Source organism: Oncorhynchus mykiss, chromosome 19 (genome assembly GCF_057628025.1).
Source record: "Oncorhynchus mykiss isolate SJ-2025 chromosome 19, ASM5762802v1, whole genome shotgun sequence".
In the NCBI taxonomy this organism is placed as follows: domain Eukaryota; kingdom Metazoa; phylum Chordata; class Actinopteri; order Salmoniformes; family Salmonidae; genus Oncorhynchus; species Oncorhynchus mykiss.
The window spans coordinates 12,892,086-12,964,174 of record NC_143040.1 but is presented as its reverse complement, the minus strand read 5'-3'; the positions used below and the strand labels follow the sequence as shown (position 1 = coordinate 12,964,174).

Genomic DNA, 72,089 nt, shown 5'->3' with positions numbered 1-72,089 from the left:
CAATGTACTGATGCAATATACTGATGTCAACATACATAAAAAATACTTAGATATACGTAGGTCTACTGTTGTTATGTCAGTCAAAGTATTGTGCATTGTCTCAAAGTCTGAAAGACAAAATGAGATGTAAAACGGCTAGCAGAAGGTAACATGTTATAATGTATTATAACCTACCTTAGTTGTGTAAGTAAATCAGAGCTTTCCTTGTGATATTTGTGGTTCTCTCTCCTGCAGAAGGCTGAGTCCAACCTGATGGAAGAAAAAATGCATGAGTGATTTTTGCCTAAGCCACTTGTCCTGTGTTCTTCTTAACAAGACACGTGTTATTTAAATACACACCTGTGGGCGTTCAGGAATTGAGCACCATTGAATGATTAGTTGACAGCAGGTCATTTTATTTGACTAGAAATCCTATCAAAACATATAATGAACAAAACACAGATGAACCAAAAGGCATAAGATGCACGCACCAACACACACACACGCACCAACACACACACACGCACCAACACACACACACGCACCAACACACACACACGCACCAACACACACACACACACAAACACACAAACACACAAACACACACACACAGAGATGCAATTTAAACTTACTCAGTGATTTGCATTTCGCGGCCTGAGCAGAAATGGAAGCATCATCACTCATATCACTCAGCACCTGTCTGTCCCAGCCACAGGTTAACCCAGCCACCTGCAAGGACTGACTCTTTCACCTTCCATAATCAAATCATATGGACTTCAGACATACACAGTACTAGTCTGTTTGGATTCTGGATCGCTCTGTGATTGCATAGCGAATACAGTGTAGGTTTGTACATTCTACATTTAAACACACATTATTTCTGAAACAAGTGAAAGATTTTTATGTCATGTATTCATCATTAAAAAAAAACGATTTAAAGATAATAGTAGAGTGAAAATACTATGTAGCATATATAGAAAGTGTTAGTACTATGTAGCCTATATAGAAAGTGTTAATACTATGTAACATATATAGAAAGTGTTAATGCTATGTAGCCTATATAGAAAGTGTTCATGCTATGTAGCCTATATAGAAAGTGTTAGTACTATGTAGCCTATATAGAAAGTGTTAATACTATGTAACATATATAGAAAGTGTTAATGCTATGTAGCCTATATAGAAAGTGTTCATGCTATGTAGCCTATATAGAAAGTGTTAATGCTATATAGCCTATATGGAAAGTGTTAATACTATGTAACATATATAGAAAGTGTTAATGCTATGTAGCCTATATAGAAAGTGTTAGTACTATGTAGCCTATATAGAAAGTGTTAATGCTATGTAGCCTATATAGAAAGTGTTCATGCTATGTAGCCTATATAGAAAGTGTTAATGCTATATAGCCTATATAGAAAGTGTTAATACTATGTAACATATATAGAAAGTGTTAATGCTATGTAGCCTATATAGAAAGTGTTAGTACTATGTAGCCTATATAGAAAGTGTTAATACTATGTAACATATATAGAAAGTGTTAATGCTATGTAGCCTATATAGAAAGTGTTAGTACTATGTAGCCTATATAGAAAGTGTTAATACTATGTAACATATATAGAAAGTGTTAGTACTATGTAGCCTATATAGAAAGTGTTAATGCTATGTAGCCTATATAGAAAGTGTTAGTACTATGTAGCCTATATAGAAAGTGTTAATACTATGTAACATATATAGAAAGTGTCAATGCTATGTAGCCTATATAGAAAGTGTTAATACTATGTAGCCTATGTAGAAAGTGTTAATGTGTGTTGGTAATAGCTTCTACACAGTGAGTGAGGGGAAGACCTTAGCTAGGACATCCATCTCCCTTTCACCCCCTCCCTGTCTCTCAACCCAACACTGTGACAGCTGACTACCCTGAAGAAGCCCCCGTAGCCCCACCTTTCTTCCTCCACATGCCCCTTCCTCCCAATGCCCCGCATCCCACCATCCCACCCCCAGACCAAGGAAGTGCATCATGGCATTCCTCCCCTCACTGGTGTGAGGCCCCCTCTTCCTCCATGCTCTGTCAGCCTGGCCCTGACTGATGCACTTGTACCTCTTACTCAGCTGTCTGGCTGGAAGACGATACTTCACTTTCACATGGTTAAGGTCCCCTAGCCCTCTGCTTGACCTGGAATCCCCTCAACATATCCACATTGGCTGCCCCTTTGTAGCCACCAGTCCAGCAGCTTTTTGTCACATGAGGACATAAAGTGATGGCTATGTGTCTGTGATTATAGAATGAGGATGCAGTAGAGGGTCTGGATTGGTCTGGGTAGGTTCCCTGTACTAAGCTTACACACGGGGTCAGCATTGGGTCTTTATTAGTTTCCATCGAGCTCTGTATCGTATGTATGGTTGTGTCAACAGAGCTACGTAAAACAGCTGGGGGCTGAGAGTGTGAACAGGAGGGAGGGAGGGAGGGAGGGAGGGAGGGAGGGAGGGAGGGAGGGAGGGAGGGAGGGACTGGAGAGAGAAACAGAGTGGAGACAGTTGTGGGTGAGGAAACATGGGGCAGAAAGAAGGACTGACAGAAGATGAGCAAACTGAGTGACATAGTGAGGAATGAGAGAGAGGGGGAGAAAGAGGGAGAGGGAGTGAATGAGTGCCAGTGAGAGAGGGACATTAACAAAGAGAGCGAGAGAGACCAAGCAAGGAAGCGGGACGAACAGCGAACCATGGCCACTTCATCATGAACTGCTTTGGTTGCTCATGGATTTTTCTCAACGGAAATGCTGCAGACTGAAATCTCTGTTCTCCAACCATGAACTAACGTTATTTGTTCTCATTTTACCTATTTTGTTCTAAATGTCCTCAGAGGCTGGACAATTCAACTACAACAAGATGAACATGTGTTCCCGAGTACTCTAATTCTGTCTGAAGACTCTGAAGACTCAAGATTCTGAAGACTCAAGATTCTGAAGACTCAAGATTCTGAAGACTCAGGATTCTGAAGACTCAAGATTCTGAAGCTATACGGATTACTGTTACTTGATCTGCCTGGGTCTACAGCTGTCCTGGATCGGCCTGTAGTCATTATAGACCCGTGTTAACTGGACCTGTCCTGGATCGGCCTGTAGTCAATGTAGACCAGTGTTAACTGGACCTGTCCTGGATCGGCCTGTAGTCAATGTAGACCAGTGCTGGACCTGTCCTGGATTGGCCTGTAGTCATTATAGACAATTATTAACTGCAGCTTTTCACTGGGATCTGGACCCATTGGTCTGTGAGTACCAGCCAGTCCAACCAGGAGATGCAGAAGAACAATAAGAAGAACCTGGTCCAGAACATGGGCCAGCAGCAGAGAGTGCTAGCTTGCACAGCCTTGACAAAACCAGGCAACAAGTGAGTCAGGTCAGGGTTCAGGGGTCAGAGGGTATAGTACAGGGGGTGAAGGGTAAGGGAACTCAGGGTGAAATGGGTGAAGTGCATTGTAAAGGGATCTGGGGGGGGTGCTGTTTTGGTGCGCTCTGTAAATAATGCAGGCATCCGTTTGCTTTAGGTGTGTTTGTTGTGGGATGGCATTTGTGCTGAATACCAACACAGCTTTTTAGATGGTCTTCTATCGTGTTAGTTTGTGGTCTAGAATGAAACACTACCAGTACTACTCTACTTTTATTGCTACCTTTGCTACCAATCCCAACGGGTACTTGATTAATTTCTGATCCTTGAAAGAATGAAGTTTGCACAGAGTGTTTAATACAGTTTCTTGGCTGACAGCGCCGGGTCGGCGTGCTGTGACTCAGCTAGTAATTCTATACTCAATGACTGTGGTAGTGCAACGCTTTAACTCAACTCCTAGAGTAATACTTTGTGGAATTCCTGCTGAATCTTCTATCAAAGTGATCAGGTCAAATTTAGCCCAAACCTTTTGCCATAAAGTGGTGTAAAGTGTTGACGGGGTGGTTTATTACCAACTTTTTAAGTTCATTATGTACTGCTTTTCTTTTATTTAAGTCTTTTATTGTTTCTGTTTAGAAATGACAAATACTGTATGTATATACAGTGCCTTGCGAAAGTATTCGGCCCCCTTGAACTTTGTGACCTTTTGCCACATTTCAGGCTTCAAACATAAAGATATAAAACTGTATTTTTTTGTGAAGAATCAACAACAAGTGGGACACAATCATGAAGTGGAACGACATTTATTGGATATTTTAAACCTTTTTAACAAATCAAAAACTGAAAAATTGGGCGTGCAAAATGATTCAGCCCCCTTAAGTTAATACTTTGTAGCGCCACCTTTTGCTGCGAACTGCAGAGATCTACAGCTGAGGTGGGAGACTCTGTCCATAGGACAACTATCAGTCGTATATTGCACAAATCTGGCCTTTATGGAAGAGTGGCAAGAAGAAAGCCATTTCTTAAAGATATCCATAAAAAGTGTTGTTTAAAGTTTGCCACAAGCCACCTGGGAGACACACCAAACATGTGGAAGAAGGTGCTCTGGTCAGATGAAACCAAAATGGAACTTTTTGGCAACAATGCAAAACGTTATGTTCGGCGTAAAAGCAACACAGCTGAACACACCATCCCCACTGTCAAACATGGTGGTGGCAGCATCATGGTTTGGGCCTGCTTTTCTTCAGCAGGGACAGGGAAGATGGTTAAAATTGATGGGAAGATGGATGGAGCCAAATACAGGACCATTCTGGAAGAAAACCTGATGGAGTCTGCAAAAGACCTGAGACTGGGACGGAGATTTGTCTTCCAGCAAGACAATGATCCAAAACATAAAGCAAAATCTACAATGGAATGGTTCAAAAATAAACATATCCAGGTGTTAGAATGGCCAAGTCAAAGTCCAGACCTGAATCCAATCGAGAATCTGTGGAAAGAACTGAAAACTGCTGTTCACAAATGCTCTCCATCCAACCTCACTGAGCTCGAGCTGTTTTGCAAGGAGGAATGGGAAAAAATGTCAGTCTCTCGATGTGCAAAACTGATAGAGACATACCCCAAGCGACTTACAGCTGTAATCGCAGCAAAAGGTGGCGCTACAAAGTATTAACTTAAGGGGGCTGAATCATTTTGCACGCCCAATTTTTCAGTTTTTGATTTGTTAAAAAAGTTTGAAATATCCAATAAATGTCGTTCCACTTCATGATTGTGTCCCACTTGTTGTTGATTCTTCACAAAAAAATACAGTTTTATATCTTTATGTTTGAAGCCTGAAATGTGGCAAAAGGTCGCAAAGTTCAAGGGGGCCGAATACTTTCGCAAGGCACTGTATTTATATATATATATATATATAACATTTAGTATGGCCAAGGCTGTCGTAATTGTAATACAAACATTGGGCTGTTTGGAACAGTTGTAGGTTGGTATGCCGTGAACTAGATGTTTTTATTTACTGCAGACAGCTGCGAGCCGAGGAGCAGTCCCCATAGGCTCCAACTTGTCATCGCCCTTTTATTGTCAGTCCGACAGACAGTAAGTTCCTAATGTTGCCCCATCCAACGGCTTAAGTCAGTAAATGCTTAGTGCACAGTCAGAGGCGCATCACATAACAGTAAATGAGACCACTGACAGCCAACCCAGTCAGTCGGTGATGAAGGACAGGGGGGGTAAATAAGTAAACAGAAAAACAGTTTTAGTACCGTGACCACATTTAATAAAATATCCAGATGTGGGACAACAGGAGGATTTTGCAGGACATTCACAGTTTTGGCCACGTATGATATTTTATTTTTTTGACTATTCAGCTAACCGTCCTAAAGTCTCATAAGACATATGGTGGTGTGTTTGGTGTGACAGTAACGTTGTACTATGGTTGTGTTATGTAGAATACTAACTGATCGTTATGTGATCTTCCAAGACATTGATTCAGCTTTGATCTAACTTGACTAAATGAGCACCATTGTGAGAAGTGGCTGAGCGACACTCCGGTGTACTCAGGCAGCACTACAGCCCTGGTGTACTCAGGCAGCACTACAGCCCTGCACCGAATTAGCTAATTGAAGCAAAGCTACTCTTTTGCCTCGTGCAAAATGTAGTGATGCAGAAACAAGAAACCACATGTGTTTTATGAAAATCTTGCAATATGCGGCCAAGGAAACAATTCTGGTTGGTCTCAGGGAATGTAAAACGGGATTGAGTGAAGTAGCAGTAAATATGAAAGCAACACAAATGTGAAATTACCTTATATCCTCTTGCAGTCTAATACAGCTATTTGCTTACTTTAGTATCTATTCATCGGTAGCACACTTTCTGTAAGTAGCATAACTGTCCTCTCCAAGTTTAGCTGGAATTTAGCCCAAAATAGTTTGAGAATTGGTTGATGATAGGTCTATGACATTGGCCCAACGTCTGGTCTTGCGCAGAATATCAGATCTCAACCATGACTGGAGAAGTGTTTTACGTCACCAGTACCACATCCTTATCATATACAGTGCATTCGGAAAGTATTCAGACCCCTTGAATTTTCTATATTTTATTATGTTACTATGTTATTCTAAAATGTATTAAATTGCTCCCCATTCAACCTGACAGAGCTTGAGAGGGTCTGCCGAGAAGAATCGGAGAAACTCCCGAAATATAGGTGTGGCAAGCTTGTAGCGTCATACCCAAGGATGGGGAGTGTCGCTGCACAGCTATTTTCAAGTCTCTCCAAAGCTGTTCGATTGGGTTCATGTCCGGGCTGGGCCACTCAAGGATATTCAGAGACTTCTCTCAAAGCCACTCTTGCGCTGTCTTGGCTGTGTGCTTAGGGCCGTTGTCCTGTTGGAAGGTGAACCTTTGCCCCAGTCAGGTTCTGACAAAGTACAGATCTCTCTGTACTTTGCTCCGTTCATCTTTCCCTTGATCCTGAGTAGTGTCCCATTTCCTGCCATTAAAAAACATCCCCACAGCATGATGCTGCCCACACTACGCTTCACCATAGAAGGGTGCCAGGTTTCCTCCAGATGTGACGCTTGGCATTCAGGCCAAATAGTTACATCTTGGTTTCATCAGACCAGATAATCTTGTTTCTCATGGTCTGAGAGTCCTTTACCTGCCTTTTGGCAAACTCCAAGCGGGCTGTCATGTGCCTTTTACTGAGGAGTGGCTTCTATCTGGCCACTCTATCATAAACACCTGATTGGTAGAGTGCTGCAGAGATGGTTGTCCTTCTGGAAGGTTTTCCCATCTCCACAGAGGAACTCTGGAGCTCTGTCAGAGTGACCATCAGGTTATTGGTCACTTCCCTGACCAAGGCCTTTATCCCCCTATTGCTCAGTTTGGAAGGGTGGCCAGCTCTAGGAAGTCTTGGCGATTCCAAACTTCTTCCATTTAAGAATACTGGAGGCCACTGTGTTCTTGGGGACATTCAATGCTGCAGAAATGTTTTGGTACCCTTCCCCAGATCGGTGCTTCGACACAATCCTGTCTCGGATGTCTACGGACAATTCTTTTGACCTCATGGCTTAGTTTCTGCTCTTACATGGGACATTATAGAGACAGGTGTGAGCCTTTCCAAATCATGTCCAATCGAATGCATTTACCACAGATGGATTCCAATCAAGTTGTAGAAACATCTCAAGTATGATCAATGGATTCAGGATGCACTTGAGCTAATTTCGAGTCTAATAGCAAAGGGTCTGAATACTTATGTAAATAATGTTTTTCAGTTTTATGTATATATATATATATATATATAGATATATAATGTCTAATACCTGTTTTCGCTTTTTCATTATGGGGTATTGTGTGTAGATTGATGAGGAAAGAGAATAATTTAACACATTTTAGAATCAGGCTGTAATGTAACAAAATTTGCAAAAGGGGAAGGGGTCTGAATATTTTCCGAATCTTTACATAAGCACAAAGTGACTGCAAGTGACTGAATGAAATTCTGGAGAAATCTATAAAAAAAAATCTAAATGAGTGACGTTTGAATTTGTTGATCAAATGCTGGACATGACTGCTTGGTTAGGGGACGTGGGACAAAATATGGGACTGTCCCGCACAACTAGGACAACATGTGGTCACTCTATAGAGTCAAGTCTAATTGAGGACGGACCATTTACTATTGTGTTCAAGTCAAAAGTGTTTAACTTTATTTTTTACTATTTTCTACATTGTAGAATAATAATGAAGACATCAAAACTATGAAATAACACATATGTATAGTAGTCACTAAATACCATGTAACCATTAGCAGCATTAGCGAGGTATTAGGGATTGATTCTGGTATAATAGTCTCTAAGGACCGCGAGCACAATACTGTAACTCAATAAGACAAAGACTCATGACATCCAATGTATCATCCCATCATCATGGGGTTGAACACTAACAAAGGTTTAAGCTTAAGTAAATCAGCTGTTTAATGTTCTTGGTCCTGTGGGAGGTGGGAGTTGAGTATGCTTAGTTGAAAACGTATGATGCTTCGTCTTGTTCTGGCAGACTCTCTGAGGGGGATATGGGGGGGGGTAAAGGTTTTACGACTGGCAGCCGCGAGTTTTGTGATTGGCAGCCGCGTTAGCTGCCTGAGTCACTCACAGACACTTGTCAGAGAGCAGTCTCACCTGTCGCATTCCTTTTTTTAAAACCCCTGTCTGGTCTTATTGCTTTGGCCCTGGATTTGTTTGCTACATAAGTACAATAACATATTCAAGTTTGTAGAGGCCTGTAAGAACAAAGTAGAGTTGATAGGGTTTGTCCATGGCTGTGATAGTGACTGTTCTGGCTTGACACGGGTTGGCACTTGACACGTGTTTGCTCTTGACACAACTTGGTGCATGACACAAGTTGGAGCTTGCTGAGCGCTACAATCCAATGTTTTCCCTGCTAACACCCCCTGGGTTTCCACTGTTTTCCCTGCTAACACCCCCTGGGTTTCCACTGTTTTCCATGCTAACACCCCTGGGTTTCCACAGTTTTCCCTGCTAACACCCCCTGGGTTTCCACTGTTTTCCCTGCTAACACCCCCTGGGTTTCCACTGTTTTCCCTGCTAACACCCCCTGGGTTTCCACTGTTTTCCCTGCTAACACTGTTTTCCCTAATTACACTGTCTCACTTCCCTACTGTCTGTGGGTGACCCTTTAACTCTCACTTTAACCTAGTTGTAGGGCTGTTTCCCTCCTCTCTGTGTGTGACCCTTTAACCCTCACATTAACCTAGTTCTATGACTGTTTCCCTCCTCTCTGTGTGTGACCCTTTAATTCTCTCATTACCCTAGTTCTAGGGCTGTTTCCCTCCTCTCTGTGGGTGACCCTTTAATTCTCTCATTAACCTAGTTCTAGGGCTGTTTCCCTCCTCTCTGTGTGTAACCCTTTAACCCTCTCATTAACATAGTTCTAGGACTGTTTCCCTCCTCTCTGTGTGTGACCCTTTAATTCTCTCATTAACCTTGTTCTAGGACTGTTTCCCTCCTCTCTGTGTGTGACCCTTTAATTATCTCATTAACCAAGTTCTAGGACTGTTTCCCTCCTCTCTGTGTGTGACCCTTTAACCCTCACATTAACCTAGTTCTAGGTCTGTTTCCCTTCTCTCTGTGGGTGACCCTTTAACCCTCACATTAACCTAGTTATAGGACTTGTAAGTGTCTTTAAAACCTGCTTGATTAGAGGTTCAAACAGGGTCTTAAATAAGACAAATTATCAGATCATGACGTGTGGGTGTGATCTTCTCCTAATTTGGCCAATTGTCTATTTCACCGCAGTCAGAATGATCTCTCAGAATGATCTCTCAGAAAGATCTCTCAGAAAGATTGTGAAAACACCACAGTAAGTACGTGCATAACCTATACCTCATCAAACTGTGTGGCATTCCACTGACACATCGTGCCACGGGTTGCCGAGGATCTAAAATAAACACTCTAAAAAGGTTGGCCATGTCAGAACTACGCAAGACAAAACAATAAAATACGTTTATACACATGCAATGTGACAGTCACAGGTGGCCACTGTGGGTCATGGGGGCCATATAAATGTACTTTAACTGTCCACGGCGCTAGAACCCGGCCTGCAGCTTTTCACAACGTTGGGCTTGTGAACTAAAGGTGTAAATCAAAGTGTTTAATACAGTGGCAACACTGTCTTTCAGGCTCGTGGTTTGACTGCTTTGTGAGTCAGGGAATCAATTAATAAATGCCCGACAAACACTCGTGCCCCACAAAACATCACAAGGCATTGCCCTTGTTAAAAGGTAAAGACTGGTGACTTTTCTGCCAGGACAAAAGTCACCAGATTAAGAGTGAAATATCCAGATAAACCTTAATTATGGGTGGCCACAGCTGGAATTGAATCCACGACCCATGGCGTTGCAAGTGCCATGCTCTACCGACTGAGCCACAACACCAAACATCTCTTCATTGTTATTACACGTGTGCTGTTGTGCTGCATCCATTGCCTTTGTGCGTAGTTTTACCTAACTGAGACTATTTCAGCCTTCAGTCACTTGAGGAGATTAATATCACACCTCACGATTACTGATCTCATCTGTTGGAAGCAGTTTGAAGGGTCAGTTTATGCCAAGGGGGATCTGAGTGGGGCACTCTAAGTCTGAGTAAGGGTTCTGGGGTCTGCCAAGTAACAGAGGCCGAGAGGACGTCCCTCCTCCCCTATTCCTCTCATTATTCACACAGCCAGACACACTGGACCCATGCTCTGTAGGACAGGGATGGGCAATTCCAGTCCTCGCGGGACGGAGTGGTGTTACACGTTTTCCCCATCCCTAGCAAACACAGCTGATTAAACTAATTGGGTTCTAAACTGAAGATCATGATTAGTTGATTATTGAAGTCAGGCGTGTTAGCTGGGGCTGGGGCAAAAGTGTGACACCAATCAGGCCCCTGAAGACTGGAGTTGGCCATCCCTGCTCTAGGACATCGCTTTGAATGTGTCACGCTCAGAGGAAACACAAATATCTGTGTGACTGAAATTAGATGTAACTGAATCTGAATACATCATAAGATGCTTGTCAATGAAACACAGTCTGCATGGCCTTTACGATGCCTACATCCGATGGGACGGCACGTAGGACGGTGTAACTAAATCACATTGTAGATATAGCAGAGAATAAAGTGTCAAAATATGTGATGCTCTATAACAGTGGTTCTTGACTCTAGTCCTCGAATACCCCCAACAGTAGATGTTTTTCTTGTTGTCCCGGACAAGCACACCTGATTCAACTTGTCAACTAATCATCAGGCCCTCAAGGAGTTGAATCAGGTATGTTTGTCCACAGCGACAACTAAAATGGGTGCTGTTGGGGTTACTCGAGGACCGGAATTGGGAACCACTGGTCTATAATGTTGTCCCTTAGTAACGGCTTAGCCTATTTTGAGGTGCTTATTAAACACAAGTTACCTATATCCCATTGCCTGTAGGAACATAAAGTCATGCAAATGGGCATTATCAGGTTCCTCTGGGTTTATTTTTATTTGGTGGTGCGCCCCTCTGCACAGAAATGTCACGCCGTGTACCTGACTAGCACAAATTAGCGATGCGCTAGACGGACATGATGGCCACCGTTCATTACCAATGCTCTAGTAGACTGTTTAAAGGGGGAAGGCGATATCATAAATCATTGTATTTGTAAATCACTTGGAACTGGCCGCTGCCCAACAGGCACTACGTAACCTAGTTATTAAGCATCGCATACCATCCATTTATAAAGCTTTAGCTCAGGCATATTTAGCTTAAGGGACACATTGTTTGGGCGTAACAGAATGTTTTTACCCAACTGGGAAACTTTGTGTTTCTGTAGGTAGGTTCTGACTGTAGCAGTCTCAGCAGTGACCTCCTTCACCCTTGGGAGCGAGAGGAGTCTTAGGTTGCATCCCGAATAGCACCCTATTCCTTAAATAGTGTACTACTTTTGTCCAGAACCCTGGGGTCATCCCTGTGGGCCCTGGTCAAAAGTAATGCACTGTGTGCAAAAGGCTGCCATTTGCGACGTTGCCTTAGAGTGATCGCCACTAGCCTATGTCCACCACTCTTGGGTCTAAAAATAAGAGGAGTCCTAAAAAAGATTTATGTCCTAAGCACTCGTGATGGACACTTGAGAGAGATGGTGTCAGAGAGAGAGAGGGAGAGTATGAGCTACATGAACTGCTAGTGAGCGAGAGAGGGAGAGAGAGAGAGAAAATATGGTTTAGTTGGTGGTTTGTTTTTTCGGTCTCCTCCTTACTACTGGAATTCTGGAGCAAAGTTCAGCACTTAAACCATATGATCCATTTTAATTGCTACAGTGCGACATTCTCTCATTGAATCTCCTTTCTGCATTTCTATTGCCCAGTGATTTGCATGGAGCTGTTGATGGCTCAGCCACTCTGGGATGTTTGAGGGTGTGGAACGGCTGGCGACGCTGTTAATTTACACCCCCGACTACTGCGTTCCGCTCAATGTCATGAAGACTACACCTGTCATGCATTACTGCCACACTGCAGAGAGGGGTCGGGGTGGGAGACCAACAGGGCAGTTCAGGGGTGTTTCATCCTAACAGTTCAGGGGTGTTACATTGAGTGATTCATCCAGTCCAATCCCCTTGAGTGTAATAGATATGTTAGCGGTCCTCTAGGCAACAGTGTGGGCAGATTCAGTTCATCTACTGAGGAATATTCATGATGTGCAAACAAAGCTACGTTTCCCTATTGATTGTGTTGTTCCTTGGTTTAACTACAGTATGTTCTGTTGTAGGAGTTGATAGGAGTTGACCTTAACCGCTGGTACCAGGGTCAGATATGTTCTATCCTAATGAGGATTTAGGCTGAGGACATCTGATCCTAGGTCTGTGTTTAGGGGCCAGTTCAATCTCAAGGTTATGGGCCAGTTCAAACTCAAGGTGGATTGCTGAGATACCTCTCTAGCACAGAGGTTTTCAAACCTCTCCTCTGGGACCCCAGTAGTTTCACAATTTAGTTGTACCCCTGAACTCGTTCACCTGATTCACCTATCAAAGGGCTTGATAATTATATAGTTGACAAGTTGAATCATGTGTGTTAGCTTTGGAATACATCAAATACGTGGAGCGGCTGGGGGTCCGAGGAGAGATTTTCTCTAGCATGGAAGTCTGACTTCTGAATTCAGTCGGACTAAATCCTCTCCAGTCCACCACCTGCTCTTAATTAGTCCCACACTGTAGTACTGTATTACACATTAATGATATCACAAGCCAGACTGGAAGCCAATCCATTATGCAGCACTGTTAACACCCAGGCTGTCTTCTGCTGGCTTTGACTGCTGATGATGCAAACCCCATGGTAGGAAGTAAGAAACACCCCATACCACTGTTTGTCCCACCTGGGGCATCTGTATGCTTTTCATCCTGTCGGCACCAAATCACTTCAGTGTCTCCTCTCATCGTTCCGAGGTTGATTTAAAACACCACGCACGTGCCTTCACAACCCGACTCCCCCCACAACCCGCCACCTTTGTCCCAGCACCTAGGGTAGGCTTACGACAACAACGACAACCACACACCATGCATCAGCAGTAGTAGTTGGGGCTCTGTAATCTCAGGACGCGTGCGGCTGATATAAGAGAGTGCTGGGTCTACAGAACAAGATGGGCGGTGAGAGTATACTTGTTAGGGATATTCTGGTAGCAAGAGCACATGATCATCTTATTCAGTTGAGACTGGCGAAATAGAGATATGTTATTTTCTCAGTGTGGTCAGTCATGAGGTTTGATTAACAATTTTATATGATTATTATATAAATGCACTACGCCACAGAAATACCCTGGACATAAAAAAAAGGTAGGTCCCTATTTTATTTGAAATCGTAGTCACACGGTTTATGGAATGCCTGGAGGATTTACAGGCATGTTCTGCCCCCCCCCCCCCAACAATAACCATATTATTACCTGTGACAGTAACATGTCACATGCATCACCATCATCATCTTCTTCTTTTCCCTTAGAATGTGAAAGTAACTGAACACACCCTCCACTGTCATGGACGGACAGTAGTCACTGGCTTGTCTTCACATGCTCATGCAGCACGCCTAGCAACAGCATACATCTTGTCATCTGTGATATGGTTGGTATTTGTTTTGTACACATACAAGATGGCATACGTACATCTCCATGAGCTAATGCTGCCTGCCCATGATCCGCCTATCTCCCTGCCTACGTTTGCTAGCCGTCCCGTCCATTCCTTACCTATCCTGTCAACATTGTAAGCACTTGTTTATCCATTCAGACAGGTGTTTGAATAATGTGCATCTCTGTCCAATAAAAAATGATTGTCATGAGGCTGAGGGGTGAGGCGCGGGGCTAAGGGGTAAATTTACGACAGCCAAATGTATCTTCACCTCATTGATCATGAAACATGAGTGACTCCAAAGAAATCTGCGAACAGGTGTGGTGGCGAGGGGTAGGGGCCCTGGGGCGGTGGCGAGGGATAGGGGGGAGATAAGAGAGAAAGAAAGGGAGGAGTGGAGTAAGAGAGAGAGAGAGAGAGAGAGAGATGGGACACAGCAAGGGAGTCAGGCAGGTTGGGTGATGGGAATTTGCATGATGAAGAAAAAATATATATAATCTGACTCAGAGTTCAGAGGTGAGGTGGATTCCAATGGCAGGGGTTGTGTGTTTTTCATCCCCACGACATGTCTCCAAATCTAGCATCGGCCACCGTGGGGTACGGGGGACATTGCCCACAGGTGCACTTTGGTGACGCAAACAGCAACCAGTTATGACAGGAAATATGATTGAGAGGCAAGTCATTCGGACCCCCACCACCACCAAACCCACTGAGAGAGATAGCGCATACAGTACATAATGTTGTCAGATAGTTCATCCCCATATCGATTACCAGGCCGGCATGGATGGATCATGTGTTACTGTGTCTGTTTTTAAATGTTTCTGGTATCGAATACATCGCTTGGATCAGATGTCTGTGGCATGTTTAAACACACCGGCACGCTGTCTCTCATTCCTTCTCTCTCTCGTCCCCCCTTCTCTCCATCATTCCCTCTGTCTCTCAAACGTACAGCTTCTGTCTCTCATAAACACATGCACACACACACACAAAACGCCCATTCTGCCGGACCTAGGCCTATATCTCACAAACACACTATTTCTCTTTCTCACACGTACACAGCCTCTGTCTATCAGTGTGTGGATGACAGCAGTTTAATATGACCCAGGAGGAATGAAGGCAGCTGCCGTTACAAGCCTGATAATTTGTCAAGTGACGAGCTAATGAGAGGGTCATGGGAGCTTTGGCCACAGACACACCGGAATGTTGGGAACAGCCATTCACAGGACACAGTCAATTCCATACAACTTTATTTAGTCTCATCAGTAGTGACTTTAAAAATCTATTTAGACATGTTTGCATTGTTAAGAGAAAGAGTGTTGAGGTTGATGCAGTCTCAAATCCTAATTTAGCCTCATCCCGAATGTATGTACTGTTTTGAAAAAAATGCAAGTGTACAGTACATGACACTAACATAACAGTAGGTATCTAATAGCAAAAGTTTCCCATAACAAATGTATGATATCTCAATATTGACCAAATATGCAATCTGTCATAATTTCACAAAACAATTGCAAATAGGAGCACTAAATAACTTATGCTGGTAGAGTGGTAGAAACGTTGTTTGTAGTTTACATAAGTTATAGCGATGAATAAACTATAATTTACACATTTTGACAGAAAAGAAGATACTGTATGTGTGCCGTTCGACTTTTCTAAACAGAAAAGTCGCAATAAGATTCGATTTAATCATTGGTTCTGCTCTCGATTAGTCAGCCTGTTTTCATTGTAGGGCTTTTTGCGCAAGCGGTTATATCCTTCTTCACAGGGAAGAGAAGAGCCGATTTCAGCAGGTCCCACGAAGACAAACAAAGAACCACACCCGGTATTGTATGACAGGTAGCTATGTCTAAACAGATTATTTTCAAAAATAGCATCTTCACGGATATTAATCACCGTTCGTTCGGGGATAAAATACCATTCATGCTTCCTCCTTCTGCTACTGGCATCGCAGCAAAAAAACAAAATGGCTTTACAATGCAGCTAGCTAGCTAACCTAACGTTAGGCCTGGAAAGCTGCATTTATTCGGACACTGCAGCTAGTCAATGTGGAACGTGTTTATCCGCAAACATATGTTATAAAACGACAGGAATGTATTTGAACGAGTTCACAGCTGGTTGGTACTAGCCGATAAAATGGGCATTACAGGAGCTTGCTGATTAGGTTAGCTAGCTAACTAACTTAGCATTGTAACTAACTGTCCTCATTTCAACTGGTTAGCATCAGAGCGAATCAATGCGTTTGTAATTAAGCGGCATTTGACATCTTGTGCAGTATGTATATGATGTATATGCTAACTTTACAGTACAGTTAGAGAAAGTCGTGTTTATATTAGCCATCTAACTCATGTAAATGAATAACCGGCCACCTACAGCTATGTTGCTAGTAGCCCAATAATGGACTAGAAGCTAATAGTGCAAGGGCCTTACCGTTACATGTTCTATTTAGAGGCGAATTGGCTGTCAGACAAATAATCAATCTAAATGTGAATCGATTTTAAATTGCGGTATGGTTCTAGAAATATAAAGCTTTCTACTTTCATATCACATCAAAACAATTTCACAAATGGAAAATATAAAGTTACTGTTTTAACGATCGGCTTTGGGCAAAAATAACGTATTCAAACGGTATAACTGATCAATGCACCATCATACCAGGTCATTTAATGCTTAAAAATAAAATTGGATTAATACGATATTTGACCAAAGTGCCATTTCTCCAAAAACAAATCTTTTGAAATGACGTCAACACATATGTAGTTACTGGCTAACGAACAAGCTACGTTGGTTTCGGCGCGCATGACCAGAATGACGCATAACTAACCACCAAAGGCACACCCCGTTTCTCTTTTGAAAATTGAGAAAGGGCGGAGTTGGACCGGGTTAACGCAGTTGCAGCTGATAGTATCTTTATGTGACAACAGGTTTGTGGCGTCCGTCTTCTGTTAATACTCAGGTGTTCGGAGATGCAGATAGCTAATTAGCACAGAGTTGACTCTGGCGTTTTCCGTAAACAAGCACTGTAATATGGCAGACTCTGATGATAGTCTATCTTGTAATTGAGAAGTCCATCATCATCCTGCACAGATTTAATACACCGGTCAAGCAAGCTTGTGTGGATATTAGCGATGGTTTAGTTAGAAGCTAATCTGGGTTGGCATCATACATCAGTCTCAAAGAGCAGAATATATACATAAGAAAGGACAAGTGTATATATAGGATTCTGTTCAAATTACAATGAGTGCAGTAACTAGGAACATACTCCATTGATAGAGGCTAATGACCTTTAAGGCCTATTGATGACAGCAATGGAGGATGGTGGGTTGAGCTATAGGAGGACGGGCTCATAGTAATGGCGGGAATGGAATAAATGCAACAATATCAAGCACAAACATGTGGAAACCACGTTTGACTACGTTCCATTTAATTCCAGCCATTACAATGAGTGTCCTTCTATAGCTCCTCCCACCAGCCTCTACTGGATGATCATATGTCTGGCCATACTAGCCCAGTATCTTCCATATCAAGAGAAATAATAAAAATAAAAAAACAGAAGGTTAAATTACTACACAGCTTTATAGGGTTAAGGCGTCAGCATGCTTCAGTTCGACTAGCGCCTATGCAAACCGAACGAGTGTTCTCACATACTCCCTTAAAATACCTTCTCTTTAAAAATTTGAAAAGGGCAGCAATAGCACTTTGAAACTCCGAAGCCAGTATACACTTAAAATAGTAAGAATTAATCTAAGAATTCAAGAAATCGGTCATTAATTGTGATGTTTTTGCAGAGGAGATCTTAGTCGCCCAATTTTTACATCTAACTAAGATGTGGTGCAGTATTTCTTAATGAAAAAAATGTGTGTGAAAATGAGCTGTCTCTCATTGAATGACAACAAATACTTTATTGAAAAATCCCTACTGTTGACCAGGCACAGATGAAAGGGGCGTAGACTCTGGCTACTACTGACTTCGGCTTGCCTCGAGAGAAAAATGTCTGTGCCCGAACAACCGAAGAAAACTTTACTGAAGTTCAAAACTAACGAAACGTCACAATGTCATCGTCATACATGCACAAACCCTTCTGAACTGTTTCGGCTGAGAAGCATGCGGACGCCATTATAATTGAATTGGTCTGTCATCTGAAAACGATGTTATAAAATACTGCTGTTTGGGCTTCTATTGAATTTATGTATAATCAGTTTTCCCTTAATATTGTTGTTTCAGGTCAACATCATAGCAAATTATACATATATTTGAATACAAGCAAGAATCAAGATTACATAAAACATAACATAAGCAACAGAAAACAAAAGTGACAGGGCTGGTTGGTATACCGTATTTTACATTATAAACTGAGTGGTTCGAGCCCTGAATGTTGATTGGTTGACAGCTGTGGTATATCACACTGTATACAACGAGTATGGCAAAACATTTATTTTTACTGCTCTAATTATTTTGGTAACCAGTTTATAATTGCAATAAGGCACGTCTGGGGTTTGTGGTATATGGCCAATATACCATGGCTAAGGCCTGTATCCAGTCACTCCGCATTATGTCGTGATTAAGGACAGTCGTTAGCTGTGGTATATTGGCCATATACCACACCTCCTCTTCCCTTATTGCTCAAATATACCGGTATTTGGTGTACGGACCGGTTTGGGTTTTTACTTTACCTTCTATAACGGTATTTGAATGTTTGGTTTGTTAAATCTGATATGCCATGTGTAATGTCCATTTTTATAGTTTACTCCACTACTTGAGTCATCTCTTTCCACTCTCTTTCTGTGCTGCTTTCCACACATACCTAGCCCCGTTAGCTAATAAATGTTCTGATTCAGAGAAAATTTAACTAGCTATACAGCCTGATAATACCAGTGATGGTGTAGACCTAAATCAGAATGTTTGTGCAACATTATCTTCTAAATCAGGGGGATACGTGAAGCCTGAGTATGTTCGCTACATGCAGTAGCTAAGAGAACATTACATGGAGCCAAAGATTATAGGGTCCCCTAAGAAACACTTATCAACACTTTGGTTGCTACCCTGTCTCTATGGCATTTTTGTTCATTTTCATGTCAACCAGCACTGTATTCAAAGTGTCTGCTATTATATTCTAACTATGGAATTAGAATAATACATTTCCATGATTCCAACAGTTCACCGAAGTGAACATTTGGTTTAGGTCCACTCAGTCCCTTAAGGGGGGGGCAAGGTAAATGCCAAGAAATACACAGCCATTCTGAGTGAGTGATCACCGTCAACCTATGGTGAAGAATTTCTATCCTGATGGGAGTGGTCTCTTCCAAGATGACTATGTCCCCATGTACATGGCACGAGTGGTCACTAAATGGTTTGTTGAATGAAAATGATTTAAACCATATGCTATGGCCCTCTGTCACCAGATCTTAACCCAGTTCTACACCACCATCAACAAATCACCAAATTATGGAATTTATTGTGTTAGAATGGTGTTGCATCCCTCCAGTAGAGTTCCAGACACTTGTAGAATCTGCCAAGGCGCATTGAAGCTGTTCTGATGGCTCGTGGTGGTCCAACGCCCTATTAAGACACTTTATTTTGGCGTTTACTTTACTTTGACAGTTACCTGTACATTACATAATTACTTTTTTTTTTTTACATTAACAAAAATAAACATTATTTCTTATTACCCATGATATTTCTCAGGGTATCTGCAAGATTAGGGGAAAGATATCATGAAGGGGTCCCATATTTCTCTCACCTTTGTTCTGAAATATGGAATTTGTTTTCTCCAGTGGCAGCCTTTCAAATATCTCACAATACCACTGATTTTTATAGTAGGTTGCTGGTCTTTTATCCAACTCAGATTGAGTTGTGCTAGTGTAAGTAAGTAATGGTCTGTTTTCTGTGACACCTGATGCAAGTAGCAATGGGTCCATTCTTCTAGGACATCTTAACATGCCCATTAGCTCAGTTTAGTTTTTCTCCCAGAAAATTGTTAATGTGGTGGGTAGGTCCAAAACAAGTGCCATTGGGTACGTTTCATTGTTGTACTTATTTTTGTACTTACACATGTTATTCTTTTATTGGCCTTTGTATCAAATTGATGGTAAGTCTAATGGTGTTGAATAGTTAACATTTCTTTGCTTTTCCACCCTGTAAAAGAGCATGACTGCAAGATGTTTAAGAGAAGATGATGGAATTTTCCCTCCCCTCAATTTAAAAGGAAACAAAAACGGTGAAATCATAGACATTTCTCACTACATAGGGACCCCCTCCTGTAAGAATACCAATAAGAAGAAATAATTCAAGCAAATCAAAATTGAGGAGGCCCAGCATCTGTAATCCTGTTTCTGCTTTCCACCTCTCAGCTTCGCGTTGCTCACAGAAAGTCCATCCCAGCTCTACCCTCTATCAGCTTGGGCAGATAGGGCAGCCAGTGCCTTCGGTACCATAGGCCGGGGAACCCCGTTCCTCTTCGGACCGTCCGCGGCTATCCGCCTGGCCCAGATCGAAGCCCAGCTAGCCCTGCACCAACTGAGCATCATCGCCGCTGCCAGTAACCACGGCAACCAGCAACGGGCCCTGCTCAACCTTCTCCAGCAAGCAGCTGCCAACAACATCGCTCAGCCGCTTGCCCCCGTCATGTACCAGCCTCAGCAACAGGGGGCACCCTTCAACAGGCCCAGGAACATGCCATACCATCAACAACAACCGGGTCACTCTACGGGCAGCAACAACATGGCCCAGATGAACAGCTACCAGGCGGGTCAGTTCCCGCCGCCAACACGGCTACCCGAGGAGCTGGAGTCAGCGATCTCTGTCCGTGTTCAGGGTGGGAGGGACGAGGACCACCGACTACTCAACCAGAATACCCAGATCTCCCGGCAGCACTGTGTAGATCCCCGCCTGCTCGGGGACGGTCGGGGTGGGAGTTCAGAGACTGCCTATTCTAACAGCAACAACCTTGTTTCGCTCTCCTGCGATGACCAGCAGAATCAGATGCAAGATGTGGACTGGTCCAACTACCAGACTCCCAGTAAACTCTTTGGTCTCAATCAGCAGCAGCACCTCCAGCAATCCTCCCACTCTCATGCTAACCCCAATAGCGGGCATTCAGGAGGGGGCATGCAAAGCTGGAATGCTCCTGTTCCTCCACCGGCTCGTCCACAGGGTGGAAACATGCAGGGTCTGTACGTACCCGAGAGCGCAGGCAGTATCCTGGCCGGCTTCGGTTTGTCAAACGATGACCTGGAGGTTCTCAGCCACTACCCTGATGACCAACTAACTCCAGACACTCTGCCCTTCATCCTACGTGACATACAGATACACAAAACAAACAGAAACACAGGCCCTCCTGCGTTCTCTCAAACTCTCCCTGCTATTCCTAACCTGCCGCCACCGCTGCGTCTTTCTCCCCCACAGCGGCATCCTGCACATTCATGCACGACCAACATCCCAACTTTTCTGAGTGTGACGCAAACGGCGGGCAAAGTTATCGACTACGGCCATGCGAGTAGGGCGACGGAAGAGGGTAGGGACTCTTACAAACGCGAGCTACCGTCCAAGGAGAGAGCGACTAAACCAGAGTCCACCGGTTCGTCTTTGAAACGTAAAGCTGAATCCCCAAGGCGGCACGACGACTCTTCCGACTCAAAGAAAGACAAAGACTACAGGAGGCGTGCTCCAATCCCCGACACTCACAAGCACAAAAGAACGCCCGTCAGAGAGCCGCCATCGAGATCTCGGTCAGAGCGCGAAGGGTCCAGATCAAGGCCACAGTTCGAAGCCAGGAGTGAGTCGTCAAAATCAACCAGACCCTCCGGTGCCAAACGCAGCTCTAGCGCAACCATGAGGCTCCCAACACCCACCATGATAGGTGATTTCTCGGCGGACCCTCCGAAGGTGTACCCCCACACCTGCTCCCTGTGCGACATGCAATGTGAACGGGCTAAGGTGAGTACCGTACCTGTACCGCACACGTTGTTCGCCAAGCAGAGATTTTGTTTTTGTTAAACGGATACTTCAGGATTTTGGAGTCTGATGAACTCGTGGATACCATTTGTTGTCTCTGCGTCCAGTTAGGACATTGCTAATTAGCGTCAGCGCAATAACTGGAAGTCTTTGGCAACTGCTAGCATGCTAGTAGATATCATAGACTTCCAGTTGTTGTGCTGATGCTAGTTGGCTTTGGCTTGCAAATCTACTTCTAACTTCCATCATTCTGGATACAGAGAAATGGTATCAATGAGTCCCTCTGGTTCTGGGGAAGTAGATAAAGGGCTTCATTGCCAAAATCACAAAGTATCCCTTTAAGCTTTTATAAAGGCCCAATGCAGTTAAAGGAAAAATCCACTCAAACAATATTTTGGAATTTGTTTCCATTAGTCCACTGTTGATACAGTACCACAGCGTTTTGAATGTCAGCGTCAAGTTTTCAAGATATTGGACTTTCAAGAAGCAAAGTGTCACTTGCCACATTGTCATGATGATGCAAAACCTTTTGGGACTATCAACAATGGACTAATGAAGAAAGGAGAAAAAGAGTTGTGGGTTGGATTTTTCCTTTAAACACCATAAACACTTTTACATACACACCAGGCATAAAACACAGTGAAATACATCACATATTTGATTCTACTTACAAAAGTAAACATATTTTAAGCAATGGTTTAACAGTTCAGATTCACATAAACAGTTTGTACGTTTGGTGAGCTTACGCCGATTGAAGCACCAGGTTTTCTGTACAATCTTTCATTTTATTTGGACATATAAATACCTTAATTGGCATTCCAGCAGTGATCTGTTGTTGTGCTAGCACCAGCTGAGCGAGCCTCTGTCTTTAGCGAGAGTGAAGTGAATTCAGAACAACAATGTATGCATCTTTAAAAATAGTTTTCACACACAAACTTTATATGTCCGAAATCAGAATCAAATATGCTTCCCAAAAATAACATGGTCGCTGTGGGAGAATGTATATTTTGATTGGCAATTTTCTGCATTTGTCAGTGCATCAGGTAGCCTGATTCCGGATGTGCCCATGTAAACAGCACTATTAAGGAAATCGTTCTTCTTGCAAAGCATGGAAACGTTTTTATCAAACTACTTTATTGATCTGACTATCCACAATAATTGCATTATTGTGTGCATCTAACCGTACACGGTGTCTTCTCCTTTCAAACCGTTATTTTGTAAATCCATATATGGTTGGTGTTACTGTTGAGTTGTTCAACAATTAAAACAACTAAACACTAAAGGATAAAAAAAACACAAAAAAAACATTTGCTCCTGAAAAAGTAGCCTGACCCTTACTCTGCTAATGACGAAGATGAAGAAGAAGAAGATTACAGAAGACATGGATATAACTGCAAAAGCTGAATCGTATTTGTGTTGAAGAGGACTAACTTTACCCAGTATTCACTCTTCTGCAGTGTACAAAAAACATTATCAATGCTGTTTTAATACAAGAAACACCATTATTGCAATTTACATTTTTTTTACAGGTTGTTGCCAAATTGTCTCTAACTTCAAATGTTGATGCTTTCTTTAGTACTTTTCCATTTAATTTGATGCCTCAAACTTGAACAAGTAGTTTCAATACATTTATTTTGATAACTTGTTGAGGAATGCATTCAAGATATGGAAGACCTATGCATATCAACAATACCCCTAAATATACATAATACATTTCCACCACTCTCCTTAATGCATACACAAGCATAGGCACTATGGTGGTGTAAATGTGATCCTACCAATCACATCTCTCTGCTGGACTGTTAGATATCTAACCATTATTTATTTTTATTTTCTTCTTTTTTTTTCCTCACAGGACTGGATCGATCACGTAAACACAGTCAACCACACAGCTAGCTGCAGAGATCTGCGCAACAAGTGGGTGTTTACATATTTTTTGATAACACTATGCTGGCAGTTAAAATCCTTATGTCTATTGAAGCACCCATCAGTCTTAAGTAAAACAAATTAATAAATCCCATCAAAATCCATGATATCAGATATCATTTTTTTCTTGTTGTATGGGCTGTCTCAATCCATCACATCCGCCTATGTCAGCCTTCCGCGTCCGTGATAGTTGGCCGAGCTACAGAGGTGTTTATCAGACCATGAGACATCCCGAAAAATCAGTCTTCTCCCGAAGATGTCTGTAGGGTCCGAGCGGTTTGAGAAGTGTCGTGACTCGTCTGACGTCGGTAACGCTGATGTGCCAACTAGAGGTCGACCGATTATGATTTTTCAACGCCGATACCGATAATTGGAGGACCAAAATAAGCCGATGCCGATTAAGAGGCCAATTTTATTTGTAATAATGACACTTACAACAATACTGAATGAACACATATTTTAACTTAATATAACATCAATAAAATCAATTTAGCCTCAAATAAAATGAAACATGTTCAATTTGGTTTAAATAATGCAAAAACAAAGTGTTGGAGAAGAAAGTCAAAGTGCAATATGTGCCATGTAAGAAAGCTAACGTTTCAGTTCCGTGCTCAGAACATGAGAACATATGAAAGCTGGTGGTTCCTTTTAACATGAGTCTTCAATATTCCCAGGTAAGAAGTTTTAGGTTGTAGTTATTATAGGACAATTTCTCTATACGATTTGTATTTCATATACCTTTGACTATTGGATGTTCTTATAGGCACTTTAGTATTGCCAGTGTAACAGTATAGCTTCTGTCTCTCTCCTCGCCCCTACCTGGGCTCAAACCAGGAACACATCGACAACAGCCACCCTCGAAGCAGCGTTACCCATCGCTCCACAAAAGCTGCGGCCCTTGCCGAGCAAGGGGAACAACCACGCCAAGTCTCAGAGCGAGTGACGTTTGAAACGCTATTAGCGCGCACCCCACTAACTAGCTAGCCATTTCACATCGGTTACACCAGCCTAATCTCGGGAGTTTATAGGCTTGAAGTCATAAACGGCTCAATGCTTGAAGCACAGCGACGAGCTGCTGGCAAAACGCACGAAAGTGCTGTTTGAATGAATTCTTACGAGCCTGCTGGGGCCTACCATCGCTCAGTCAGACTGCTCTATCAAATTATAGACTTAATTATAATCTAATAACACACAGAAATACGAGCCTTAGGTCATTAATCTGGTCAAAACTATCATCTCGAAAACAAGTAGTTTATTCTTTCATTGAAATGTGGAACCGTTCCGTATTTTATCTAACGGTTGGCATCCATAAGTCTAAATATTCCTGTTACATTGCACAACCTTCAATGTTACGTCATAATAAGGTAAAATTATGGCAAATTAGGCGGCCCGAACTGTTGCATTTACACTGTCTCTGCGTGCAATGAACGCAAGAGAAGTGACACAATTTCACCTGGTTAATATCGCCTGCTAACCTGGATTTATTTTAGCTAAATATGCAGGTTTAAAAATACATACTTCTGTGTATTGATTTTAAGAAAGGCATTGATGTTTGTGGTTAGGTACACATTGGAGCAAGGACAGTCCTTTTTCGCGAATACGCACCGCATCGATTATCTGCAACGCAGGACACGCTAGATAAACTAGTAATATCATCAACCATGTGTAGTTAACTAGTGATTATGATTGATTGTTTTTTATAAAAATAAGTTTAATGCTAGCTAGCAACTTACCTTGGCTTACTGCATTCGCGTAACAGGTGGGCTCCTCGTGAGGCAGGTGGTTAGAGCGTTGGACTAGTTAACTGTAAGGTTGCAAGATTATATTAGCCCAAATCTGTGTCCAAAAATACCAATTTCCGATTGTTATGAAAACTTGAAATCGGCCCTAATTAATCGGTCGACCTCTAGTGCCAACTACTGTCTGTAGCGTCCGAACCATTTGAGCTACATACTATGACCCCACTATGGAAAGGGGTGACTCACAAACACGATGAGCTTTCTTATATCCTAGATATAGGACAGACTCTTCAAAACCTTAGTCTTTATGATACATTTTTTTACTGCCTTTTTTGTTGCCATTTATGAATGTGTTATTCAATGCATTTCTATGGGCTATAGGAGGCCAAATTCAATATTTCCTAAAATATATATCTATATATTTGTTTTAGCTTTTTGGGATTCTTAAATGTGTACTAGAAATTTGAAATCAAATAGCTAAATGATCCATGGTATGACCATCTTAAAACAATTCCATATGTTAGCTTTGTACCCCTCCCCTGCAACGTCTTAGACTTTTAGAGTTCACTAACCCATCAATACGCAACAATAACCCATGGATGATGTACTCATGTCTCTTCTTCCCCCCCCCCCCCCCCCCCCCAAAGGTATCCAGACTGGAATCCAAATGTCCCAAGGTGAGAGATGTTCCTAAAATGTAGGATTACCTATTTTTCACCCTGATTATCCAATCGTACCTTTTTTTTTTAGATTACAACTGTGCAACTGACAAACCACCTATCATTTTCCTCTGGTGGTGTTGTATGTCACTGGGTCTTTGAATCACATATAATGTCATATTGTTCTTCTGACTCCTCTCTCTCCCCTCTTTGGCCCAAACCAGGAGGGACCCGTCTCAAGGTCAGGATGCCTGTGCCACCTGGCAGTCCCTAGAACGCTCTCCCTCCCGCTCAGTCTCCCGTTCCTTGTCCTGGTCCCCCTCCCCCACCCCCCCTCTGGACCGAAGCAGAAGGATCTCTCCGCCCACCTCCCATGGACACGCCCACCACACCTCTGGTCGGCACAGCCCCTCCCAGTCCCATCGGGGTTCTGCCTCCAGCGCTCACAGGCCGGAGAAGAGAACAAGCGAATCCTCAGGTAAGCCACTTTGTCTAGATGCTAATCTGGGCTAGTGGTTGACACGGTTTCCCAGACCCAGATGAAGTGTATTCCTGGAGTAATAGTCTGTTGGCACTGTAATATATCTGCCCTGTGCTACATCGTCATAACCCAGACGTCATTTGTTACCCCTATCTACTGTAATATATCAAATCAAACTTTATTTGTCACGTGCGCAGACCTTACCGTAAAATGCTTACTTACAAGCCCTTCTTATTCTTATGTGTCAGATAAAAAATTCAAAAAACTTTACGGAAAAAGCACACCATGCAATAATCTGAGTACGGCGCTCAGACACAAAAACAAGCCATACAGGTAACCGCCATGCTTTGGGGTCAACAGAAGTCAGAAATAGCATGATAAATATTCACTTACCTTTGATCTTCATCAGAATGCACTCCCAGGAATCCCAGTTCCACAATAAATGTTTGTTTTGTTCGATGTCCATGATTTATGTCCAAATACCTTCCTTTTTGTCGTAATATATCTGTCATTGTAACCCAGACATGTGTCACCCCTACATCCAGGGATATCTACTGTAATATATTTACGTCATTATAGCCCAGACATCTGTCGCCCCTACATCCAGGGTTATCTACTGTAATATATTTACGTCATTATAGCCCAGACATCTGTCACCCCTACATCCAGGGTTATCTACTGGGAGCTCCTCTCGAGAAGGCCTGAAGCGTTCCAGAAATGACCCCGCCAAGTGTGCGACTGGCCACGGCAACAGAGCAGGGGTTTCTGGGAAACACGAGTCCGGGAAACGTGAGTCCTATTTGTCGTCCACCAGCAAGTTTCCGGCGTCCATGTCTGAGAAGCCACATCGCCCATCTTCCTCTAAGCCAGGCGCCAAGCCAGCGGCCGGGAAGGAGACCGCCTTAGGACAGGACTCAGAGGTGTGCCCTTCGCAGAGCTTTTGGTTCAATCTTTTGTTTGCTATGCACAGTGTCATTAGGGCTCTTAAGATTAACCTCATTATCAGTAATAATTACTTTCAGTAGTAATATCATTAGGGAAATTTCGCAAATTGAATTAGAACTAACTTATAAGCTGCTTCTTCACACTCCCATCCAACCCAAGCAGTGCTTGTAAACCTTCCTTCCTTGATTTTAGCTCCAGTCCTCCAACGCGCCACAGAAGAAGCCAAATCCAACGCAGCAGAAGAAGAATCCTCCAGGTTCCTACTTGCTCTATCTGTCAGGCCTCCCTGTAGATGCCAAGTACCAGGAAGTGGTGTCACTGGTGCAGTCCTTTGGCAAGGTCACCAATGTCCTCATCATCAGGAACGAGGAGGGGGATGAGAACCAGGGGCAGCCGCAATACAGTAAAGTGAGTATAAATAACTGTGTGGGAGTGTCAAGTTAGGCATCATACCCTTTAATGCTAAGTGGTGTCTTTTTGATAAGTATGAAGACATCTTGTTTACCCCCTGGAGTCGATTTCCCCGGCCCTGCATAATTAAAAAAATCCCCATCAAAATCCCTCAGTTTAAGCATTGTTGTGGACTTAACATCCAATTTGTTTGTTTTCCTGTTTATAAGTGTGATTTTTCAGAGAGAAAACGGAAACCTGGGAAAACTAAACAGAGAAAATGGAATTTGGGGGAAAAACTGAAACGGATTTTATAGGGCTCAATAAATAGGCTGAAGCATGGGGTTGCCCCTCTGCATTTATTATAATAACTGGTTAGCTTCCAAAAAGTAAATGTGGACTGTTGTAACATCTTCAAAGTGTGCCATATTAGTAAAGTCTTCCTGAAATCGTCCATATTGTTTTGTTGTGGGGGGAATGATTTTGCCGTGGCACAGCACTACATATAAATGACTGCTGCGGAAACACTGATACTTTTGTATATATAGTGTGTGAACACGCCGTCAGATGAGTAGATTCGGCTATTGCTGCCACCCGTTGCTGACAGGTGTATAAAATCGAGCACACAGCCATGCAATCTCCATAGACAAACTTTGTCAGTAGAATGGCCTTACTGAAGAGCTTATTGACGACCAACATGGCACCGTTATAGGATGCCACCTTTCCAACAATCTAATTGGTGAAATTTCTACCCTGCTAGAGCTGCCCCGGTCAACTGTAAGTGCTGTTATTGTGAAGTGGAAACGTCTAGGAGCAACAACGGCTCAGCCGCGACATGGTAGGCCACACAAGCTCACAGAACGGCACCGCCAAGTGCTGAAGCACGTAGCGCGTAAAAATAGTCTGTCCTCGGTTGCAACGCACTACTGATTTTCAAACTGCCTCTAGATGCAACGTCAGTACAAGTACTCTTCTTCTGGAGCTTCATGAAATGGGTTTCCATGCCCGACAGCCGCACACACAAGCCTAAGAACACCATGCGCAATGCCAAGCTTCGGCTGAGGTGGTGTATAGCTTGCCACCATTGGACTCTGGAGCAGTGGAAACGCGTTCTCTGCAGTGATTAATCACTTTTTACCATCTGGCAGTCTGACGGATAAGTCTTGGTTTGGCGGATGCCAGGAGAACGCTACCTGCCCCAATGCATAGTGCGAACTGTAAAATTTGGTTGCAGAGGTATGTTCTGGGGCTGTTTTTCATGGTTCGGGCTAGGCCCGTTCTAGTGAAGGGACATCTTAACGCTATAGCATACAATGACATTCTAGACTATTCTGTGTTTCCAACTTTGTGGCAACAGTTTGGGGAAGGACCTTTACTGTTTCAGCATTACAATGCCCCCATGCACAAAGCAAGGTCCTTACAGAAATGGTTTGTCAAGATCTGTGTGGATGAACTTGACTGGCCTGCACAGAGACCTGACCTTAACCCTATCCAACACCTTTGGTATGAATTGGAACACCCCCTGTTGAGCCAGGCCTAATCGGCCAACATCAGTTTCTGACCTCACTAATGCTCTTGTGCCAGGGACCTCACGATATGTATTGCATTCAATACTGTTATTTTGTTGCGATTCAATGTTCCAAACATAATGCTCAAAGGTACAAGAGAGAGCCATGATAAAACAAGTTTTGATTTGTCATGGAATTAAAAGTGCAAAAAAATGGCTTCCTATTCAGAAAAAAGAAACAAGCTATGAAGCCAGAGTAATGGTGCAGGTACACCCACTGGCACAAAAATGATATTCAGATATGTAACTGTACCCACCCCCCCACCCCCACCCCCCATCACTAGTTTTGTATCCATCTGTCTAACATCTGCCCCTCTTGGTGTCTCTGTTCCTCCAGGCCACTGTTTGCATGCAGAAAGAGCAGGATGCGAAAGCACTGGCTGAGTGCCTCACTCTCACCATACGGGAACACCCCATCTCTGTCTCCGACCAGGTTTGTCCCTTCCTGCTTACCGTACCAAAGCCACCTCAGCTCCCAGCTGGGTGTTCGTCCACTGGATTGAATATCATAGAATTGGCTCATGACAGAAAGAGGAGAAAATTAAATATAAAGAAAGGTGATGATTGATCAAATTTAATGTTTTTTGCTTTGTTTTACAGAATGGTGAGGAGGAGCTTACTTCCTCCATACCTGTCATTATAAAGGGGTAAGTATTATGCATTACCTGTGTATACTAGGGTTATCTTTGACCCCTGAACTTTGCCACTTGTGTGTTATTACGGAGGCAGTTGTTCACACATTTCACTACTCTCCATAGAGAAGTGATCGGTGCTCCCAAGACACCTGCAGCCCCCAACGAGGCCAACTTGACCGTCAAAGTCCCAGGTAATAAAAAACATACACTTAATGTTCTTTTGGAATGCATCCCAAATGGCACCCTATTCCCTATATAGTGCATTGTGTTCTGCTCAAAAGTATTACACTAAATAGCAAATAGGGTGCCAGCCTTAATGTCTTGTATATTAATCAACTAATGATGTTTGATAGACCTGATCAATAAGAGTTGTGAAATGTAACATTATACTTTTTTCCCCCCACAGAAACCAGCGTTGGTCAGAAGAATTCAAATGAGGTGCTTTATTTTTGTTCATCTGTCTCTTATTTGCCAGTATGTCTATTACAATTTTATTAAGTATTTCGATCTTATATATCACATCTACAGAAATACAAGTAAGTGACGGCTGTCCCGTGCCGAACGCAGCAGGTGTAGACTTTACTGTGAAAGCTCTTATCCAGCAATGGAGTTAAGAAAAGATTTACTACAAAAACAAAAGTAAAAAAATTACGTAACAGATCATAAACATCGAGTGGCAGCAGTGTAAAAATGAGAGGGGGGGGGGGGTTCAATGTAAATAGTCTGGGTGGCCATTTGATTAATTTTTCAACAGTCTTGTGGCTTGGGGGTAGAAGCTGTTAGGAGCCTTTTATTCCTTGACTTGGCGCTTCAGTACCACTTGCTGTGCGGTAGCAGAGAGAACAGTATTACTTGGGAGATTTTTTTGGGGGGTGATGGGGGGCTTCCTCTGACACCACCTAGTATATAGGTCCTGGGTGTTGGGAATTTTAGTGTTCCAGCATATAGTGTTTCAGTTCATCTTTAACACTTTTAAAACAATAAAAAACAGCCAGTCAGCCAGCCAGCCAGCCAGTCAGCAGTGTCTGAGCTGTAAGATTAAATGGGTTTCCCAACAGATACACAGGGAGCAGGTGAAGCCACAGAGGAAGAGGAAGAGGGGCTGTAGAGCGGGACAGCTCGAGAGACTCAAAAGACTACAGAGGGAAAACAAGGTGCAGAACTGAGCTGATATCTCATAGACCCAGGCAGGGGATGCTACATTATGGAACGTTTAGATAGAAATCTATCATGTAGATTAGACTTGATTTGGCTCCGTCAGGACAGGTAGAATAGGAAATTGTGTGACTGTCAGCTCTATTCATGATATCTCTGTATACAACGTTCTGACCGTTTTCTTTTGTTACCTCACTAAATACTCCACGTCTTGATTATGACGGTCTTTGTCTCCTGTGGTTTGACCTTTTTAGAGGGGCATGGTCAAGATTACTGGACTTCCTGAAAGCGGCTGCTCCGAGATTGATATCGCAAAGCTGGCCCAGCCCTTCGGTACACCTGTCAAGATCCTCCTCATCACCAAGCCCAGTGAGGTAGGCACGCTATCCGCAATAAATCACTCACTTTCACATTATGTCGCTTAGGGCAGTGTTTCCCAACCCTGGTTCTCCAGTACCCCAACAATACACCCTGTACAAGCACACCTGATTCAACTTGTCAACTAATCATCAGGCCGTCAATGAGTTGAACTAGGTGTGTTTGTCCAGGGCTACAACACAAATGTGTGCTGTTGGGTGTACTGGAGGACCAGGGTTGGGAATTTGATTCCAACGTAGGACCTGCTGAATATATTGGCGGGGTCAATGTTCTGTCAGATGCTTTGGGTAAAATAGTCAGTATAATGGCAATATCATATGATTTTCACATCGATTTTTAAACAATATAACTTGTGTGCCCAATATGACTGACTGTCTGTTTGTGGTCCTCGCCAGGCTCTGGTCACCATGCAGGATGTGGAGACAGCCCAGGAGATGGTGAAAGTTTACACCGACATGCCTGTCTGCATCAACGACTCTGTTCTGAACATGAGCCTGCTTCCAAACCTCCTGGTGGACTTCAACAGACCGGTAAGATGCTGTGTCTTGACTGACGGATCCCTATTAGGGCCTCAACCGTGCATCTCCAGCGTCCTCTGTTCTGGGCAGTTTTCTTCACTTAATTCCAGCTGGTTGCTGCAAAGTATGATAAATGTCCACTATGAAAAGAGTGTTTATGCACATTCAACTTATTCTTCTCTGATCAGGGATGACATGAAGAACTTTTCATTCCATTTTATTACCACAGGTGGCACTTTTCCATTCATTGATGGGACCCAGGAATCCTGTTAGTGTGAGTATTTTACCGTTGCTTCAGCTAACCTAAAAGGCTCTTAATAATAGCATTGTTGCCATCTCAAGGAAAAGGTAGAAAAACACAGACAATCCCAACAGATTTAAGACCTGTATGTTAAAACATGATTTAACCTAATGAAATGAATCACACCCAAGAGCATATATTATTGTAGAGTCCCTTTACCATTTCGAACAACTATATATGAAGTTGAGCTTCTAATAATTGATACAAGTAAAGGTTTTTGTAATTGATGAATACATTTCAATGTTTCCAATACGTCCTGCAGAAGGCGGAGGTGGGAGGTGATGATGACTGGAACCGTCTCCTGGTTGTCAGTAACATCCCGGCCACGCCCTCCGGCCCAACAGAGATCCAGAAACTGGTCCAGCGCTTCGGCACAGTCCAACAGACTCTGGCACTCAAGGACAAGGTGAGGGACCTGTGGGTGGGGAGGGGTGTGTGTTGGGGGACGGGACGGGTCTTTGTGTGCATAAGTGTCTGTCAAAGGGAGGGACATCTTAGTGAGGAACGTTTAACTGTTTGTGTGTTCAAGTGTCTTGCATCTACCCTGCCTACAGTAATTCTACGCCATCCATCCAATCCTGTTTTCTTTACCCCATGCAGATCATCTTTGAGATGGGAACAGCAGACATGGCCAAGAGTGTCTTCAACCGCTTCCAGAAGTTTCCCTGCATAGTTCAGAACAACAAGCTTGCCTTCTCCTGGAAACCTGATCCCAAGACTGATCTACCTAAAGTCGACATCTCCTCTGCCGGCTCAACAGCTTCAACTGATGGCAATGACTCCCAGACTGCAGAGACCACTATGCCCCCTGGTGGCCAGGAGGACTCACTGTCTCAGTCAGGATTAAAGGTGGAGTCAGGAACCGGGGTTGATACTAAGGTTGAAGGACAGGAGGTTCAGCCAGGGAATGAAGGGATAAACGTTGAAAAAGGGGTTCAAGCCACAAAGTCTCCAGCATTAGAAGGAAAGGATCAAGAGAAGGAGCCTGATGCATCTTCCTTACAGCCAGCAGGAGTGAACCAGAGAGAACCTGGAGGTCAGGGTGGAGAGGTCGTCACAGAGAAAGTTGTAGACGTTTCAACAACGGAGTCCGAAGAACCAGTCTCCTCAGATGCTACCTCCGCTCCTCAAGCTGCTAAACCAGAGACAGAGAAAATGTCTGTTTCCAGTTCCACAACAGCCACCCCAGCCCCAAAAGTGATGGCAGCCATCATAGAGGCCTTACGACAGGAGAGCAGGAACAGATCCTCAACCAGGATTACCACTGACCAGGCTGCAGCTGAGAATCCTCCAGGTAAACAACCAAAAGATAAGGAGACTCCAGATGTTCAGGCTGCCCCCGCTCTACCCAGAGTGACCCCAGAGATCCTGAAGGTGCTGCTGGAGGAGTGCAGGGTCCGGTCCACCAGTAGGGCCGGCGCTGAGCAGGCCAGGAAGGAGCAGGCTCAGGCGCCCCCTGCAGGCCAAAAGCCATCCACTGGAAACCGAAGAGACCACAGTGGAGACAGGGAGCCTGGAAGAGAGCAGGCCACCAAGAGGAAGACCCGCGAGGAGGAAAGGGAGGAGAGGGAGAGAGCGAGGAGGGAGAGGGAGAGGAGGCTGAAGACCCAAGAGGAGGAGAAAGGAAGGAGGGAGAGAGAGAAGAGGCGGTCCTACAGAGAACGGTCATCAGGATCACCGGGGTCCCGGTCCTCTATGAGGTATGAGGGGAGCCGGCACAGTGGGAAGAGCGGCGCCAGGTCTGAGTCCAGGAGAGGAAACGGAGAGGATAAACAGCAGGTAGGAGAGAGGCCAGTGTGTTGGTATTCACTCTATATACAGAGAGGACAAAACATTAACAATGCTTTCCATGATAGGCTTTCACCTGGACAGTCTATGATCCCTTATTGAGGCCACTTGTTAAATCCACTTCAATCAGTGTAGATGAAGGGGAGGAGACGGTTTAAATAATGATTTTCAAGCCTTGAGACAATTGAGCCATGGATTGTGTGTTTGTGCCATTGGGCAAGACCAAATATTTGTGCCTTTTGAACAGGGTGTGGTAGTAGGTGCCAGGCACACCGGTTTGTGTCAAACCCAGCAGCGTTGCAGTTCTTTCCATGCTCAACAGTTTCCCATGTGTATCAAGAATGGTCCACCACTCAAAGGACATCCAGCCAACTTGACACAACTGTGGGAAGCACTGGAGTCAACATAGGCCAGCATCCCTGTGCAACGCTTTCAACACCTTGTAGAGTGGGGGGGGAACTCAATATTAGGAAAGTGATCCTAATGTTTGGTGTACTCTGTGCATGTATGTATGGATGGAGAGAGAATCTCCAGTGAACCAGAGTGTCATATACCCATCATGAATACAGAATGCCAATATCAACTTTCCAATAATTTTGGGGAATGACTTGCCATTTTGAAGACAACGGTGGTTTTAAAGTTCCCTGTCCTGTGTTCTTTCAGGAAGAGGAGGAGTTAGGTGAGAAGCACGTCCCCTTTGACATGGAAGACTTCGTGACTGTGGACGAGGTGGGGGAAGCAGCTGCGGTGCCCCGTCCTCTCCCCGAGACAACCAGAGAGGTGACTGAGGTTACAGAGGTGACCGTCAACGACCCTGTGACCACAGCCTCTGAGGCGGAGCAGCAGGCACCAGCTGACACTACATCGATGGAGTTGGAGGGTGAGCCTGGGACAGCCAAGGTACGGGAGGAAGCGCTGGACAAACGAGAACAGAAGGAGGAGGGGTTGTCCCCAGCAACCACAGAGGGGCCGGTGAAGACTGCAGAGGGACCTGGGGACGTGACAGAGGAGACGTTTCCAGACTGTCAGGATGACATCAAAGAGGTCAGTGTGTCCAGTCACATTCCTATTTGAGTAATCCCTTTCCTAAAAGAAAGGCTTCAACTCTATAGCATTCAACAACGAGCAGGTCGGTGATAAGACTACTTCAACCGAGCAAGGAAAAAAATGAAGAGTTTTTAAAGTGTGAACACGACCCCAATCTTATCTAACATTCCTCTCCTTCAGCCTGTGGTCACTGTGCCGAAGACAACCTGCGACGAGGTCACTGAGGAGTCCACAACCACAGACGCACCTGCCGCCGCTGGAGAAGAGGAACGGGATGGACGAGTGGAGGGCCTCGACATGGGGACGTTTCTGACGGTGGATGAGGTGGGACAGGTGGAGGAGGACGGGGAGAAGAGGTCTGCTGAGAACGGTAAGAAACATACTGTATATCACTGCTTGTCTCGTGAAAGCCCGTCATTGTAAATAAAATCTGGTCTGCTTTGCTTACCTGTATAAATAAATGTGTGTTTTTTTTATGAAGATATGGTAGGAAACTGGCCAGTGGAGATAAGAAACACACTTTATGTTAAGTGAATCTGCAACATATTTGTCTGAGGAGACTGGATTGTGTTCAGTAGCGGAATGTTCTGAAATGGAAAATAAATTAGTGGTTTGGTCAAGTTTAGGTAGTCCCTATCTGATCTTTTTTTCTGAGGTATCTACCGTCTTGTTTGCCACAGGAGGAAAAAGACTACAGGTAGAATGTTGTTTTAAGATATGGTAGCCAGCCTACTGTATGCATAGTAGTGGTTGAGTTGGCCACCTGCCTTTTTGTTAAGTGGTCAATGAATGGTAACCTGGTTTACATAGATTAGTGGTTGTGGTCATTGTAGAGGATTGGTGGTGGCGAGGTCAGATAACCAACTGTATGTGGTTGAGGTGTAATGGTACAAGCATTAGTACTGAACCGTTCGGTATGGGGACCTCAGATCGGTCTGCACTGTGAACCCAAATGAATAGATAAATAAAACATCTGTGTACACAGTACCAGTCAAGTTTACACAGTTACTCATTCCAGGGTTTTTCTTTATTTGTATTAGTTTTTACATTGTAGAATATTAGTTAGGTCATCAAAACAATTAGATAACACATATAGAATCATGTAGTAACCAAAAAAGTGTTAAACCAATCTACGTTTATTTGAGATTCTTCAAAGTATCCAACCTTGACAGCTTTGCACATTCTTGGCATTCTCTCAACCAGCTTCATAAGGTAGTCACCTGGAATGCATTTCAATTAACAAGTGTGCCTTAAGTTAATTTGTAGAATGTGTTTCCTTATTGCTTTTGAGCCAGTCAGTTGTGTTGTGACAAGGTAAGGGTTGTGTCGTAACATTGTATTGATTAATGTGACGACTGCTGTTTATAATTACGTGATTTAATGAGTCAGGTATTAACTTGTTAACCTGGGGGCACCATGGGAAAGTTTTGGCTGAGTTTCTATTTCCCCAAATAACTCAAATAATATCTGAATATCGATTTCACAACAGTCGCTAATTAATTTCCTCTACAGTCTCATTCTGAACGTTGCATAATCTGCACAAACCCGATTCCCACTAAAAAAAAAAGTCTGTACCACACCAATTGAGTTGATAATTTTAGCTTGTTAGTAAATAAATATTAATATAAGATACGGTCTAGGCTATTGATTAGAACTTAGTTCAATGAAACAGGTCCCTAGCGTGCCAACACAATATGACACGTGTTGCAGAAAATGAGGATTTCAAAAGAGAAAGAGTGCACGAGAGAAAAGCACACTTGGGTACATTTGTAAACTATGCTTAGTTTAACCCTAACCTTGCCCCGAACTGCCGCTGTTATGGGTCAGAATACAATGATGTAATTACTTGTCGAAGGTCTCTGAAGGGGTGTCTCCTCGTGGCTCGATTTCCGACTTCTCCTCTGATGGCGACACTTCTGTTGTAATCGGGTGTAACCCTCTGATTGTCCACACAATGTCGGTGTCCTTTCTCTTAATGGTCTGTTTCCTCGCCCTTGTTCTGAAAGAGGGGTCTTCTGAGGACGGCTAATCAGCCATATAGGGGGTTCCAGCATGAGAATGAAAGCAGTGTAGTCACACGATTCCTTGGAGAGAATAACCGTGTGGTCCTGCTTGAATTTCACTCAGTCACAGCTCCTCATCCGTAGCATAGGTTGTTAAAAGGTTCCTTTGTCGTCTTCAACCTCGTGTTGCGTTTTGGTGTTACAACTAATCGGACCTTGGCTGCAGCTCGTGGTCACTTAGTTAAAATGTTAATTCTTAACTCGCATGTTTAATACCCTCGGGTCAGAAATGGGCCTTTCCACCTTTAGGTCAAGTTCTCTGGGCGTAACTAGTTACGAGGCAAGGTCTGGATTTTACTCAGATCCAATTTAGACAACTAACTTCACATTTCATCTTTAAAAAATAAAAAACATTCCCTTTGATCTGGACATTTTTTCCACACAACACACAATATGCCAACATCAAGTACTTGTTGTGAAAACTCGTCAAGTTACAATGTTTTCGATTATAACGTCGTCATTTAACTTATAATAACAAAAACAACATTCATTTTCATATTCCGTCTGTTGTCATGACTACCATTTTTTGTCTAATGAAACATATTGTTCAAAAGTCAATTTATTGCACGTTAGGTAGGTTCTCCATAGGCCCATTCCATTCCTCCATACTGAGAGGACAAATACATTTGTCTGCTGCTTTAAGATTTACAATGGGCGTGAGGTGTCAAAAATCCCCCACCTCCATACCTCTCGATCTCTCCCTCACTGGTGGAGGCCTGAACAGGCCAGTCATGACAGGTGGTATACAGAAGAGAGCCCTATTTGGTAAAAGACCAAATCCATAATATGGCAAAACAGCTCAAATGAGCAATCCAGATAATGTCAAGAACTTTGAAAGTTTCTTCAAGTGCAGTCGCAAAAACCAAGCGCTATGATGAAACTGTCTCTCATAAGGACACAGGAAAGGAAGACCCAAAGTTACCTTTGCTGCAGAGGATAAGTTCAAAGCAAAGAAACCACTACTAATGGACACCAATAAGAAGAGACTTGCTTGGGCCAAGAAACACGAGCAATGGACATTACACCGGTGGAAATCTGTCCTTTGATTTGAGTCCAAATTTGTGATTTTTTGTTGGTGTTGTTCCAACCTCCGTGTCTTTGTGAGATGCTGAGTAGGTGAACTGATGATCTCTGCATGTGTGGTTCCCACCGTGAAGCATGGAGGAGTAGATGTGGAGTAGATGTGATGGTGTGGGTGTGCTTTGCTGGTGACAGTGATTTATTTAGAATTCAAGGTACACTTTTTATTTAAACTTTTATTTAACTATGCAAGTCAGTTAAGAACAAATGATTATTTACGATGATGGCCTACCCCGGACGACGCTGGGCCAATTGTGCACCGCCCTATGGGACTCCCAATTACGGCCAGATGTGACCCCAATTGATGTGACCCCAAATCACCCGACCCCAATTGAGATGGTTTGGGATGAGTTGGACCCTGGAGTGAAGGAAAAGCAGCCAACAAGTGCTCAGCATGTGTGAGAACTCCTTCAAGACTGTTGATAAAAGCATTCCAGGTGAAGATGGTTGAGAGAATGCCAAGTGTGTGCAAAGCTGTCATCAAGGCAAAGGGTGTCAACTTTGAAGAATGTAAAATATTTTGATTTGTTTAACACATTGTTGGTTACTACATGATTCCATATGTGTTATTTCATTGTTTTGATGTCTTCACTATTATTCTACAATGTAGAAAATAGTAAAATTTAAGGAAAACCCTTGAATGAGAAGGTGTCCAAACTGTTGATTGGTACTGTGTATATCCATTTAAATGCCTACGCAGCATCAGTAAATCTAATCTGGAAAAAAAAAAACATTCAGGCTGTTCGGTTAAAACAACTAGTCTATGTGAATGTTGTAATAAAAATGATTTAATTTTCACATTTCACTGTCCTTTTGTGAGGCGCAGCAGGGAACTAGTTCTGTACGATGGCGAGTGGTGGGATGGATAAACCCAAGAGGATTTGCCATCGATATTTAAATCTCCAGTTTGGGAAAATGTTGGTTTCCCAGTAGATAACGGTGTTGTCGCCACTGCTGAACCAGAATAGCCTATGCAGCTGCCAACACCTCAAACATGTTGACATGTTTACTTAGAAAACACCCCAGTATTCCTACCATCGGCTTCAAAAACACAACTTTGTCTCCCCTCTGCATTCAAGTAGCTTCAGCTGATTCTAAATGGGCCAAAGAAATTACCAGCGCGATAGGTATGTTTATAGCCGTGGATATGCGCTGCTTCTCGGTGGTTGAGAAGAATAAGGGGTTTCGCCCTCTCGCACCCATTTTCACCAAACAGTTAGTATCCGCTTCCATATAAGCAAGCTAAAGCTGAAGTAGTCCATGTATTGGCCAATGCACCCATGTGTTGTGCTTACTATAGATAGACAGAGTGCTACTTAGCAGTGACAGCACATCACATTATCCAGGAGTGGGAAATGAGAAGTACGGTGCTACAGATACGCCCCTCTTTATGAGAGTCAAATAAGTGCATATTTTTCTCTTTGTTCAAAACATAACATGAGCCATGTTTACACATTGATTTTTGCCAGTATTACTTTTACAAGTGACTGAGTGTTGAGTAATCCTGTGTTTTCAATCACGAAAATCCGAAGTTTTATTCCTGACTGTGCATTATGACTCATTATACAACCAATACTGATTGGTTAAAACCGTGTTCCAGACAGTTTCTGTTCCAGAAGTTAACCCTGGCTAAATCTGACATTAAAATGCCATTTTCTTTTGGTTACACCTGACTGCGCAATCCAGTCTCATCAGTCAAGCAGTTTGTAAACTTGATCTGCACTATAAAAAGCATCTAGACATTATCTCACGTTTCTTTTAGACTAACATTTAGTTTTCAACAGCAGAGATTTGTTTAAATGTTGCTCTCTGACATTTGCAACATTGTTTCAAACATTCAAATCTGATCTCCAGCTTTCCCATAGTAATGAACGTCAGGAAACAGGGACGATAGGAGCAGGCAGTGTTTCTCAGCTAGTCGAATTCATGAATCAGCTGGCATCACTTTTATGGATATAAACTTGGGGGGGGGAAGAAAAGACCCCTTTTTCAGGAACATGTTTGAGTTAAAAAATAAAAATCCAAATAACTTCACAGATTTTCATTGTAAAGGGTTTATACACTGTTTCCCATGCTTGTTCATTGAACTATAAACAATTCATGGACCTGCACCTGTGGAATGGTCATAAAGATACTATCAGTTTACAGACGGATGGCAATTAAGGTCACAGTTATGACAATTTTAGGACACTGAAGAGGCCTTTCTACTGACTTTGAAAAATGCCAAAAGAAAGATGCCCAGGGTCCCTGCTCATCTGCGTGAACGTGCCTTAGTCATGCTGCAAGGAGACATGAGGACTGCAGACGTTGCCAGGGCAATGCATTGCAATGTACTGTGAGACACCTAAGACAGCGCTACAGGGAGACAGGATGGACAGTTAGGTCTGTGTCAAACACCGGCTTGAGGGCATTATAACCTTTATAAAACAGGTTACCAACATGTTCAAATAATGATTTACACATTTTTATTAACGTTATTTTGATGAATTTATTCATACTAATTTTCATTCTTCCACAACATATATTCCCAACACAAATCTGGGGTTTCTACCCAAGCCGGCTGGTCGTTCATTCTATCAGTTCAGTTGCCAGAGATGCGATCCAGTCGTTCAGTCTATTTGTTCTATGGACACAACCCAGTTGTTCTCTCTAAAATGTTCCATTGCCATACTGGCTGGCAACGTTCTTAGCCATAGGTGGCTAGCTAGCAAGCACGGAAAAACTTAGACACATCAAAAAGGACAACCAGAAAAACAGCTGCAGTAAGTAGCTGCATTTGCATAAACTGATTTCTAGTGACATTTATTTGGATACATTGATAACAATGAGCTAATGAGGCGCAATTTCACCTGGCATAGAAAATATGTTACAGTAATGTTTGTCATTTCATTTTCCCACTCTACCAAAACTGAACCGTGGCCCCAACACCGCAATACGTACCTAACCGTGGGTTTGGTGAACCGTTACAGCCCTAGTATGTAGATCAATGGTGGCTATGGTAACCACTATACGGCTAGATGATAAAATGTGTTAAGAGATGAAATCAATGGTGGTAGCAAGCTCATGTTAACCTGGTTACCAGTCTGTTTTGTGTTATGCAACTCCTCGTCATCGCAAACATGGCAGGATGGCATGAAATGCTGGGTTCTTTGAGAAGTTGTAGAAAAATATGGTTGGTTGACAGACTGAAACCACGTCAGTTGGATTGTTTTTAAGGTGTCTGATTTTTATTTTTGATTCATGCTTTAAAGACTTGAATTATCATTTTTTTCCTTCCTTGAAAGGACATTCTGGTGACCTGTCAGGTCTAGGAAAACTCAAACAGAACAGTTAAGGTCTCAGTGATGACCCTGCTCCTTCCTCCATCTTCTCTTTCATCTCAGTGGAGTCGAAGCGAAGGAGGACATCTCAGGAGGAGAGAGAGGAGGAGACGGCGAGGAGGAAGATGAAGATGGAACCCCTCTTTTATAAAGACTACAGCATCCCTCCCTTCAACCCTGACAGCCCTGTCGGTAAGACCCAAATGATGCTGTGTTTGACAATTCACTAATTGTTGAAATTGTCGGAACTAGAAGCACAAGCATTTCGCTACACTCGCATTAACATCTGCTAACCATGTGTATGTGACAAATAAAATTTGATTTGATTAGGATGGCTCTAATGATACATTTGTCAAGCTTATCTATTGTCAGAATAGTGTGTTTACATAGGTCCCATAGTATAATCACATGTTGTTTGTATATGTTAAAATAGGTTTTGTTTCTGGTCTGTTTGATCACTATCAGGCATGGAGTTTCTGGTCCCCAAGTCAGGCTTCTTCTGCAAGGTGTGTTCTAAGTTCTACAGCGGAACTGACGAGGCTGAGAAGAACCACTGCAAGACCCTCAAACACCATCAGAACCTGGAGGTGAGAACCCAAAACAACCAATCAGCAACAACACTGACAAATCAACCACCAATCAGAAATAACATTTTGACAATCAGGGATGGGGTCAATTCCATTGAGTAAATTCCTATGGCAAAACAAATTTGGAATTTCAGTTTGCTTCCTGAATTGAAACTGTTTTATTGCTTTTATTGTCCGGGTGTTACGTGTTTGATAATTAATACATTGATACTCAGGAGTGGGGAGGAGATGAAGGAATGTGTCCGGTCATGGAAGCCATCAGTTTAAGATTGGCAGCAGTGACGGTCTCTCGTGGAACCCATATGTTCCACATAGAATCAACATTATCTAGTAAGATACTCACTCATGATTTTATTTTTATTCTTCTACAGAAATCCCTGGAGAAGTGGAGAGTGAAGAAAGACTGACTCCGTGATGAGCTGAAGGGTTAAATATTGACTGTCTGTGTCCCAACCACTGACTGATTCATTCCTCTCTTAACTCTTTTCCCACTTCCTTGTTTTTGCTTTCCTTCCCCATGGGTCCAAACTCACTCACTCACTCACTCACTCACTCACACAACAATAACTGTTTATTTGTGTTAGTTATTTTCCCATGATATAGAAGAGAAGTGACTCAATAGAGAGAAATTAAAGTAGAAACCAGTGTACAATGAAAATAAAGTGTTTTATTCAATCGCTGTGTCTTTGTTTTGAAATTGAAACTATCCTTTGAAGACATGTTTACCAGAGTCACCTTTTACCCTTATTCAATACAACTTTATTCATCCCCACCAGGGCAATTCTGTCTCTACTTACGCATTATCCTGATTTGAATACTGTTAATTCAGCAGTGTGGTGTCCATGCACACGAAGGGAAATGTACTGATTTCCATGTTCAACTCATGCATGGACCATTAGCTTCCCCCCAGCCATAGCACAGCTAGCCACTGTGCTAAAACAGCTAACCTCATGTTAACATGGAAATATATTAGACTTGGCTTTAGTTAAGGTATCGTGCTCTTTTATATACTGTAGCTATTTCAAATCCATACATTCCAATGACTCACTACTTCACTGCAACAGTTGATTTCTGTAGAAGATAATTCTGTCAACATAAATAAATTAAAACAAACAAAACATGTTTTTTATCGTTTCTGATCACTGACAATGATGAGACAGCCGATTGGGAGGAGATCGGAGAACTGGCAGTGTGGTGCCAGGACAACAGCCTCTCTCTCTCAATGTGAGCAAGACAAAGGAGCTGATAGTGGACCATAAGAAAAGGAGGGACGAACAGGCACCCATTAACATCGACGGGTCTGAAGTGGAGCGGGTCGAGAGTTTCAAATTCCTTGGTGTCCACGTCACCAACAAACTAACATGGTCCAAACACACCATGACAGTTGTGAAGAGGACAGGACAACACCTTTAACCCCTCAGGGAACTGAAAAGATTTGGCATGGGTCCCCAGATCCACAGAAAGTAATACAGCTGCACCATCGAGAGCATCCAGACAGGTTGCATTGCCTGATAGTGATCAGACAGACCAGTACATCACTGGGACCAAGCTTCCTGCCATCCAGGACTTATATACAGTTGAAGTCGGAAGTTTACATACACCTTAGCCAAATACATTTAAACTCAGTTTTTCACAATTCCTGACATTTATTCCTAGTAAAATTTCCCTGTCTTCAGTTATGATCACCACTTTATTTTAAGAATGTGAGATGTCAGAATAATAGTAGAACAATTATTTCTGCTTTTATTTCTTTCAACACATTCCCAGTGGGTCAGAAGTAGTATTTGGTAGCATTGCCTTTAAATTGTTTAATTTGGGTCAAATGTTTCGGGTATTCTTCCACAAGCTTCCCACATTAAGTTGTGTGAATTTTGACCCACTCCTGACAGAGCTGGTGTAACTGAGTCAGGTTATAGGCCTCCTTGATCGCACACGCTTTTTCATTTTCCACACAAAGTAATTTAACTTTGTTGTCCTTAAAACATTTTGCCACAACTTTGGAAGTATGCTTGGCGTCATTGTACATTTGGAAGACCCATTTGTGACCAAGCTTCAACTTCCTGACTGATGTCTTGAGATGTTGCTTCAATATATCCACATCATTTTCCCCAAAGCGCACACATCCCTGGGTCACTCGTCTTTTCAGTTCGCTGCAGCTAGCGACTGGAACGAGCTGCAACAAACACTCAAACTGGACAGTTTTATCTCAATCTCTTCATTCAAAGACTCAATCATGGACACTCTTACTGACCGATGTGGCTGCTTTGCGTGATGTATTGTTGTCTCTACCTCCTTGCCCATTGTGCTGTTGTCTGTGCCCAATAATGTTTGTACCATGTGTTGCTACCATGCTGTGTTGTCATGTGCTGCTGCCTTGCTATATTGTCTTAGGTTTATGTAGTGTTGTCTCTCTTGTTGTGATGTGTTTTGTCCTATATTTGTTATTTTAATCCCAGCCCCCGTCCCCGCAGGAGGTCTTAACTGACTTGCCTAGTTAAATCTAATATTTTATTAGGTGACCTCTATCAAGACACCCATGTCGACCGTATCCCCACTGTGAAGAGGAGCAATGCTGCAGCAACATCCGTTTGATGTTTTGTCCTGTTCCCTATTTGAAAGGAGACATCCCTCAGTTATAGAAGATGGTTGTCACATACTGTGCTTTGATCAATCTGAATGATTCTGTTGTGCCATTTCAATAGAGAGCACCTTCAGCTTGTCATGGAAAAAGTGCCCCATTTAAACCTTATGAATATATTAAATATATACTGAACAACAATATGCAACTATTTTAAATATTTCACTGAGTTACAGCTCATCAGGAAATTGGTCAATTGAAATGAATTCATTAGGCCCTAATCTGGGAATGCAGAGATACTGTATGTATCTGTTAGTCGTAGATACATTAAAATAAAAGGTAGGGGATCAGAAAACAAGTCAGTATCTGGTGTGACAACCATTTGCCTCATGCAGTGTGACACATCTCCTTCACATAGAGTTGATCAGGCTGTTGATTGGGGCCTGTGGAATGTTGTCCCACTCCACTTCAATGGCTATGAGTAGGAGCTGGGTATTGGTGCAAACACATGCTCAATGTTTTACATGTCTGGTGAGTTTGCAGGCCATGGAAGAACTGGGACATTTTCAGCTTCCAGGATTTGTGTACAGATCCTTGTGACATTGGTCTGTGCATTATAATGTATCAACATGAGGTGATTGCGGCAGATTAATGGCACGACAATGGGCCTCAGGATCTTATCACAGTATCTCTGTGCATTGAAATGGCCATCGATAAAATATAATTGTGTTCATTATCAGTAGCTTATGCCTGCCCATACCATAACCCCACGGCACTCTGTTCACAATGTTAGTCCCCAATTGGTAGTAGTTACAGTCTTGTCTCATCGCTGCAACTCCAGAACGGACTCGGGAGAGGCCAAGGTCGAGAGCCATACATCCTCCGAAACACAACCCAACCTAGCCGCAATGCTTCCTGACACAATGCACATCCAACCCGGAAGCCAGATGCACGAATGTGTTGGAGGAAACACCGTACACCCGGCGACCTGGCTCACCACAGGAGTCGCTAGTTCGCGATGAGACAAGGATATCCCTGCTGCCCAAACCCTCCCTAACCCAGACGACGTTGGGCCAATTTTGCGTTGCCCCATGGTCATGGCCGGCTGCGACAGAGCCTGTGCTCTAACCCAGAATCTCTGGTGGCACAGCTAGCACTGCGATGCAGTGCCTTAGACCACTGCGCAACCCAGGAGGCCTCTGTTCACAATGTTGACACCAGCAAACTGCGCAATACACGTGGTCTGCAGTTGTGAGTCCGGTTGGACATACCGCCAAATTCTCTAATATGACGTTGGAGGCGGCTTATGGTAGAGAAATAAACATTAAATTATCTGGAAACAGCTCTGGTGGACATTCCTGCAGTCAGCATGCCAGTTGCACACTCTCAAAACCTGAGACATATGTTTTTAGCATTGTGTTGTGTGACAAAACTGTGCATTTTAGAGTGGCCTTTTATTCTCCCCAGCACAAGGTGCACCTGTGTAATGATCATGCTGTTTAATCAACTTCTTGATATGCCAAAACTGTCAGGTGGATGGATTATCTTGGCAAATGGGAAATGCTCACTACCATGGATATAAACACATTTGTGCACAAATTTGAGAGAAAAGCACTGTGCATCGAACATTTCTGGGATGTTTCCTTTCAGCTCATGAAACATGGCACCAACACTTTAAATGTTGCATATATATTTTTGTTCAGCAACATGTAAAAAGACTATTGTTTAATAGTAAACATACTGTCATTTAATAATAGTCTATATTGTTTTGGGGTGAAATGAATGAAAAGATCTTTGTTTTATCTCTGCACTGAATGCAATGCATTGCTTATAGCCTAACTATTTTTATTTTATTTTGCAATTGAAACAAATTTAGTATAGACAATGTAGTACTTGTGGTAGTCTTACGCAAACCATCTTCATTATTACAGTGGCACCTCCCAAGTCAAACTCGGACCTTCCGGGAGAAAATCATCTGTAGTTGAACTTGGTGTTTGTGTGTATGTCATCAGCTAAGGACCCCATCATCTCCTGCTTCCAGACATTTCACCATCTTGATTTACAAGGGATGGATTTGCACTAAACATTTTCATTTCAGCACAAGGCATGTACAAAATCTAGTATAATGATTAGCCTCAGATACATTGTCTACTAGTATTGTTTTAAAATTGAGAAAATATAACTAGTTGAACAATATATAAACAGTGTGTGAGTTAAGCTATTCTCTGCTTCAGATGTACAATGTCATTACGTTAGCAGCTCATTTGAGTTAGCCTGCACAAAAGTTAATGTAGCAAGCAAGTGTAACTGTTGTTAAAGTACTGTGTGAATTTCACCAGGTTTATATTTTAATATGGCATGTTGATTTGTTATTATGCATGCCTGCACCCAGGGAGTAGGGGAGTGTGTACTTACGTTTTGCCCTGCGTGCTCAAATCATGTTGATGCACTATGAGAGGGAGCCACGCTTTTTCTGTCGTCTTCGGAAAAGTTTGATTATTTTAAGCACACAGTGTTTTGTTCACGAATAATGTTGTATAGTTAGAGGTTACTCGTAAGTGGATGGTATTGTTAAAATGCACTTGTAACTGTACTTTTTAGATATTAACATTCTGAATTCAACATGTGGTTAATAGCTAGCTAAGGTATTAGCAGGTTATTGTATGTGTGAACGATGGCTAGCTCCTCGAATGATCCCAGTCCCTTGTATTGTGCATCTGTTGTAGAAAGAGGCGACGATTCACAGAACATATGTGATCTACAAATGTTTTCTTTTCTTTTGGATGCAGATGCAGAGTGAATTCGGCTTAATTAAAACAACCTGATCTCCAAAGTCCACGTCTATAGTCTCAATCAACCACACATAACGCAGAGTTACAGCGGTGCAGTACACCACCGGTTACAGTCTTGCTAATTATAGCTACATAGTTTATCATTTACTTACTTGAATAAGTTATCCCCCCGATGTTTCCGGTGGTAGCAAAACGCAGCCAACCATGTGGAAGATTGGATGGCTTCCACCAACCAGACTGACTCTGGTCTTCCAACTGGTACGGTTGCTATGCTAGGTGCATAGGGTGCTGTCACTTAGGCCTTGTTTTCATTGGCAGTTTGAAGTGATTCAAATCTGTTATTTTTACTGCAGTCTGAACCGCCAAAATGAAAATGTAATCAGATGTTTCAAGACACATTTCAAACAACTTTTGTAGGTGGTTTAAAATCGGATACAATTCTGATTCCTGGCCTTGGAACTTCTGATTTTTTTGCCTATGAACCGTGGTATCTAACTGGCTTGATAATTGTTTACAAACAAATTAATGAATATGCAAGAAAAGTGACTGTTGTGTCAAGCCCCCCCAAAAGTTTTTCAAGTTGGATCATCCTATCCTTTGATCATTTAAAAGTGTTCTTACACTATGATTTTGAACCTTCAAAGCAACTGGGAAAAGTCCATGGAAGGCATTGTTGTCACCTTAGTTTACTACATAACTTCTGAGATATAGGAAGCACATGCACCAATCAACCTACACCACTGCGCACACATCAGTCATTATGACATGTCAGGAAATGTCAGGAAATGATTGCTCTCTGAACACACACAAATCCAACTTGGTCACTTACAACTTGCTATTTGGACAGTCAGTAAAAACAAAACTGATTTGAGCATCAAGGCATGCAGTGTGAACATGGATTTACAAAACATCCTCAATCAATCTTAAACTGTGTATCATTAGGACCCGTCAAACACAATCATTTGCATAGGTGTAATGACCTGCTGCACCTGTTTGTGACTCAACAGGTATACAAACTGGGACTAATAGACTTGACTTGTAATCAGGTCAAACCAAATGGAAATTGTTTTGAATGGGGTTAAAAACAAAGATGAGCATTCTCATTGGATAAGGGTAGGCACGTCCTCCCTTTCCATTCGTTTTGCCACTGTTATGTTGTGTCTGTTGTGTATCACCCAACATTCACTTCTTGATGGACACAGACTTTCCAATACAAAGAATAACTCCATCAGTCAAGGTTTGAAATTGTTATTTTTCCTCTTTAATATCAGTATTGTTGCTGTAGAAGAAGTATTCAGTTCACTTCTGAGGTTTTCCCCTTTGTTTTCTGTTCAATATCTGGAATTCTTAGACATTCTGCATGGGATAGTTTATGCATGTTTGTTATGAATATCTTACAGTAATTAGTATTTTCAGTTGGTATTTAAAAAACACATTAAACGCTATTTAAATGTACTTGTATATTGCATGAGATTTATACATGTATCCCTCTGCCTCTCTCTCTCTCTCTGTCTCTCTGTCTCTCTCTCTGTCTCTCTCTGTCTGTCTCTCTCTGTCTGTCTCTGTCTGTCTGTCTCTCTCTCTCTCTCTCTCTCTGTCTCTCTCTGTTTCTCTCTGTCTCTCTCTCTGTCTCTCTCTCTGTCTCTCTCTCTGTCTCTCTCTCTCTCCCTCTGTCTCTCTCTGTCTGTCTCTCTCTCTCTCTCTCTCTCTCTCTCTTCCACAGTGATACTTGGAACATCAAAGCTGGTACTTACAAACTGAGATTGGTCAAAATAAAAATATGAACTCTTCTAACCATTCTTCTGTCCTCTCTGGCTATGCGGAAATTGATTCCTCTATCGGCACAGCCTGCTATGCAGTCAATCTCATCCTCAGTCTCCCCACCAATGTCTACGTCCTGTGGCTGATAGTGACCGGAGCGGGAGAAACGATGACCTCAGAGTTCTTCGCTCTCAACCTGGCTGTATCTGAGATCCTCTGCTGCCTGTGTTCTGTCTTCTTCTTTGTCTACATACACTTCCCTATTCCCCCTCTCCGAGCTCTAGTGTCATTCTGTGGTGGTTTTCCCATCTTTGGTCGGACCCTGTTCCAGTGCTGTATATGTTTTGAACGCTACCTGGCGGTGGTCCACCCTGTTGTCTTCCTGAAGTACAAACTCCTCAGATACAAGGTGGCATGTTCTGGGTTAATCTGGTTGGTTGTGACCGTGTTCTGTCTTACTTTTATGCTGGCGAAGAGCCTAAATGTTATATATTTTGTGTCTTTGAGTGGAATTCTGTTCTTCATTTCATTCATGTTATTCTGCTGTCTCTCAGTTCTCAGGGCTCTGAAACGTCCAGGGCCGGGGGAAGGGGAGAGGGAGGGGACAAACAACATGAAGATAAGGGCGTTTAATATCATTTTGATTATTATGGTGGCTATGATGTTGAACTGCCTCCCATGGGTAATGATTTTACCTTTCATTGGAATCTTAGATTTGGGGCAGTTCCTTTCAGCCATATATGTTTGTGTCTTCATCGGTGTGGTCTGTGGGATTGTGCAGCCCCTCCTCTACCTCCACAGGGCTGGGAAACTGCCCTGTATCAGAGGTCTTTAAGAGAGTTGATACTCAAAGTTTCACCTTATACAGATGGCCAGTTGTAACCTGTTTGTTTCCACCTGTTAATTGATAGCTTGTAAAGAGGTTGATAAGCTTGTAAAGAGGTTGATAGTTGTTGATTCTCTGGCAAAAATGTGTACGTGTTTTGATAAGGGTTGCAAAAGTACGGAACTGTCCCCTAAATTCCCAAGTTTTCCCGAAATCCTGTTCAGAAGATTCCTGGCATGAGGAAAGAATAAGCAGGAAATCTGGAATTTTACAAGTCTTGGTTTGATTTATTCCCTCGTATATGGGAAGATTACCTATCAATCTTCTTGCTTCACATTGCACCTTTATGTATGAAAGCTATTTATTAGTGACATAAGACTTACTTTGTTTGGTTAAAACTTGTTTTCATGTTCACTACATCTTTTTGAATTTTTTGAATCCTTCACAGTTAATAAATATGTGTGCAGAACTACTCATGTAGCTGTCGTTTTCTTTATGTAGAGCAGAGAAATTCAGCCAGTGATACAGTCAGGAAATGTAAAAACAAATGTCTCTTAGCTGTCTCTGGGTCCAGTCAGAGAGGAAACAGGCTATGTACATGCAGTAGGGGTGCGTGGATAAAATCACTGGGGATGACAAGTTAAAAAACAAAAAGCCATTTTACAACCTGTGTGTTGTGATAATTGTGTTGTTTGCTCTATAACCTGTTAGTTCATATGCTTTGTGACTGTGATATATAGGCCTAAGGCCGAGACAATAAGAAGACGCAGTTGCAGAATAAATTCAACCACACCTTTGATTCATCACAAAACCGGAGAGCAACCTCTGTCTGGTGAAGTCCACAAAGCATAATGCATGTAACAAACAGTTACATGACCTAGAACATGGTCAAGCAAGTTTATGTTTCCAACATTTTTTCGGACTACTAAATCATCTATTGATTTAGAACCACGGAGAGTTACCACAAGTCAAAAAAGAAAACGGGAGCTGCTTACACTATTCCAGCACCATTTCAACTTCAGCATGTCCACATCATCAAAGCACCTCTGCTTAGTCTAATACAGTGATAACTAAACAAGACTAAAAACAATTTAGTCCAATCAACGTAAGCTAAATATGATGTGGCTGTCCATGGTTCTGATTTCGGTGTGTGTGTGTGTGTGTGTGTGTGTGTGTGTGTGAGTGTGTGTGTGTGTGTGTGTGTGTGTGTGTGTGTGTGTGTGTGTGTGTGTGTGTGTGTGTGTGTGTGTGTGTGTGTGTGTGTGTGTGTGTGTGTGCATGTGTTCATGCGAGTAGAATAAACATGTTGACTGACTCTACTTGTAGAGAAACACAGTACACTTTTAGTTTTTGTTGTCCTGGTCTACCTGGCTAAAATGCTTGCCCTGTAGCTTAACTTTCTTTAATGGGAAATGATGACCTAGCTTTTTAACATTAGCCCACTACATCTAGCTACAGCACATATTGAACTTCCATCCTCTCAGGCCAGGGGAACCAAGTTTGAATTTATGGTTGGATCAGTATCGCCATTATGATCATTAGCCAGTACGGAGATTTAAATAAACCCACAAGTACCAATCGCTATATCCATTGCTAATTTATGAATGGGCCAATGTTAGCTAGCTAGCTAGCCAATGGGGGACAACAACTCAACGCACTAATTCAAGATGTTTCTGTCACTTGACTTTTTGCTTGAGATGTGTTGTGATTGGTTAGAAGCCAAATCCAAACTGGCTTCCCGTGACACTTTTTTTAATGCGCCAGAACCATTCACAGTTGAGCTTATTTAGTTTAGCTTAATGCTATTGATGGGCTATTATTTAACCATTTGTTTTTATCAAGGGAGGCCGAAATGGTCTAGACATACAGAGTCAGAGGTGCGCTGTTTCGCTTGCTCGGATGCTTTTCCGGTGAGACACATTCAGCCTCTTGTGAATTGAAGGTAATATATAAAACAGAAGAGAACAAAAGATTCATTATATTAGGTTTTTATTTTTATTGGTTAGTCTTTTGGGGAAGCCTGGCTTCTCTTGACATGAATACACGTCACTGTTTGAATGTCAGGTCGAAGGCAATCTGATACAGCACACAGATGTGCAGGCAGTGGGACAGGCAGAGGCACAGTTAGGGGGACAGGCAGAGGTACAGTTAGGGGGACAGGCAGTGGGACAGGCAGAGGCACAGTTAGGGGGACAGGCAGAGGCACAGTTAGGGGGACAGGCAGAGGTACAGTTAGGGGGACAGGCAGTGGGACAGGCAGAGGCACAGTTAGGGGGACAGGCAGGGGGACAGGGAGGGTAGCAGGCAGTGGGACAGGCAGAGGTACAGTTAGGGGGACAGGCAGGGGGACAGGCAGGGGGACAGGGAGGGTAGCAGGCAGGGGGACAGGCAGAGGCACAGTTAGGGGGACAGGCAGGGGGACAGGGAGGGTAGCAGGCAGGGGGACAGGCAGAGGCACAGTTAGGGGGACAGGCAGTGGGACAGGCAGAGGCACAGTTAGGGGACAGGCAGTGGGACAGGCAGGGGGACAGAAGGGGGACAGGCAGAGGTACAGTTAGGGGGACAGGCGGGGGGACAGACAGTGGGACAGAGAGGGTAGCAGGCAGGGGGACAGAAGGGGGACAGGCAGGGTGACTGAGAGGGTAGCAGGCAGGGGGACAGAAGGGGGACAGGCAGAGGTACAGTTAGGGGGACAGGCGGGGGGACAGACAGTGGGACAGAGAGGGTAGCAGGCAGGGGGACAGAAGGGGGACAGGCAGGGGGCCTGAGAGGGTAGCAGGCAGGGGGACAGAAGGGGGACAGGCAGTGGGACAGAGAGGGTAGCAGGCAGGGGGACAGAAGGGGGACAGGCAGTGGGACAGGCAGAGGCACAGTTAGGGGGACAGGCAGTGGGACAGGAAGGGGGACAGGCAGTGGGACAGGAAGGGGGACAGGCAGTGGGACAGACAGAGGCACAGTTAGGGGGACAGGGAGGGTAGCAGGCAGGGGGACAGGGAGGGTAGCAGACAGGGGGACAGGCAGGGGTGATGTACCATTCTTGAAACACACGGGAAACTGTTGTGCGTGAAAAGCCCAGCAGCATTGCAGTTCTTGACAGAAACCAATGCACCTGGCTCTTACTACCATACCCTGTTCAAAGGCAATTTAAAAAAATTCCTTGCCCATTCACCCTCTGAATGGCAGACATACACAATTCGTGTCTCAATAGTCTCAATGCTTCTAAATCTTGTTTAACCTGTCTCCTCCCCTTCATCTACACTGATTGAAGTGTCATCAATAAGGGATCATAGCTTTCAATTGGATTCACTTGGTCAGCCAATGTCATGGAAAGAGCAGGTGTTCATAAAGTTTTGTGAGCTCAGTGTATATGACTCTGGTGAAAATAAGGGCTCTAAATAGGGAATATGGAATAGTTTTCACCAACTGGCGGCCTGCCGGACAAATTTGGCCCTATGGGTGGTTTTACTTTGCCCCCTAAGTTTTCAGATGTTTTATTTATTTTTTAATTGTTGGACATAATACACTGTAAAAACAAAAGGAAATCAGCTCATTTTTGTTACTGGCCCAATACTCATAACTGCTAGGCTACCTGCTGACCCTACCTGGTCTTTCCCCCCAACCATCTGCTCAAGAAAATATCATCCTGTGGCTGAATCTAGTTGATGATCCCCCTGGAATATGGAACATATTCTACAAGAACCAATATCAGTCCCTAAAAACACAACCTTATGGAACAATCCTTGGATAGCTTTTCAGAAGTCACAGATAAATTGGTCCACATGGAAAACTAAAGGCTTAGAAACCATAAATGACCTGGTAAGGCAATACACTTCCAGATAATCACCTACCCTGCCTCTCTTCTCCTCTTCAGCCGTCCCGTGTTCCAGTGCAGCATCTGTGTGGAGCGCTACCTGGCGGTGGTCCACCCTGTGGTCTATATGAAGTACAAACCCTTTTAAGGTACAGGGTGGGGTGTGCGGCCGGGGGCCAGGGAGGTCACACTGATGTTTACAGGGAGGGCTGTTTCCCTCTATGCACCTCAGTTCCCCATCCACTGCTTCATCACCTACATCCTGCTCTTCCAATTGGTCGATCTATTCTGCAGCCTCTCCATCCTCCGTGTCCTGAAGGGCACCCTACCGGGGCAGGGAGAGATGGAGAGAAGAGAAAGAGGGGAGAGGGAGAAAAAAGGGATGAATGCCATTAAGAAGAGAGCGTTCATCATGGGGCGTCTCGGTCAACCTGGCGGTGATATTGATTATCAACCGTCCGACAGCGGTCATTTATCTGCTGTAAGACTGCATCACAGCTGAAGTGTCCTGCCTGCTCGATGCCCTCAACATGTTCCTCCTGGTGTTCTGCGGGTTGGTGCAGCCCTTCTTCTACCTCCACAGGAGTGTGAAACTGCCCTTCTGCCCCAGGGGCCAGAGAGGGAGAGGTGGCATAACAATAGAAATAGAATTGGATACACTCAGGATGGCCGCCGGTCCACCCATCTCACAACATTCACTTGAATCTAGCTATTCTATTTCTATGGGGCACTCCTTTGTATATGTTATTGTATATTTAAAGGGATAGTGCAAGATTTTGGCACATACGCCATTTTTCTAATTTCCCAGAGTCAGATGAACTCATGGATACCATTTTTATGTATCTGCACCCAGTATGAAGGAAGTTATAGGTAGTTTTGTCAGCCAACACTAACTTGCGTTAGTACAATGACTGGAGGTCAGATAACGCTTGAAGCAACCTGTAATGTCCTTCCTACTGGAAGAGGTAGTTAATATACTGTATATGACTGGCAGATTTTGTGTGATTCTGAATGGGGGTTCCACTAAACATGAACCTTTAAGCTAAACTTAAACACAAACCTAAACCCAAACCTAAACCCAAACTTACCCCTTACGTTACACCAATCCCCCTAAACCTAACCGTAACCCTTACACTAACCAAAAACCCAAACCTAACTTTAGCCCTAAAGCTAATCCTTATGCTACACCCATCCCACTACGCCTAACCTTAACCCCTAAACTTAGCCCTACATTTAACACATTTTGATCCCTATGCCTAATCCTACATTTTGGGTCTGCCTGGTCGAATATACAGTTCATAAACTAGATCTGTTTTTGACGTGTTTTAACTGCCACGTCACATGGCTAGAATGTCTCCTGTCCCTAGCTACTGTTTAGATGCAGTCACTTACAACACCTCGTCAATCAATCATAGACTGTGTATGGCCATTAGGTCCTGACAAACACAATGTTTGCATAGGTGTAATGACCTGATGCACCTGTTTCTAGACTCACAGGTGTACAAGCTGGGCCCAATATACCTGACTTGTATCAGGACTCACCAAATGGAAAACGTTTTGAATAGGGAAAAAACTAAGATGAGCATTCTCATTGGATAAGGTTTGGAAGTACCTCCTCCATTCCATATGTTTTGACCGTGTTATGTTGTATCTGTTGTAAATGAACCAGCACTACGTTATGTTAACAGACACATACTTCCAGTAGAGAGAAGAGCTCCATCTGTCAAAGTTTAACATTGTTTTTTTTTTTCTCTTAACAATCTGAATTGTTGCTGAAGAAAAAGTATTCAGTTCACTTCTGAGGTTTTCCACTTTTTTTTCAGAACATGTTCTGGAATTCTAAGATATTTCATAGCAGAAGAAATGTCTGCGTGGCATAATTTCTTAATGTTTGTTTGAAATATCTTACAGGGCTTTTATTTGAAATCTTTATTGATGAAACACATTAAAAGGCAGATTAAATGTACATTTATATTGTATGATCTGGTGTTGACAGGTAATGCATTTCTCTCTCTCTTTCTCTCTTTCTCTCTCAGCTTCCATAACACATCAGAACTACACCAAGTGAAGAGATTAATAGTTCAACTTCAGCTGTAAACTCTTCCCTGCCTGAATATCCATTTGCTGCCAACTTATCCCAAGACCAATCAATCAGCACTGCTTCCTAAGCAAACAACTTTATCCTGGGTCTCCCCACCAGTATCTACGTCCTGTGAAGAGCCGGCCCTGGACGTTCTGCTACCCTATGCGATACAAAAATCTGCTCCAACTTTAAGTTCCAACTGCTGGCTACTCGTCCGCTGTATAACCCAATAACAGAAGTGTTTCCCTAAAAGCTTCCTGCGTTTAAACAAACATCTTCCATTTTCAGAAAGCGAAAAGCTCAATTAATATGGACAGAATAGCAAAGTCCATTTTTGAGGGTGTCATAGAGAGGAATCAATATATCCCCATATGCATTGGAGTCAAGTCTTTCGCGGGTGTTTTAGAGCTTGTTTCTACCATATAGCATCACCAAGAATGGCTGATTTAACCTGGACATCTTTCATGTATTTGTTTCAAAATATAAAGCAAACAATAGATATCCTTTTGTTAGCATGCTTACTTACAAGCCCTTAACCAACAATGCAGTTAAAGAAACAGTGTTGAGAAAATATTTACTAAATAAAATAAACAAGTAACACAAGAAAATGACGTAACAATAACGAGGCTATGTACAGGTAGTACCGGTACCGAATCAAAGTGCGGGGTTGCAGGTCCGTTGAGGTCATTTGTAGATGTAAAGTGACTATGTATAGATAATATGCAGTGAGTAGCAGCAGCGTAAAAACAAAGGGGGGGGGGGGGGGGGCAATGTACCTTACATAGTCCGCATGGCCATTTGATTAATTGTTCAGCAGTCTTATGGCTTCGGGGTAGAAGCTGTTAAGGACCTAGACTTTGTGCTCCGGTACCGCTTGTTGCATCACTGCCTGGTATGACAACTGCTCGGCCTCCGATCGCAAGGCACTACAGAGGGTAGTGCGAACGGATCAGTACATCACTGGAGCCAAGCTTCCTGCCATCCAGTACCTCTATACCAGACGGTGTCAGAGGAAAGCCCTGAAAATTGTCAAAGACTCCAGCCACCTTAGTCATAGACTGTTCTCTCTGCTACCACACGGCAAGCGGTACCGGAGCGCCAAGTTTAGGTCCAAGAGGCTTCTAAACAGCTTCTACCCCCAAGTCATAAGACTCCTGTAATTTTCATCATAGGTACACTTCAACTATGACAGACAAAATGAGAAAGAAAATTCCAGAAAATCACATTGTAGGATTTATTATGAATTTATTTGCAAATTATGGTGGCCAAAAACCAAAAACCAATACCATTTATTTGCAAACTTCCACCATAATTTACAAATAAATTCATTAAAAATCCTACAATGTGATTTTTTTTTCTAATTTTGTCTGTCATAATTGAAGTGTACCTATGATGAAAATTACAGGCCTCTCTCATCTTTTTAAGTGGGAGAACTTGCACAATTGGTGGCTGACTAAATACTTTTTTGCCCCACTGTATATGTATTGTATCCTATACTATTCTGCTGTATCTTATTCTATGCCGCTTTGACGTTGCATATATTTTTATATATTCTAATTTACATTCCTTTACTTAGCTGTGTGTGTATTGGGTATATGTTGTGTAATTGTTAGATTTTTTACTGCCACATCACACGGCTAGTACGTCTCCTGTCTCTAGCTACTGTTTAGATGCAGTCACTTACAAAACCTCCTCAATCAGTCATAGACTGTGTATGGCCATTAGGTCCTGTTAAACAAAAGCATTTGCATATGTGTAACGACCTGCTGCGCCTGTTTGTGACTCACGTGTGTACAAGCTGGGCCCAATAGACCAGGCTTGAGTTCAGGACACACCAAATGGAAAATGTTTTGAATAGGGAAAAAACTAAGTTGTGCATTCTCATTGGACAAGGTTAGGAAGGACCTCCTCCATTTCCATATGTTTTGTCCCTGTTATGTTGTGTCTGTTGTGTATGAACCAACATTCACTTCTTATAACAGACAGACTTTCTAGGAGAGAGAAGAGCTCCATCAGTCAAGGTTTGAAATTGTTATTTTTCCTCTTCAAAATCTGAATAAGAAGTATTAAGTTCATTTATGAAGTTTTCCCATGTTGTATAACCTTTATTTAACTAGGCAAGACAGTTAAGAACAAATTCTTATTTACAATGACGGCCTACCCTGTCCAAATGCGAACGATGCTGAAGCAATTGTGTGCTGCCCTATGGGACTCCCAATCACGGCTGTATGTGATGCAGCCTGGATTTGAACCAGGGACTGTAGTGACGCCTCTTGCAATGAGATGCAGTGCCTAAGACCTCTGTGCCACTCGGGAGCCCAAATCAGAAATATTTCATAGCAGAAAAAATGTCTGCATGGTATAATTCATGCATGTTTGATAGGAATATCTTACAGGAATTATATTTGAAATATTTCTTGATGAAACATGTTCTCGTGTTGACAGTTAATGCATTTATCTCGCTCTCTCTCTCTCTCTCTCTCTGTCTCTTTTTTCTCTGTTTCTCTCTGTCTCTTCCTCCCTCTCTCTTTCTCTCAGCTTCCATCACACACCATAACTACACCAAGTGAAGAGATGAATACTTCAACTTCAGCTACAAACTCCTCCCTGCCTGGATATCCATTTGCTGCCTATTTGTCCCAAGACCAATCATTCAGCACTGCTTGCTATGCAATCAACTTTATCCTGGTTCTCCCCACCAATATCTATGTCCTGTGGCTGATACTGACCGAAGTGGGAGGGACAATGACTTCAGAGTTCTTCGCTCTCAATCTGGCTGTGTCTGAGATCCTCTTCTGCCTGTGTTCTATCATGTATTTTATCTGGCTACACTACCCCACAATCGTTGCCTCGTACATCATGGTATTTTCTTACGGTGTTCTAATGACAGGCCGTCCCCTGTTCCAGTGCTGTATCTGTGTGGAGCGCTACCTGGCGGTGGTCCACCCTGTGGTCTACCTGAGGTACAAACCCCTGAGATACAGGGTGGGGTGTTGTGGTGTTGTCTGGCTGATGCTTGGATCCTGTCTGTTCCATATGTTTGGGAGTGAAACATATTTTTTCTTTTATGTTTACTGGGGTGAGTTTCTGATGTTGTTTTTGTTGAATTTATTCTGCTGCCTCTCAGTTCTCAGGGCTCTGAAACGTCCCGGGCCGGGGGAAGGGGAGAGGGAGGGGACAAATAACATGAAGATGAGGGCGTTTAAGATCATTTTAATTATCATGTTGTCTATGGTGGTGAATTATCTTCCATATGAGGTAACTCTACCTTTAAAAGCTTGTTTGAATGTTGGTGAGAGTTTGTTAGCCTTAAACATTTGTTTGACCATCAATGTGATTACTGGGCTGGTGCAACCCCTCCTCTACCTTCACAGAGCTGGGAAACTGTCCTGTTTCAGAGCACCCTAAGAGATAATAGAGGCTAGATAATAGGCTTGATGTAGTCAACCTGAATCCAAGGGTGAATTGTGTAATAAAGGTTAAATAAAAATAGAATTGTTAACTAGTTACAGCATGTATGTCGTTGACAGACCTTACATATATACAGAGGGTACTGTTACTGAGTCAATGTGCGGTGGTACAGGTTAGTCGAGGTCATTTGTACATAAAGTCTAAAGTAACTATGCATAGATAATAAGCAGCAAGTAGCAATAGTGTAAAATCAAGGGGGGAGGGGCGGGGTCAATGTAAATTGTCTGGGTGGCCATTTGATAAATTCTTCAGCAGTCTTATAGCTTGGGGGTTGAAGCTATTAAGGAGCCTTTTGGATCTAGCCTTTGCGCTCCGGTCCCGCTTGCCGTGCGGTAGCAGAGAGAACAGTCTATGACATGGGTGACTGGAGTCTTTGACAATTTTTTGACACCGCCTAGTATATAGGTCCTGGATGGCAGGAAGCTTGGCCCCAGTGATGTACTGGACCTCACTCACTACACTCTGTAGCGCCTTGCGGTCAAATGCCGAGCAGTTGCCATACCAGGCGGTGATTCTCGATGGAGCAGTTGTATAACTTTTTGAGGATCTGGGGACCCATGACAAATCCTTTCAGTCTCCTGAGGGGGAAAAGTTGTTGTGCCCTCTTCACAACTGTCTTGTTGTGTTTGGACTATGATAGTTTGTTTGTGATGTGGACACCAAGTAACTTGAAACTCTCGACCCGCTCCGCTACAGCCCCTCCGATGTTAATGGGGACCTGTTCGGCCCTCCTTTTTCAATAGTCCACAATCAGCTCCTTTTTCTTGCTCACATTGAGGGAAAGGTTGTTGTCATGGCACCACACTGCCAGGTCTCTGGCTTCCTCCCTATAGGATGTCTCATTGTTGGGCCATTAAGGTTTTTAATATAAGTGTGTATATTACATGTTTACTTTGTGTTTTTCTTCTTTGGATACTCAATAAATACTTGTGCTGAACTACACATGTATCCTTCTATTATTTGTTGTAAAACAGAGAACATTTCCAGACCTCATTACTATTGTTCTTACTATAACATGTGAGGAAGCTACCGCTAACAAAGTAGACCAAATGTCAGAAGACACTGTCATTAAAACCTCTTATCCAAATATCCATATCTAACTGAATGTAGCTGACCTGAAGCAGGAACATGTATATTCTTGACACCATTTGAAAGGAAATACCTTGAAGTTTTTGGAAATGTGAATTTGATGTTGGATAATATAACACATTAGATCTGGTATAAGATAATACAAAGAAAAAAACATGTTTTTTTTCTTCTTCATCTTTGAAATGCAAGAGAAAGGCCTAAATGTAATATTGCAGTGTAGGTGCAATTTAGATTTTGACCACTAGATGGTGGACTTGCAAGGTTTAAGACTGATCCAATGAACCAGTACATTTCTGTTCAAAATCAAGTCTGCCCAAATGTGCCTAATTGGTTTATTGATACATTTTCAAGTACATAACTGTGCACTCTCCTCAAACAATAGCATGGTATTAGTTGTAATAGCTACTGTAAACTGGGCAGTGCAGTTCGATTAACAATAATTTATGCTTTCTGACCCTATCAGATATGTCTATGTCCTTGGAAATGTGCTTGTTACTTACAACGTCATCATAATCACATTAGAGCGTGTAAGCGCAACAGTCCTGTGGGGGACACACTGATCCCGTATCCCGAGGTTAATCTCTGCATACAAATGCTAGTCTCTTTACAATGTTTTGTCTACCGGTTAGCCTTTTATACTACTTGGTAAATTACTTACATTACTTGTAGCATTTGTGACCAATTTCAGGAAACTTGGCGCATTTTGCTGGTCACTACTTCACAGGAGAGCCGTTTGAACGTAAACATTTTACAATTTTTTGGGGGGCAGAAATGCCTTCTCGAACATGTGAAATTTCATGTGCCTTAGTAATGAACTTGAATGGCATCTGTAAATACTTATAAAATTGTTAAAGTACGAGCCTAGTTGGTTAAGCCAAAGAAAAAGTCAGCAACCATACCGCTAGCCATGATTGGCTGAGATAATGAGTGGGCTTGACATGCCGGGAGATGAGTTTGTTTTGGTCTGCCATACAGAATGCTTCTGCCTATTTGACCTGTATATCTAGGTAATCCAGTCAGTATATCTAGGTAATCCTGTCTAACACAGTTTTTTTGAGAAACGTATTGTGTTTTAAAACTGCATAAGTGTTGCTCTCCACTTTCTGGAGTACTGAGTTTTGAAATCAGTGGAATTCGAGTATCATAGATAAGGAGATGGAGAAAACACCTGTCTCCGGTTTATATCTTCAAACTAAGAGCAACCAAGGCATCCGACAGGAGACACGTCCAACCATAAATGATGTATAAGGGTAAGATATTCTAGCTAGCTAAATATTTGGATATTACATGTTTCTAATTTTGACAGAGAGCCATTTGCTTGGCTTGCTATAGACAAATGTTAGCTAGCTAACATTGTACCTGTTTGGTTAGCTACTTGCAGATTCATGCAGGGTAGTAACATCATGAGTTGTGACTATTGTTCATAGTTTACTTAGCTAGCTAGCTAACGTTAGCTGGCTGGCTCGACCTTATTATTCGTATCTCAGAGCTAATGTTATTTGCTTGTCTACTATAACCTAATGTTAGCTAGCTAACATTGAACCTGATTGGTTAGCTACCTGCAGATTCATGCAGGATAAAAATGTCATGAGTTGTGATTATGGTTCATTGTTTACCTAGCTAGCAAGCTAACGTTAGCTGGCTGGCTCACTAGCTAACATTACATGTACAACCTTTTTATTCATATCGCAGAGCCATTTGCTTAGCTAGCTATAGCCTAATGTTAGCTTGCGAACATTGAACCTGGTTGGCTAGCTACCTGCAGATTAATTCAGGGTACTAACATCATGAGTTGTGAATTACCTAACTAGCTAGATACATGTCTTAACCAAAGACTCCACTATGTGTAACGGATGTGAAACGGCTAGCTAGTTAGCGGTGGTGTGCGCTAAATAGCGTTTCAATCGGTGACGTCACTTGCTCTGAGACCTTGAAGTAGTGGTTCCCCTTGCTCTGCAAGGGCCGCGGCTTTTGTGGAGCGATGGCTAACGATGCTTCGTGGGGGACTGTTGTTAATGTGTGCAGAGGGTCCCTGGTTCGCGCCCGGGGACAGTCTAAAGTTATACTGTTACATTGATGCTGTTGACCCGGATCACTGGTTGCTGCGGAAAATGAGGAGGTCAAAAGGGGGGTGAGTGTAACGGATGTGAAACGGCTAGCTAGTAAGCGGTGGTGCGCGCTAAATAGCGTTTCAATCGGTGACGTCACTTGCTCTGAGACCTTGAAGTAGTGGTTCTCCTTGCTCTGCAAGGGCTGCGGCTTTTGTGGAGTATTGTGTGCCTGGTTTGCGCCCGGGTATGGGCGAGGGGACTGCGTTCGTAAATTTAGTCTGGCCATCTACTCCAATTTCAGAGCACTCTCTCCTGAGTGTGTCAGAGAGTACAGAATAACTGATGTATTTACGAATGCTCAACAACCATTGAATGTCCGGTGTCAGTAAACATCAGTAAACTCAACGACCAGGGTCCGCTCTGAACGCAAAACGCTCTGAATTTACAAACGGACAATCCGACAGCACAATTGCAGTCTCCTGGATAACATAACAGCCTAACCAAAAAAAAATTAAAAATCTAATTGTATTAGTCACATACACATGGTTAGCAGATGTTAATGCGAGTGTAGTGAAATGCTTGTGCTTCTAGTTCTGACAGTGCAGTAATATCTAGCAAGTAATCTAACAATTTCATAACGACTACCTTATTCACACAAATGTAAAGGGATGAATAAGAATGTATACATTTAATATGGATGAGCGATGGCCGTGCGGCATAGGCAAGATGCACTAGATGGAATACAGTATATCCATATGAGATGAGTAATGTAGGGTATGTAAACATTATATAAAGTGGCATTATTTAAAGTGACTAGTGATACATTTACTACATCCAATTACTAATTGTTAAAGTGGCCAGAGATTTGAGTCAGTATGTTGGCAGTAGCCACTCAATGTTAGTGATGGCTGTTTAAAACAGTCTGATGTTTTTCAGTATCTCGGTTCCAGCTTTGATGCACCTGTACTGATCTCACCTTCTGGATGATAGCGGGGTGAACAGGGAGTGGCTCAGGTGGTTCTTGTCTTTGATGATCTTTTTGGCCTCCCCATGACATCAGGTGCTGTAGGTGTCCTGGAGGGCATGTATTTGCAGACCGCACCACCCTCTGGAGAGCCTTGCGGTTGTGGGTGGAGCAGTTGCCGTACCAGGCGATGATACAGCCCGACAGGATGCTCTTGATTGTGCATCTGTAAAAGTTTGTGAGGGTTTTAGGTGACAAGCCACATTTCTTCAGCCTCCTGAGGTTGAAGAGGCGCTGTTGCACCTTCTTCACCGCACTGTCTGTGTGGGTGGAACTTTCCAGTTTGTCAGTTATGTCTATGCCGAGGAACTTAAAACTTTCCACCTTCTCCACTACTGTCCTGTCGATATGGATAGGGGGATGCTCCCTCTGCTGTTTCCTGAAGTCCACGATCATCTCCTTTGTGTTATTGACATTGAGTGAGAGGTTATTTTCCTGACACCACGCTCCGAGGGCGCTCACCTCCTCCCTGTAGGCCGTCTCGTCATTGTTGGTAATCAAGCCTACCACTGTAGTGTCTGCAATCTTGATGATTTAGTTGGAGGCGTACATGGCCACGCAGTCATGGGTGAACAGGGAGTACAGGAGAGGGCTGAGAACGCACCCTTGTGGGCGCCCAGTGTTGAGGAACAGCGGGGTAAGGATGTTGTTTCCTACCCTCACCACCTGGTTGCGGCCCGTCAGAAAGTCCAGGACCTAGTTGCACAGGGCGGGGTCGAGACCCAGGATCTCGAGCTTAATGACGAGTTTGGAGGGTAGAATGGTGTTAAATGCTGAGCTGTAGTCAATGAACAGCATTCTTACATAGGTATTCCTCTTGTCCAGATGGGATAGGGCAGTGTGCAGTGTTATGGCGATTGCAGTGTCTGTGGACCTATTGGGCGGTAAGCAAATTGAAGTGGTTCTAGGGTATCAGGTTGGGTGGAGGTGATATGATCCGTATCTCTCTAAGCACTTCATGATGACAGAAGTGAGTGCTACGGTGAGATTTAACTCAGTTACCTTAGCTTTCTTGGGAGCAGGAACAATGGTGGCCCTCCTGAAGCATGTGGGCACAGCAGACTGGGATAAGAATTGATTGAATATGTCTGTAAACACACCAGCCAGCTGGTCTGCGCATGCTCTGAGGGCGCGGCTAGGGATGCCGTCTGGGCCAGCAGCCTTGTGAGGGTTAACACGTTTAAATGCTTTACTCACTTCGGCCACTGTGAAGGAGGGCCCACAGGCCTTGATAGCGGGCTGTCAAAACATTTAGGGAGCTTTGTTTTCAGATTCATTAAAAAACAAATCCCAAGCTACAATAAATGCATGCTCAGGATATATGGTTTCCAGTTTACATAGAGTCCAGGGAAGTTCTTTCAGGGCCGTCAAGGTATCTGCTTGGGTGGGGATATACAAGGCTGTGACTATAATCGAAGAGAATTGTCTTGGTAGATAATGTGGTCGGCATTTGATTGTAAGGAATTCTAGGTCAGGTGAACAAAATAACTTGAGTTCCTGTATGTTGTTATGATTACATCATGAGTCGTTAATAATAAGGCATACACCCCTGCCCTTCTTCTTACCAGAGAGATGTTTGTTTCTGTCGGCGTGATGCGTGAAGAAACTGGGTGGATGTACCGACTCTGACAACATATCTTGAGTGAGCCATGTTTCCGTGAAAAAGAGGATGTTACAATCTCTGACGTCTGTAAGGAAACTCGTGCCCTAATTTCGTCCACCTTGTTATCTAGAGATTGGATATTTTTGAGTAATATGCTCGGAAGCGGTGGATGGTGTGCTTGCCTTCTAAGTCTGACCAGTAGGCCACTCCTTCTGCCTCTCCTGCGGCGAGGTAGGCGCTAATGCGAGTAATGTTCAGTGAGCTGTTCTCTCTCACATAGATGTCTGCTGTTAGTACATTCAGATCAACCTTTAAATAGATGGGTGGGGCTAAAGCTTTAGAGGGTGTGAACAATGCTGGATGGGTGTAGACAAAGAAGGGCTCTCCAGTATGTACCAAAACATTAAAAGGCCATTTTATCAAAAGTGAGTTTATCAACTTTCAATGCAAAATTACTTTCCCATTGTTCCTCAACAGTATTGTGTTATATACCATTTTGTAGCTCTGAGTCTTTACTTTTATCAAGTGTAATACACACAATTTCAAATTTTGCTACATAAGGACGAATTGAGCTGGTCCGTCACATATGATATAATAATCTCTCTTTCTCTCGCTCATGTAGATATACATAGTTGGACGTCAAAGCCGTTACTTCCAAACTGAGCTTGGCAAAAAGCTGGACGCTTCCTACTTTTCCTCTGTCCTTTCTAGCTATGCAGAGCATGCATCTTCTATCTGCACTGCGATCTATTCAGTCAACCTCATCCTCAGTCTCCCCATCAAAATGTAAGCCCTGTGGCTGATAGTGACTGGATATATTCCCTCTCTCCCAGCTTTAGTAACATTCTGTATTGGTTTTCTCATCTTTGGTACGACCCTGTTCCAGTGCTGTATCTGTGTAGAGCGCTACCTGGCGTTGGTCGACCCTGTGGTCTTCCTGATGTAAAAACTCCTCAGATACAAGGTAGCATGTTCTGGGTTAGTCTGGTTGGTGATCGGGTTCTGCCTTACTTTTATGCTGGCAAAGAGCCTAAATGTTATATATTGTGCGATTTTGGGTGAAATTATGGTCTTATTTGAATGTATGTTATTCTGGTGCTGGAGCAGGAGAGCAAGGAAATCCCAGTGGCAAAAATGTTTATTGAGCAGTCGCAACTCAACTACAACATGGGACTGAAACATGCCCAAACGAGGTTGCCACACACACAGGGAAGAAAGTGCTACACACAGAGGAGAAACCTCTACTCCTAAACTCGAATACCAAACGGCACAACGGCCTTGAGAAAATAAACCCTGTGGTGCAGACACGCACCCCTACAAACGTAACCACAGAAAACAATCCCGCACAAAGACTAACAGGCAGCGGAGGTAAATATACCCACCAAAATCAACTAATAATACACAGGTGTAAACAATACAGACAGACACAAACTAAAAGGAAAATGGATCGGTGGCAGCTAGTAGGCCGGCGACGACGACCGCCGAGCACCGCTGAACAGGGAGAGGAGCCACCTTCGTTGGAAGTCTCTGTTTTCAGGGCTCTGAAACGGGCTCTGAAACGTCCCGGGCCGGGGGAAGGGGAGAGGGAGGGGACAAATGACATCAAGATTCTGGTAATACAATGTCTTGCGAAAGTATTCACCCCCTTGGAATTTTTCCTATTTTGTTGCCTTACAACCTGTAATTAACATTAATATTTGGGGGTTTGTATAATTTGATTTACACAGCATGCCTACCACTTTGAAGATGCAAAATGTTTTTTATTGTGAAACAAACAAACAAGACAAAAAAACTGAAAACTTGAACATGCATAACTATTCACCCCACAAAGTCAACAGGTTTCCTTCAAGAATTTCCCTGTATTTAGCGCCATCCATCATTCCTTCAATTCTGACCAGTTTCCCAGTCCCTGCCAATAAAAAACATCCCCACAGCATGATGCTGCCACCACCATGCTTCACTGTGCTGGTGTTCTCGGTTATTAGAGGTGTTGGGTTTACGCCAAACAAGGCATTTTCCTTGATGGCAAAAAAACTAAATTTTAGTCTCATCAGCATATGGAATAAGGTACTCATCAGCAGAGTACCTTATTCCATATGTTTGGGGAGTCTGCCATATGCCTTTTGGAGAACACCAAATGTGTTTGCTTATTTTTTTCTGGTCACTCTTCCGTAAGAGTGAGAGAGGCTTCCGTAAAGCCCAGCTCTGTGGAGTATACAGCTTGAAGAGGTCCTGTGGACAGATACTCCAATCTCCACTGTGGAGCTTTGCAGCTCCTTCAGGGTTATTTTTGGTCTCTTTTTTGCCTCTCTGATTAATGCTCTCATTGCCAGGTCCGTGAGTTTTGGTGGGCGGCCCTCTCTTGGCAGGTTTGTTGTGGTGCCTTTATTGAAGACGTATATTCAGTAGGTGCTATGATTGAGTGCAGTGTGGCCCAGGGGTGTGAAGGTCAATGAAAAGGCACGGGAGTGACGAACTGCCCTTGCTGTCTCTGTCTGGCCGGTTCCACTCTCTCCACTGGGATTCTCTCCCTCTAACCCTATTACAGGGGCTGAGTCACTAGCTTACTGGTGATCTTCCATGCCGTCCCTTGGAGGGGTAAGTCACTTGAGTGGGTTGAGTCACTGACGTGATCTCCCTGTCAAGGTTGGCGCCCCCCTCGGGTGTCGTGCTGTGGGGGAGATCTTTGTGACCTATACTCGGCCTTGTAGTAAGTTAGTGGATTGAAGATTTCCATCTAGTGGGGGCTGTGCTTTGGCAAAGTGGGTGGGGTTATATCCTGCCTGGTTGGCCCTGCCCGGGGGTATCGTCAGATGGGGTCACAGTGTTTCCCGACCCCTCCTGTCTCAAGCTCCAGTATTTATGCTGCAATAGTTTATGCGTCGGGGGCCAGGGTCAATCTGTTATATCTGGAGTATTTCTGCTTTCTTTTCCGGTGTCCTGTGTGAATTTAACTATGCTCCCTCTAATTTTCTCTCTCTCTCATTGAAGGACCTGAGCCCTAGGACCATGCCTCAGGACTACCTAGCCTGATGAATACTTGCTGTCCCCAGTCCACCTGGTCATGCTACTGGTCCAGTTTCAACTGTTCAGCCTGCGGCTATGGAAACCTGACCTGTTCCCCAGACGTGCTACCTTGTCCTGGTCCTCCTGTTTTCAACTCTTTCTCTCTATAGCACCTGCTGTCTCTAACTCTGAATGATCGGCTATGAAAAGCCAACTGACATTTACTCCTAAGGTGCTGACATGTTGCACCCTCTACAACCACTGTGATTATTATTATTTGACTCTGCTGGTCATCTATGAACGTTTGAACATCTTAGCCATGTACTGTTATAATCTCTACCCATCGCATCCAGAAGAGGACTGACCACCCCTCAGAACCTGTCTCCTCTCTAGGTTTCTTCCTAGGTTTCTTAATTGATTGATGGATACCATTTTAATGTCTCTGCATCCAGTATGAAGGAAGTTAGAGGAAGTTTTGTGAAACAATGCTAATTAGCGTTAGTGCAATGACTGGAGGTCTAACGGAATGGCTAACGCTCAAACAACATGTCATTTCCTTCCTACTGGAAGCAGAGACATAAATAATGGTATTTATGAGTTCATATGACTCTGGGGTTAAATAAAGAGCTTAATGGCCAGAATATTGCACTGTCCCAAACAGGTTAAGCTCCCAAGATCCACATCAACAGGACATGTACCCATGTGTACTGTACATAGCTTATTAACAGTATATGGAATGAAGAGATAACTAAATTATAGGTAGTTAATATACTGTATATGACTGGCAAATTTTGTGTGGTTCCCGAATGAGGGTTACACTAATCCTACATTGCCTAAACTTAACCCTTAAGCTAACCTTAAACTCAAACCTAACCACAACCTTTGCTCTAAGTTTAACCCCTTACATTTCACCAATCCCCCTAATCTTAACCTTAACCTTTACTCTAACCGTAAACACAAACCTAACCTTAGCCCGAAACCCAAACCTAACCTTAGCCCTAAAGCTAATCCATTATGCTACACCCATCCCACTACGCCTAACCTTAACCACTAACATTAGCCCTAAATTTAAATAATTTAAATCCATATGCTTAATCCTTAATTTTGGATCTGCCTGATTGAATATACACTTCCTAAACTATATATATCATGGTTAGGAAGTCTCCTGTCCCTAGATGCAGTCACTTACAAAACCTCCTCAATCAATCATAGACTGTGTATGGTCATTAGGTCCTGACAAACACAATCTTTTGCATAGGTGTAATGACCTGCTGCACCTGTTTGTGACTCACAGGTGTACAAGCTGGGCCCAATAGACCTGACTTGGAAAATGTTTTGAATGGGGAAAAAACAACGTCTCATTGGATAAGGTGAGGAAGTACCACCTCCAATTCCATAGGTTTTGCCTGTGTTATGCTGTGTCTGTTGTATATGAACCAGCATTAAGTTATTGTAACAGACTTTCCAGTAGAGAGAAGAGCTCCATCAGTTAAGGTCTAAAATTGTTATTTTTTTCTCTTAAAAATCTGTATTGTTGCCGAAGAAAGAGTATTCATTTCACGTCTGAGGTTTTCCACATTGTTGTCAGTACATGTTCTGGAATTCTGAGATATTTCATAGCTGAAAAAATGTCTGCATGGTATAATTTATGCACGATTGATATGAATATCTTATAGGAATTGTATTTTAAATATTTATTGATTAAACACTTTAAACGGCTGTTTAAATGTCAATTCTCAGCTTCCATTACACATCAGAACTACACCAAGTGAAGAGCTGAATACTTCATCCTCAGAAGTGAAATGAAACTCTTCCCTGCCTGGATATCCATTTGCTGCAGGTTTGTCCCAAGACCAATCAATCAGCACTGCTTGCTATGCAATCAACTTTATCCTGGGTCTCCCCACCAATATCTACGTCCTGTGGCTGATAGTGACCAGAGCTGGAGGGACGATGGCTTCAGAATTCTACGTTCTCAACCTGGCCGTGTCTGAGATCCTCTTCTGCCTGTCTTCCATCTTGTATTTTGTCTGGCTAAAGCACCCCACAACAGTTATCACGTACATCATGGTATTTTCTTACGGTTTTCCAATGCTGTATCTGTGTGGAGCGCTACCTGGCAGTGGTCCACCCTGTAGTCTTCCGGAAGTACAAACCTCTGAGATACAGGGTGGTGTGTTGTGGTGTTGTCTGGCTGATGGTGCTTGGGTCCTGTCTGTTCTTTATGTTTGGGAGTAAAATAACTTTTAAAATGTATGTTTACTGGGTTGAGTTTGATGTTGATTTTGTTGAAGCTATTCTGCTGTCTCTCAGTTCTCAGGCGTCTGAAACGTCCCGGGCCGGGGGGAAGGGGAGAGGGAGAGGACAAACAACATGAAGATAAAGGCCTTCAAGATCATTATGATTATCATGTTGTCTATGGTGATGAATTATCTTCCATATGAGGTAACTCTACCATAAAAAGGTTATTTGGACGTTGGAGTGTTTTCGTTAGACTTAAACATTGGTTTCACCATGAGTGTGGTTACTGGGTTGGTGCAGCCCCTCCTCTACCTCTACAGGGCTGAGAAACTGTCCTGTATCAGAGGTCTCTAAGAGATAATATAGGCCAGATAATAGGCTTTCTGTAGTCCAGTAGTCCTACCACCTGAATTCAATGGTGAGTTCTTTAATTGATGTGTATATACCTGTTGAAATGCATAATGTATTTGTTGTTTATTGATCTGTTCATGCAGGGAAAATCTGCAAAAGATATTGTGGGCTCAGAATGACTTCCGTGCTTAAATTAAGGTTAAATAAAATAGTTACAAAATACAGTTGTTTCGAAACACTTCCTCATTCAAGGGTTTTTCTTTCTTTTTTACTATTTTTTACATTATCGAATATTAGTGAAGACATCACAACTCTGAAATAACACATTTGGAATCATGTAGTAACCAAAAAAGTGTTAAACAAATCTAAATATATTTGGGATTTTAGATACCTCAAAGTAGCCCCCCTTTGCCTTGATGACAGCTTTGCACACTCTTGGAAATCTCTCATCCAGATTCATGAGGTAGTCCTTTAATGAATCATTGTGATCTGTCGGTTTGTGCACAGGGCTGGGACACTGCCCTGTATCAGGGGTCTCTGAGGAAGAGGTGACTGAGTCGTTCCATGAATAGATTGCCTTTTGGGAAGTGTCATTTTTTGGAAATAAATATTTAACCTCATTTTAATATTCTGTCATAATGATCACATGTTCAAGTAAAAAAAAAACGTTTTCCAATTTCAGAGGTTAAATTAAGAGAAAGGACTATAAAAGTCTACAATTAAAGTAACAGGGTTGACCATTTCATCTTAAATCAGCCATAACTTCCCTTGTGACAGGGGTAAATGAAGCTTGTCGTGAGCAGCAGGGAGGGGCAAATTCATGCATGCTTAACAAAACATTTGAACTTATTTGCGTACAATATGACACCGCTCATCTGTACTGTGC

General features: G+C 43.0%; 1 protein-coding gene and 1 long non-coding RNA gene across 11 annotated transcripts; both read left to right on the top strand.

Moving 5' to 3' along the window:
* The first annotated feature begins 15,641 nt into the window (after positions 1 to 15,641).
* Positions 15,642 to 43,191, top strand: LOC110533214 (zinc finger protein 638). Of its 10 annotated transcripts, none has more exons than XM_090210124.1 (22): positions 15,642 to 15,823; positions 20,335 to 21,919; positions 23,793 to 23,854; positions 26,250 to 26,279; positions 26,486 to 26,739; positions 27,412 to 27,662; positions 27,880 to 28,095; positions 29,982 to 30,077; positions 30,245 to 30,291; positions 30,403 to 30,470; positions 30,686 to 30,717; positions 31,338 to 31,433; positions 31,689 to 31,808; positions 32,208 to 32,342; positions 32,560 to 32,604; positions 32,894 to 33,037; positions 33,232 to 34,410; positions 35,083 to 35,463; positions 35,647 to 35,836; positions 41,993 to 42,121; positions 42,395 to 42,516; positions 42,888 to 43,191. In XM_090210124.1, exons 2-22 carry the CDS (start codon positions 20,609 to 20,611, stop codon positions 42,921 to 42,923), a joined length of 4,944 nt encoding a protein of 1,647 aa, XP_090066250.1. In that variant the 5' UTR covers positions 15,642 to 15,823; positions 20,335 to 20,608; the 3' UTR covers positions 42,924 to 43,191. The 10 variants fall into 10 exon arrangements, with proteins under 10 accessions (XP_090066250.1, XP_090066253.1, XP_090066257.1 ...); XM_090210125.1 differs by having other exon boundaries at positions 15,688 to 15,809; XM_090210126.1 differs by having other exon boundaries at positions 15,704 to 15,823; positions 20,129 to 21,919.
* A 5,819-nt stretch (positions 43,192 to 49,010) lies between these two features.
* LOC118941382 (uncharacterized) lies at positions 49,011 to 49,673 on the top strand. Its single transcript, XR_016488773.1, has 2 exons — positions 49,011 to 49,123; positions 49,610 to 49,673. It is a non-coding gene; the product is annotated as an uncharacterized LOC118941382 (long non-coding RNA).
* The last annotated feature ends 22,416 nt before the right edge of the window (positions 49,674 to 72,089 follow it).

What these genes read in the sequence shown, in the direction of transcription:
- LOC110533214 (XM_090210124.1), top strand. Translation starts at nt 20,609, where the DNA reads ATGTACCAGCCTCAGCAACAGGGGGCACCCTTCAACAGGCCCAGGAAC. An exon ending in GACTACAGAGGGAAAACAAG is followed by an intron (nt 31,434 to 31,688) that starts GTGCAGAACTGA and finishes TGACCTTTTTAG; the next exon opens with AGGGGCATGGTCAAGATTAC. An exon ending in AACACCATCAGAACCTGGAG is followed by an intron (nt 42,517 to 42,887) that starts GTGAGAACCCAA and finishes ATTCTTCTACAG; the next exon opens with AAATCCCTGGAGAAGTGGAG.